At 37.0% G+C, this 60,601-nt stretch overlaps 8 protein-coding genes and 1 non-coding gene across 15 annotated transcripts; 4 read left to right on the top strand and 5 right to left on the bottom strand.

Moving 5' to 3' along the window:
* Nucleotides 1-8,019: 8,019 nt before the first annotated feature.
* On the top strand, nt 8,020-8,126 carry LOC130987296 (small nucleolar RNA R71). The gene has a single exon (XR_009089685.1). It is a non-coding gene; the product is annotated as a small nucleolar RNA R71 (small nucleolar RNA).
* A 5,495-nt stretch (nt 8,127-13,621) lies between these two features.
* Nucleotides 13,622-14,848, bottom strand: LOC131026552 (mannose-specific lectin alpha chain-like). Its single transcript, XM_057956442.1, has one exon. It carries the CDS (start codon nt 14,806-14,808, stop codon nt 13,987-13,989), a length of 822 nt encoding a protein of 273 aa, XP_057812425.1. The 5' UTR covers nt 14,809-14,848; the 3' UTR covers nt 13,622-13,986.
* Nucleotides 14,849-19,771: 4,923 nt separating this feature from the next.
* On the top strand, nt 19,772-20,932 carry LOC131026547 (anti-H(O) lectin 1-like). Its single transcript, XM_057956437.1, has one exon. It carries the CDS (start codon nt 19,884-19,886, stop codon nt 20,748-20,750), a length of 867 nt encoding a protein of 288 aa, XP_057812420.1. The 5' UTR covers nt 19,772-19,883; the 3' UTR covers nt 20,751-20,932.
* A 2,280-nt stretch (nt 20,933-23,212) lies between these two features.
* Nucleotides 23,213-24,282, top strand: LOC131026550 (mannose-specific lectin alpha chain-like). The gene has a single exon (XM_057956439.1). The coding sequence runs from the start codon at nt 23,332-23,334 to the stop codon at nt 24,160-24,162; it is 831 nt and encodes a 276-aa protein (XP_057812422.1). The 5' UTR covers nt 23,213-23,331; the 3' UTR covers nt 24,163-24,282.
* A 5,647-nt stretch (nt 24,283-29,929) lies between these two features.
* Nucleotides 29,930-31,071, top strand: LOC131026555 (mannose-specific lectin alpha chain-like). The gene has a single exon (XM_057956445.1). The coding sequence runs from the start codon at nt 30,050-30,052 to the stop codon at nt 30,860-30,862; it is 813 nt and encodes a 270-aa protein (XP_057812428.1). The 5' UTR covers nt 29,930-30,049; the 3' UTR covers nt 30,863-31,071.
* A 2,028-nt stretch (nt 31,072-33,099) lies between these two features.
* Nucleotides 33,100-35,455, bottom strand: LOC131024721 (uncharacterized). The gene is made up of 2 exons (XM_057954258.1): nt 34,990-35,455; nt 33,100-33,586 (listed from the first exon to the last, which is right to left on the bottom strand). The coding sequence occupies exons 1-2, from the start codon at nt 35,453-35,455 to the stop codon at nt 33,432-33,434; spliced, it is 621 nt and encodes a 206-aa protein (XP_057810241.1). The 3' UTR covers nt 33,100-33,431.
* Nucleotides 35,456-37,783: 2,328 nt separating this feature from the next.
* Nucleotides 37,784-42,119, bottom strand: LOC131026546 (protein SIEVE ELEMENT OCCLUSION B-like). The gene is made up of 7 exons (XM_057956436.1): nt 41,900-42,119; nt 41,696-41,806; nt 41,129-41,577; nt 40,955-41,061; nt 39,656-39,807; nt 38,997-39,473; nt 37,784-38,636 (listed from the first exon to the last, which is right to left on the bottom strand). Exons 1-7 carry the CDS (start codon nt 42,080-42,082, stop codon nt 37,995-37,997), a joined length of 2,121 nt encoding a protein of 706 aa, XP_057812419.1. The 5' UTR covers nt 42,083-42,119; the 3' UTR covers nt 37,784-37,994.
* Nucleotides 42,120-46,441: 4,322 nt separating this feature from the next.
* On the bottom strand, nt 46,442-55,335 carry LOC131026545 (putative late blight resistance protein homolog R1A-10). 6 transcript variants are annotated; one of them, XR_009102334.1, is made up of 5 exons: nt 55,048-55,297; nt 50,980-53,746; nt 50,267-50,448; nt 49,938-50,047; nt 47,695-49,393 (listed from the first exon to the last, which is right to left on the bottom strand). XR_009102334.1 is itself a non-coding variant. In XM_057956435.1 (3 exons), the coding sequence occupies exon 3, from the start codon at nt 49,293-49,295 to the stop codon at nt 46,686-46,688; it is 2,610 nt and encodes an 869-aa protein (XP_057812418.1). In that variant the 5' UTR covers nt 49,296-50,047; nt 50,267-50,448; nt 55,048-55,293; the 3' UTR covers nt 46,442-46,685. The 6 variants fall into 6 exon arrangements, 2 of the variants coding, with proteins under 2 accessions (XP_057812418.1, XP_057812417.1); XR_009102335.1 differs by having other exon boundaries at nt 49,295-49,427; XR_009102333.1 differs by having other exon boundaries at nt 47,757-50,047; nt 55,048-55,335.
* A 1,054-nt stretch (nt 55,336-56,389) lies between these two features.
* LOC131026544 (protein TIFY 6B-like) lies at nt 56,390-59,379 on the bottom strand. Of its 2 annotated transcripts, XM_057956433.1 has the most exons (7): nt 59,241-59,376; nt 58,831-59,024; nt 58,139-58,344; nt 57,845-57,935; nt 57,208-57,535; nt 57,063-57,123; nt 56,390-56,790 (listed from the first exon to the last, which is right to left on the bottom strand). In XM_057956433.1, the coding sequence occupies exons 2-7, from the start codon at nt 59,002-59,004 to the stop codon at nt 56,706-56,708; spliced, it is 945 nt and encodes a 314-aa protein (XP_057812416.1). In that variant the 5' UTR covers nt 59,005-59,024; nt 59,241-59,376; the 3' UTR covers nt 56,390-56,705. The 2 variants fall into 2 exon arrangements, with proteins under 2 accessions (XP_057812416.1, XP_057812415.1); XM_057956432.1 differs by having other exon boundaries at nt 58,831-59,379.
* Nucleotides 59,380-60,601: the final 1,222 nt, after the last annotated feature.

The raw sequence follows: 60,601 nt of genomic DNA, 5'->3' as shown, positions 1-60,601 counted from the left end.
AAAATGAAATTTTATTTCAACTCATACCAAGGGTAATAATATTGTTTATAAATGAAATCAAATTTATTATGAAAATAAAATTAAAATTAAAATACAATTACGAAAACTTATTAATTAGAATTTTCTGTTTATACGTGATTGCACGTATTCTTTGCTAATCCACTCAAGTCTACGAACAATCGAAATAACTAAACCTAATCCATCCAATATCTTGATTCATAAAAATTTAAATAACGTTAAATATATTTTAATGTTTATTCACTGAAAGATATTTCATGTTTTCCCTTTCCTATATTAAAATTATAAAAGGACAATAATGGAGAGCATCTGTTCTAAAAATTTGAAATTAAAACATGCATATTATTGAAAAGTAAATTCTTACCACACACAACTAAAATTAAAAATATATATATAAATACACACATCATAATTTAAATACCATGCATGTATTCAATTTACAATTAATAAATTAGAACGGTGCCAAAAGAAAAGGCAAGGTTATACTAGATCAAATTATGAAGAAGGAAAAGTTAAGAAAAAGAAAAAGAAATAAACCAAAAAAATGATTTTAGTGAATGAATTTGTGAGAAGAAAAAACTAATAAAAAAAGAAAAAGAATGAAATAAAACAAAAGATGGGAGGAAAGAGAAGGAAATGGACGAAAAGTGAAAAAAGGAAAGAGAAATGGCTGCAATTGGAATCTGCATTCAATCCCAGGCGCACAGCGGGCGCGTGCACTGCACGCGCTCCAGCTGTGCGCGCTGAGCGTGCTTTTCTTGCACTCGCGCGTCACTCGTTCTGCCGTGGAGCCCACCATTCAGCCTGCTACCTGGGTAGCAATCTTGCTACCCGCACCAAATTTGCTACCCCATTTTTTGGGCTCCACTATGGTGCTATCCTTGCCAACTAGACTAGTACCCCAAAATTTTTGCCGATAGTGGATGCTCTAAAAGACAAATGTGGGCCTCTTCGTGAGTACGATTTTAAATATAAAGGTGTCAGGTTTTAAATTTCTTCATATTTGTGCATGTAAGGTCGTCCATCAACTACAGTAATGGAAGCAATTTACCAGTCTATGTTTTATACTGCGACAGAACATTGGCCTGTTATTTTTTTTTTCATTAATCTTTATGGATGGTGAAACTGCAATTTGAAAAATAATCTGGTGCAAAAAAAAGAAAAATAAATCAATTAAATAATTAACACTATGATAACGGAAAAAATAATGAACTTGTTAGGTCTGTTAAATAAGAAACGTGCCTATTGTTAAAACATGGCCGTAGCTTTTAGTGTTTTTAAAAAAGATGACTATATATTACGAAATTTGAAAATGAAAGTTATAGCTTTCATTTTTTATATTTATACACACTCCTATATATTTTGGGCTGTGATGAAAGCTGTAGTCCTCATTTTGATGAGTTAATGAGATAATATTATCCCTCCTTTATAGAGAGAATGATGAATGAGTAAGGGTTAAATTCTATTATGTAGAAATGAAGGATTTAAAGAGTGAAAATTTGTTTATCCCTCATTTTTCCATGATAAATTAACAATCAAAGAGAACGCGCTTGAATGAATAAGTTTTTGCTCTCTCCTAGCTCCTACTACTGCACACACGTCCACACATTCTAAACACACACGCACACATTACACTAAAACTCCCAACATAAAGTTCATGTTTAAAAAATAATGATAGTATATTCATAGTGCAAATATAGTTAGAGATTTAAAGTGATATGGATTTGATAAAATAAAAATAATTTTAAAATATAGACTATGGAACATTTTTAGCCCTTAAAGTAGATTCATCTAGTGTTCGAATTTTGAAAGGAGCGATTTTTTTTTTAATTCGATCATCATATTACGCATAGAATTCCCGAGGTTTTCATAATTAATAGTTTTATTTTAATACATGTTTGTAGCCAAATCCTACCTTAAAGTGATATTTGCCCTATTTAATTACCTTAATATAATTTCATTTATTATTGATAAAAGGACAATACAGAAAAGAAAAAATGATAAAAAAAAGGATATGGAGAGCATGTAAAGTGTTAGGTAGGTTTTAAATTCTTCTTCATATTTGTGGATATAAAGATGTGAAAAAAAGATAATGTTGTAACTGAAATTTTTTATGTATAAAAGGACAAATCTTGTCCTCTTTAGATTGGCCACTATAGATTTCCTTACCCTACATTCTTTATTGATGTTGTAACTGAAATTTCAAAATAATCTGGTGAAAAAAGAAAAATGAATTAATTCAAAGTTTAATTCAATCCATCTCAGGATATCCTTGACTCTGTCATGTCAGCACTAAATTTAGCTAGATATATGATTGTTAGAAAAAATCAAATTAAATAAATAATTATCATGCCACACATAAAAAACTTATTTAATTATTATTTACACTAATATATATATATATATATATATTAAATTAATTTGTTTAAATAGTTTCTATATTTAAATCAATTAATCAACTTAATTTAATATCAATTAATAGATTTTCAATTTTAATTTTAATAATTTGTGTAGATAATTGCATATTTCTTTATTTAAAGGTAATTAATTTAAGTGTTAATATATAAGAGTACCCACTTTTATATAGTAAAAATAAATTTTACCCACTCAAATAAAAACATAAAAAAATACACACTTTTTGTGTTAAAGGACTAAATTACCCTTCTATATAAATGGGCAAACCCTAATTTCCTTTCATTCTCTCATTTCTCTCTCTCTCTCTACCCGCTCTCTCCTCTCTCTCTCTCTCTCTCTCTCTCTCTCTTCTCTTTCTTTCTCTCGATCTTTCTCTTCCAAGCGGCGCCGCCGCATGCTCCCACGACCACCGCCAACTCCGTCCTTCACCACGCCGCCGCCTCAGCGCCGATTTCTCTTTCTCTCTCTCTCGATTTCTGCTTCCGATCGCGTCCAGCGGAGCCTGGCCTCGGCCGCCCCGTCCTTCACCACGCCGCCGCCGGATCTGCAGTGCCCGCGCAGTCTGCAGAAGCACCAGAGACTTCGCCTTCTGCCGCGCCGCTGTCTACTTGTTCGCTAATATTTTCACCACGCCGCAAGTATACGGGTAGTTGTAATATACGGAAGCAAGGTCGTATCCCACAAGGATTAGTAGTTCAATCTAGTGATTATCCTAATTCATTTTACTCAACTATTTAGACTAAACGATTGAGTGATTGGTTTGATTATCTAACTAAATACTTAACAAGTGCAAAGACAAATAAAAATCAAATAAGCAAAGTGGATAAATAAGATGATTAAGGCGATTTAGGGACTAGGCATCGATAATTAAGCAAAAGACTTCAATTATAGCTCAATATTAATCTTGACAATCCTAATTATCTAGAGTGATCTCCCAACTAGTTCTAGCCCCCTCCCGGACGACTAGAACGGTAGATTACGGGTCATAGTTGCCGTCCCCGGTCAACTTCTAACCTATAACTCCCAAAAGCACACAAAGATCGACATACTCTCACCCAACTCTCAACCTCCCGGTTATCGAATTGATATGTTTCCAACACCTTATCTATTGCAATTATTCTCTCCCGATTCAAATTGCAAATTAGAAATGCATAGAATGTGGCCAACAAACCATACAAGAAATAAAACAAGGGTTTGAAAAGATAATGTGCAAAGGAACAAACAAGATTTATATTGAGCGCAAATAATCAATCCATTACAATAATCATCTAGCCTAATCCCCAAATCAAAGAGAAATTTAGCCTATCATGTTCAACAATAACATACCCAATGAAAAGAGAAACATAAATGAAAAAGAGAGAAAGAATGAACAAATCCTATTGAGAAGCTTGCTTCAATCTTCTCTCATCTTCAATCCTTCTTCAAATGGGTAGGAATGAGTATGAATGTTGGGGATTAGGGCTTGGATATGGAGGTAGGAATGTTGGGGATGATGAATATGGGTGAGTATGAGGTTGGGGAAGATGAATAATGTGAGGAAAAGGGGGAGAAAGGGGTTTAAGGGCTGAAAAAACGCGACTCCGCTCTTTTCCCGCGGTCATGGCCCGCGCCCGTGGTGCTCAAACGTGGGCAAAACTCAGGGAACCCGCGGTCCCGCCCCGCGGCCGCGGGTGGTGACCGCGGTACACCCCTGGAATTGGGAACAGCTGACCCGCGGTCCCACCCCGCGGCCGCGGGTGGTGACCGCGGGGTACTGGGCGTATTGCGCAGTCCGCTCGTTTTGCTCCGTTCTCCCTCGTCCGGACTCGGATTTGGTCGCCGTTTGCGCTCACGGATTCCTCTCGAGACGTACTTCAATCTCATATCTTCAAAATCCTCCAATTAATCATTGAGGTTTCCTGAAATTGCTCCAAAACTACACCAAGATATCAAATCTTTATAAAACTAAATATTCGGGCACAAACAAGCATTCACAAGCAAAACATGAAGGGAAATGACAACAAAACATGTGGAATTGAGGTACGAAAACCATGTTTGTCAACCCCCCAAACTTAAAGTGTTGTTTGTCCCCAAACGACGAAGAGAAGAGAAATAAAAGTAAACAAACATGTGAGCATGAATTGGTGTCATTTCAAGGGTTTCAAATTTTACAAAAAATCTTTCAAAAGTGCATCACAAGTAGAAATGCATTCCAAGAAGTCACAAGTGATAATGAGTTCAATATTATAACCTCCAAGCTTGAATCCTAACAAAGTGGATGTTTCAATGACGCACTCAACTCTCAAGTGTTTAGAATGGACGTGTTTGCACTCAAATTGAAACAAGTATGCAATCTACCATAAGCTTGCCATTTATCCTAACTCTCTATACTTCAATGTGTTACAAATAAAGATCAAAAAGGGCTTCTATTTAGGTTGCAATGAGAGCTCTTTGGTGAGGTGAGGTGTTTATAGGCAAAGTGACTCATATCCCATACAATTCCCAAATTGAATATGTCATATTCACCATTGTTCTTTTCTAATCAATCAACCAATATCCCCACTTTTCTTCCTTTTCACCCTATGAATACTTATCAAGACCATGATTCAAAAGGCAAATCACTCCCCTTTGTACTATTTTATTCACATGTCTCTTCATTTTTCTTTCTTTTTCTTTTTGAGCTTATAGGAGACTAGTGATTTTCACTCAATCGAAGTTTGACAAGCAATTTCAATCATTTTCCAACCATTTTCATCAAAGCAACCACTAACATTCTAAGTTCTACCCCTTTATCATTGGTTCATTAAAAGAAAGGATACAAGGCACGAAAGGGGTAAACTAGGATCAAATGAGAATTTGGACACAATTTGAGTTAAGTGGCTAACAAAGATGGCCTTAAATCACTTCAATATTAACAACACATCTACTTTTATTTTCAAGAAAGGACTCATGGCAAGTTCTAGAGATCAACACACATGCTCAAATGATTTACACTCAAGAACAAAATGAGATTGTAAATGTATGACAATCAAAGGCTCAATTCTTACAAGCTCATTTTCAAGTTCTTGGAGGCAAAACATTTAACTCACTTGTCACAAGTTCAAACTTTTCATGCATAATCCACAAGTGATACACACAATTTTTCCAAGAAACGATTCATATCATAAGCCCAATGACATTCAATCAACATCACAAAGTTTGATACAATTATCCCAAGCAAAACAAAAACAAAAATATCAACCCAACTAACTCTCAAGCTTTCATTTATTCAACAATAACAAAAACAAGACAACAATACTAAAACAAACAAAAACAAGTAAAGCTTAAGATAGATGAGACAACTAATCCATCTCTCCCCTCCCCCCAAACTTATTTCACACAAAGTGAAAATGAGTTTGGAAGAAAAGAGAAGGAGAAGTTGTCTCGGACTCACAAAAAAAACTAACATATAAAAAAAAATAAACCATACAAAAATTAAAGGGTACCTTGTTGGGGTGCCTCCCAACTAGCGCTTAGTTTAACGTCATGAGCTAGACATCTCCATGATGGTGTTATGGCTCGGGGGTGGTTCCAACGAACACTTCAACTTTTGGTTTCAAGGGCAAAAATGCCTTGATTCTTTCCTTCTCAACCACAAAGGTTCTTTCATCCTTCTTTCTCAATTCAATTGCTCCATTGTTGAAAACCTTGTTGATTTTGAAAGGACCCGTCCATTTTGATCTTGGCTTTTTCGGAGGTAGTGATTGACGGAAGGTGAGGAGAAGGACTTCATCATCGGGTGCAAACTCCCGTTTTTGCATCATCTCGTCATTAGCACTTGTTATCCTCTCCTTGTAGAGGCTTGACTTCTCAAATGCGTGATACTCATCTAACTCTTTGAGTTGGAGTACACGGTCTTGCCCCATTGGATGTATCTCATTCTCACCAAAGAATGCATACTTCAAGTGTGTGGGGAGAAGCTTCAACTCCAAGCCTTGGGCTTCCTCCTCTTTCCTTTCTCCCTTCAATTTTTCTTTCATGTTGATGCAAGGTTCAATCACTTGCATCAATTTGCATTCCTCCACTCTCATTCTTTCTTCCCCATCTTTGTGCTTGGGAGCTTTGTGGATTGAGAAGGTAACACTCTCATCATTCACTCTCAATGTGAGCTTGCCCTTTGCAACATCAATTAGGGCCCTCCCCGTCGCCAAGAATGGACGTCCAAGGATCAAAGGTACATCCTTGTCCTCAACCATATCCAACACCACAAAATCCACCGGAAAAATGAATTTGTCAACCCTCACCAAGACATCCTCCACTATCCCTTTTGGATATGAAACGGAACGGTCCGCCATTTGCAAAGCAATCGTGGTTGGCTTAATGGTTCCTATTTCAAGCTTGTTGAAGATGGAGAGAGGCATCAAATTTATGCTTGCTCCCAAATCACACAAGGCCTTTCCAAAACGACCATTTCCAACATCACATGGGATAGTAAAGCTCCCGGGATCCTTGATCTTGATGGGTAGCTTCTTTTGAAGAATGGCACAACATTCTTCGGTGAGGTTGACCGTCTCAAATTCTTCTAATTTCTTCTTCTTGGATAGAACTTCCTTGAGAAATTTTGCATACTTGGGCATTTGTTGCAAAGCTTCAACAAGGGGGATGTTGATGTGTACCTTCCGAAAGATCTCAAGGAATTTAGAGAACTCACTCTCCACATTTTTCTTTTGAAGTCTTTGAGGGAATGGAATTGGTGGGCAATAAGGTGGTGGTGCCTTGTACACATCTTTCTCCTTCTCCTTATCGCCTTGCATTTTTGAGGAAATGTTCTCATCATTGTTCTTGACTTTCGGAGGTATCTTGGACTCTTCAAGTATCTTCCCACTTCTTATAGTGATAGCCTTGCAATGTTCTTTTGGATTCACAACGGTGTTACTCGGAAATTGCCCCTTTTGATGTTGGTTGCTTAAGGATTCAGCAATTTGTCCCACTTTCATTTCAAGCATTTTCAATTGGGTTGCTTGAGCCTCTAACCTTTCGTCGGTTCTTGTCATGTGGGCTTGAGTGGCCGTCATGAATTTCATTAAGATCTCTTCAAGGTTGAGCTTCTTCTCTTCCTTGATCATGCCCTCACTCACCGCAAATCCGGGCGGTGGTTGCAAGAAGTTATTGGGATTACCATAGGCAAGATTTGGGTGGCGATTTGTTTGAAATCCTTGATTGTATTGCCCTTGCCCTTGGCCTTGATAACCACCTTGATGTGAAGGCCGGAAATTCCCTTGGCCTCGGTTGTTGTTGTTGTTGATGTAGTTCACATCCTCGAAGCTAGTTTGTTCTTCAACCACGGGCTCTACCCTTGATATTGACATAGCATCAATCTTGTTATTCATGGCGGTCAATTGAGCTGTCAAAAGAGCTATCGGATCCGAGCTTGTTGTAGCCGCCACCTTCTTCAAAATAGTCCTCTCCCCCGGAAATTGGTAGCTATTGGCGGCCAAGTTCTCTATGATGTGGGTGGCCTCCTCGTGGCTCTTCTCCAACAATGCTCCATTGGCCGATGCATTCATGTCTCTTTGCATCTCACCACTACACCCGGTATAGAATGAGCAAATAATGGTGTTTTGATCCAAACCATGGTTGGGACACTTCCTTATCATCTCTTTGAATCTCTCCCAAGCTTCATAGAAGGTCTCTCCATCGAATTGATGAAATTGGACAATGTCCTTCTTCATCTTCATTGTCTTACTTGGAGGGAAGAACTTGATAAGGAACCTTTGAGCCATTTTCTCCCATGTAGTGATGGAACCAATCTCTAAAGATTGATACCATGTCTTGGCCATGCCCCTTAGTGAGAAGGGAAAGAGTCGGAGTCGAATGGCATCCTCCGGAACTCCATTTATCTTGATAGTATCGCATATCTCCAAGAAATTGCTGAGATGTCCATTCGGGTCATCTTGAGAAAGACCGGCGAATTGATTTTGTTGCACCATGTTGATGAGGGCCGGCTTGAGCTCAAAATTATTGGCATTGATTCTCGGGGCATGCACTCCCACTTGTTGGACCACGGGTTGGAACATATTGCTAATAGGTGGTGGTGGTGGTGCATTCCTTTGAGCCTCTTGCTCATTGATTTGCCCTTGCATGTCCTCCAATTGCCTTTGGAGTTGACGGATTAAATCGAAATTTTCCGCCATAGCTTCCTCCAACTCTCTATCTCTTCTTGTTCTTGCTTTGTTGTGTCGGCAAAAAGCTTCAACCTCAAGGTCTATAGGTATAAGAGGTGCACCTTTAGACCTTGTATTCATACACTACCTATCAACCAACAAGAACAAAGAGTCAAATCACAATCTTAAAATAGAAAACAAAAATTAAAGCAAGTAAAATGTCTAAAGTAGTTAAGCACAATGAAGCAAAATATCACAAGCAAAGAAACTAAACTAATCCCCGGCAACGGCGCCAAAAACTTGTTCGCTAATATTTTCACCACGCCGCAAGTATACGGGTAGTTGTAATATACGGAAGCAAGGTCGTATCCCACAAGGATTAGTAGTTCAATCTAGTGATTATCCTAATTCATTTTACTCAACTATTTAGACTAAACGATTGAGTGATTGGTTTGATTATCTAACTAAATACTTAACAAGTGCAAAGACAAATAAAAATCAAATAAGCAAAGTGGATAAATAAGATGATTAAGGCGATTTAGGGACTAGGCATCGATAATTAAGCAAAAGACTTCAATTATAGCTCAATATTAATCTTGACAATCCTAATTATCTAGAGTGATCTCCCAACTAGTTCTAGCCCCCTCCCGGACGACTAGAACGGTAGATTACGGGTCATAGTTGCCGTCCCCGATCAACTTCTAACCTATAACTCCCAAAAGCACACAAAGATCGACATACTCTCACCCAACTCTCAACCTCCCGGTTATCGAATTGATATGTTTCCAACACCTTATCTATTGCAATTATTCTCTCCCGATTCAAATTGCAAATTAGAAATGCATAGAATGTGGCCAACAAACCATACAAGAAATAAAACAAGGGTTTGAAAAGATAATGTGCAAAGGAACAAACAAGATTTATATTGAGCGCAAATAATCAATCCATTACAATAATCATCTAGCCTAATCCCCAAATCAAAGAGAAATTTAGCCTATCATGTTCAACAATAACATACCCAATGAAAAGAGAAACATAAATGAAAAAGAGAGAAAGAATGAACAAATCCTATTGAGAAGCTTGCTTCAATCTTCTCTCATCTTCAATCCTTCTTCAAATGGGTAGGAATGAGTATGAATGTTGGGGATTAGGGCTTGGATATGGAGGTAGGAATGTTGGGGATGATGAATATGGGTGAGTATGAGGTTGGGGAAGATGAATAATGTGAGGAAAAGGGGGAGAAAGGGGTTTAAGGGCTGAAAAACGCGACTCCGCTCTTTTCCCGCGGTCATGGCCCGCGCCCGTGGTGCTCAAACGTGGGCAAAACTCAGGGAACCCGCGGTCCCGCCCCGCGGCCGCGGGTGGTGACCGCGGTACACCCCTGGAATTGGGAACAGCTGACCCGCGGTCCCACCCCGCGGCCGCGGGTGGTGACCGCGGGGTACTGGGCGTATTGCGCAGTCCGCTCGTTTTGCTCCGTTCTCCCTCGTCCGGACTCGGATTTGGTCGCCGTTTGCGCTCACGGATTCCTCTCGAGACGTACTTCAATCTCATATCTTCAAAATCCTCCAATTAATCATTGAGGTTTCCTGAAATTGCTCCAAAACTACACCAAGATATCAAATCTTTATAAAACTAAATATTCGGGCACAAACAAGCATTCACAAGCAAAACATGAAGGGAAATGACAACAAAACATGTGGAATTGAGGTACGAAAACCATGTTTGTCACTACTTCTATCCTCGCTCTCCCGGCGCCGACCGCTACGAGCCGGAGGTGGCGTACAACAACCGCGCGAATTCCGCGAAGGTCGCGTGAAGGAAGCCGGAGAGATGAAGGCGTACACGTCGCAGAGGCCGAAGTCTCTGGTGATTTAGTTTTTGAATTAGTTTCCTGATTTGGGAAAATTGTGCCCTAATTTGAGATGAACTTGGGGCTTTTTTAAATTTTTCTTATTTTGGGGATTTTCGATGTTTACAAGCGATGTATTTCGTTTCAAGAAAGGAAATGTAATAAATTTTCTGCATAAGCTTTGCTTTGATTGAATACTAAGTATATTGGATCACAGATTGAAGAAATTTATGAAAATAGCGCAATTTTGTACAAATGTTCTTGAATTCACAACTGAATTATCGGCGTTGGTTGTGAATTCACAATTGAAATAGTGTTGATTGTGAATTCAAGTTTTATTGGTTGTGAATTCACAACTTCAAAAAATGTTGGTTGTGAATTCAAGTTTTATCGGTTGTGAATTCACAACTTGAAATAGTGTGGGTTGTGAATTCACGCGAATTCACAACTAACACTATTTATAGTTGTGAATTCAAACTTTAAAACTTGAATTCACAACCAATACTTGTTATTCAGTTGTGAATTCGAGTTTTAAAGCTTGAATTCACAACCAAAATTATATGTAAGGGTAAAATGGTAAATGTGAGTATTTTTTTAAATTTTTATATTAGTGGGTAAAATTTATTTTTACTATATAAAAGTGGCTATTTTCAAAATCCACTCTTAATTTAAATATAAAAATACCAAAATTCAGTAATAGTTTGTGGATTTACAGCCAATTAACGTCTCAAAAAATATGTTGTGAAATACTGATCTATAACTTTATAGTTAATTATAGAATTGAAAAAAATACCAAAATTCACTAATAGTTTGTGGATTTACAACCAATTAACGTCTCAAAAAATATGTTGTGAAATATTGATCTATAAAAGTAATTAAAAGTTCTGAAAACTCTTTCTACACTAATAGAAAATTTGAAAGAAAAAATATCTAGGTATTTTGGTGAAAACTTTAAAGAGATAATAGTATTCATTAGATAAAAAAAGTTTTGTCAAAATCTTGATTATTCATTTGATAAGGCTCCAGCTATAAAATAATTTCATCTTCATTTTAATGCTATTATTTTTGTTAGAGCTATTTTATATAATATAAAAAACTTACAAAATTTTATTTTCTAAATATAATATTCTAAAAAATATAGATTATAATAGAATTTGGTTTGGGATAATCCCCGAGTTTAGCCCCTCCAATGTAAATTTCTGGTTCCGCCACTGCTATACAGTATACATTAAACACTATTATACTAAATAGGAGCAAGACATACCACCATCATCCACATCCAAATCTACTCAATTAAGCCATGGCCAAGCTTCTCCAAACCCTAATTCCTCTCCTCCTCCATCTATTACTCAGGCCAGCTTCGAAACCACCGTAAAATTCATCATCACACCCGGCTTCGACAACACCCCTGCCGACGGCCTCGCCTTCTTCATGGCCCCCTTTAGCTCCGGCATTCCCAGTGGCTCCTTCGGAGGCAACCTCGGAATCTTTGGCTCCTCCGGCAGCAGCCCCTCAGTCTTCGCCGTTGAAATCGACCCCTACGCCATCGTCTCATGGTCTTTCACGGCCACCATCCTGCAGACAAATGCCGCCACGAGGAGCAGGAAGGAGCTGGACGGCAACATTATTCTTCAATTTGTGTGATTTTTTTATGTGCGTGTGAGATACCAGGAGCTCTCAATTATTAAATGAGCAAAAAATATAAATAATGCAGCCCTATTGATAATTATTGGTACACCATTATTAGTTGAGGGTCCTTACATGAACAATTATGAAGAAAAATTTCAAAGAAGATAATGTGGTCCTCTTAATGCAATATATACCATTTAAAATTTGTATGCCCAAATAATGCTATGAAAATCAAATTTAAATGACGAATTCAAAAGATCACGTAATAATTGAACATAAGACATAACTCAATATAATCCATCTAATATCTTGATTCATAAAATCATACTACGAACATGCATATCACTTCACATCCATTGAAATAAATTTCATGTTTTTCCTTTCCTATTAAAAATTATGCAAATAGATACCAGGAGCTCTCAATTATAAAACGAGAAAAAAAAAAAAAAAAAGATAAGGCATGCGCTATTCGTAATTAATTGGTACTCCATTATTAATTGATTGTCCTTGCATGCATAACTATCAAGAAGGCTCGGGCGACCGGATGGTCTTTCCCAAACCATGGACGGACCTAGGAATTTAACAATGATTGAGCGAGATTTCACCGGATGATTCTAATAAAGTTTTAGTAAAGAAAAATGACTTAAATCTTGAAATAATTATTTGAAATTACACAATCATGATCATGCGAGATTAACATATATAGATAAAAAAAATTAAATCATATATATATAGGTAATAAAAAAAATTGACCGGGCGACGGCCGAGGGTGCCTGACCTTTAGATTCGTCCATGTTTCCAACAATTTATTAAAAGGGTAAATATCATATTAAACCCTAAATTATATCCACTTTCTCAAAATTTCCCCGAACTATAAAAATATTTTTAATAACCCCAAACTATTAGGTTTATATTAAAAATATCCCACATTCATTTTTCGGTCCTCGGATTCATGACGTGGCTTGCCGAATGCCACCATGTAATTTATATTTTATTTTTGTAAATAAAATGGCACAAAATCACGTCATTTTATGTCACATCATTTTTAAAAAGTAAGTCGATATAGGATAAATTGACTTTCAACGCGATTTGAATTAATTGGCGTGACACAAAACGTCGTTTTTTTTTAAATGATATGACACAAAATGATGTTATTTTGTGACATGACATTTAAAACAATAAAATATAAATTACACAGTGACATTCGGCGAGCAACATCGTAATTCTGGAGACCGGAAAATGAGCGCGGGACATTTTTCAAACAAACCTAATAGTAAAATATTTCTTATAATTCGGGACATTTTATATAAAGCGGGTATAATTTGAGGTTTAATATGATATTTATCTCGTGCCCTCTAAACCACACTACAATTTTTGTAGATAGAGAGAGTAACTGATTCACTATAGGATTAACAAGAATGAACTTACTTCGTATACAGTATTCCAACTGTTTTTTTTTTTTTTTTTTTAATTATTACACCCAAAGAAAGAAAAAACACACTCACACTCTAGCCTTTTAGATGACTCAAACCCCCGATCTATTGATTGGAGGAGAAGCGTCTTACCAACAAACTGTTGTTCATCGTTATACAGTATTTCAACTGTTCGATAAAAGTCCTTAGAGAAATCTTCCATATATAGATTACCTTGCAAAGTTCATAGAACTAGAACGACACCCAAAAGCATTCTTGCATAGTCTATACATAGAGATGGATGATTATCTTATTTCCCAATCCTTATTGATTTACGACACACTCACACGCATCACAAAATAACACATTATACTGACGAATAATGTTGCCGGTCAACACCTTCCTGCTCCTCGCGCCGGATTTTACCTTCAGCATGGTTGCCGTGAAATCACACATAGAGATAGTCGACTGTCTTATTTCTAGACTTAAACTAATTTACAACCCAAACTTGATTGCACACGTCATAATTAATTTAATATCACGCATATTTCTGGATGTACCCTTCCTCCTCGTGGCCCGCGGCGGCGCAAGTACGCACGAGCGTGGAAGTGAAATACCACGAGATGAGGTCGTGCACGGCGACATAGACTCCGGTGGAGGCCGAGATCCCGACCTGAACCTGCTGAGGAAGAATGGTGCTGAGGTCGTACACATAGCTCACCTCGTATGTTTGTGAGCCGGCGACGACATTCACGCTGATCCGCTTAGTGGCTCCCTGGTAGTTGATGCGGGCAGTTACCTGCTGCCCGAGCAACGCGTTGCCGACGTTGGTCACATTTTTGGAAACATTTGATTCGATGTCGATCCCAACATGACGATAGCTGGGATCCACTCCAGCGTTGGAGTAGATGTCGAATTCCACGGCGAAGACGGAAGAGGCGGTGCCGGCGGAGTTGAAGATTCCAAAGCTGCCGCCGGCGAAGCCGAGGGGTAAGCCGAAGGGGGCGATGAAGAAGGTGAAGCCGTCGGCCGGGTGCGTGTCGCCGGGCTTGGGGGTTATGATGAAGTTCAAGGTGGTCTCGAAGTCGACCTGAGCCCCGGCCTCCCAGAACGTGATCTTGTTCGGGTACACGATACGGCCGAGGCTGTACGTCGCCAAGGCGCCGGAGGCGGTGGTCTTGGTCATGCGGAGGAAGGTGTGTTGCGGTGGGAAATAGGCGTCGCCTTGGTAGAGGAGCGGGTTCGGCTGCTGCTGGCCCCAGAAGTCGTAGCTGAAGAACGTTGTTTGGGACCGCGCCGTGTTGGCGGCGGCGGCGAGGAGGAGGGCGATGGAGATTAGGGTGTGGAGAAGCTTGGCCATGGCTTAATTGAGTAGGAGTATTTGATTTGGATGTGGTGGATGATGGTGGTATCTTTTGCACCTATTTATACTAGTAAATTGTATATATATAGTGCATGGGTTGGGCTAGGGTGAAAACACCCTTTTTGTAAAAACTAAAAACGGCTGAATTCTATGTAGAACACGTATGAATTAGCTGTGTAACTGTATGAATTCAGCCAATTCATACGTGTTCTACATCGAATTCAGGACCTTTCGCAATTCATACAGTTACACAGCTAATTCATACGTGTTCTACATAGAATTCAGCCGTTTTTAGTTTTTACAAAAGGATGTGTTTTTATTATAGCCCAACTCTATAGTGCATTTATGATTAATTATAATGGTATCTCAATCAATCATCATACTTTACTGTCCCATACTCTATGTGTCGTGGTTCGTATCCCACTATCAATTTTATCTCTAATTTCAATCCTTAATTATTTCCTCTCATTTACAAAAGTTATCATTGATGGACGCACCACTCAATCGAATTAATCCTTATTCTACTCAATTAAATTAATCAATATAAAACTAAAATTAATGGGAGGTTGTTATTTCTCTCACAATACACTCAATCAATTTGTTAAAACTCATGTCATTATAAAATAGGTCAAAAATTGATGCGGTTAAAAACAGTTAGGGTTAGTTGCCTACAAATTACTCAACTTTCATCAAATTATAATTTTGTATACAAACTCCAAAGTGTGGCATAATAATTACTGAATTATTGATTTAATATTATTTTGCTACCAATCATGATTTTGACCAAACTTACTGTTGATATGGCTAACCGAATAATTGACGTGATATAATCGTTCTCGCAAGGGAATTAGTTGTCAAAAACGTCGTTTCTTATAAAACAATATTATCAATTATTTGACTAGCCACGTCAGCATTAATATTCGACAGATGAGAAGTATAAGCCCAATTTATAAGCCCAATTTATAAACAAATCCTAAACTTCAAAATTAAACAATATTTGGGTATATTTATTTTTATCATTAAATTTTTTTACATTTTTTATCATGTAATTATTTATCGCAACCCCAATTTGAAAATCCTGAATCGGCCACTGCTCGAGAGTAATCTATACTAACATTTTCTTTTTACACGTGATTGCATTTATTCTTTGCTAATCTACTCAAGTTCACGAATTAAAGCAAACATATTTCATGCTTAATTATCCTTTCCTATAAAATTATAAAAGGAAAATACAGAAAAGAAAATCCTCTTCAGATCCTCTATAGATTTCCTTACCCTACAAAAACATACTTAAATATAAAGGTGTCAAGTTTTAATTCTTGTTCATATTTGTGCAAGTAAGGACCATCAACTACAAATGGAAGCAATCTATGTTTTGTACTTCTTCCACTGCACATTCGCCTATTATTTTGTCTTACTTTGTTCTTTCTATGTTTCTTGGCATCGATGTTGTAACTGCAATTTCAAAATAAGTTGGTAAAAAAAAATGAATTAATTAATTATCCCTTAGACCATGTTCAGTAGTGACCGGTCTAAATCATCCAATATCTTTAATATTTAATTAATTTTCTTTTTTCCACATCACCTATATTCCTACCAACTATGTTCGTGATTCAGGTTGAGCTTGTGCTTTGAAAACACAATCTCTACTCAAGGAGCATTTAACAACAATGTCGTAAAATAGAATTTTGTTTCTTGGTGAATTTGTATTGCTCCTTTTCGTTCAATTTTTGTATTTTAGACGAGTACTATTTTTTCTTTACTGGTATTTTTCCCAATGAATATATTTTTACCATAAACGTTTTAATGAGGTTCGATCCTTAACATGTAGTCTGTGCTTTTTTCGAGGGTTTTTGGTTTTTTTTTCTTTTATTCTTTTAATTAAATCTTATTTCGCCCACATAAAATAAAATATAAAATACACATTAAAATTTATTAATTAAAATTTTGTTCTTTAATATCTTGATTCATAAAATTATAATGCGAACTTGCATATCACTTCACATCCATTAAAATATACTCCCTTCATCTCATTACAAATGTTCCATTACTTTTGGGTACAGAAATAAATGTGTAATTAGTAGATAAAGTGGGTCGTGGAAATTATTTAAATATTAGATATAGAGAGAGAATATGTAGCAAAAAAAATGAGACATTTGTAATAGGACATCCCATTATGGAAAGTGAGACATTTGTAATGGGACGAAGGGAGTAGTATATAATGTTTTTTCTTTCCTATTTTTGAAAATTCTGCGGATGATACCAGAAGCTCTCAATTATAAAACGATAAAAAAAACAAAAAAGATAATTCGGTTCTATTGATAATTATTTATTGGTACTCCATTATAGTTTATTGTCGTTACATGCACAATAATTCAAAAGAAGATAACGTGGTCCTATATGCAACACTAACCTAATAAAATCTATAGGCCCAGATATATAATGCTATGAAAATGAAAATTGACAATGAAGCGCAACTGAGTTGGCAAGACGCTTCCTTTTCAACTAATAGGTCAGAGGTTCGAGTCAACAAAAAGGGAAATGGAGAACCATTATTGATCATTTTAAATATAAAAAGAAAAAAATAATGCCATGAAAATTTCCATTAGAAAAAAACAAAATAAACATGCATGATTAGAAATTAGTAATCATTCAAAAGATTATCTCTCATACGATTGCGAAGAATACGCTTGATGACTTTTGTATAACTTTTACAAGATTAAATTTTTAGTTCTTAATGTAACGTGAATGCTTGTTGTCACGCCGTCCAAACAAACCTTTGAGCCAATATAAATAACAATTTTTACACAATTAATATAAGCTTTGTATACTATTAAAGCTGGCAATGTATGAATTATCCACAATGATTAAAGCTACTAATGGACTCTCTGTCAACAAACAATTATACGAGCAACAGAGCAAGCTACATTGCAGGAAGCCAATCTACGGCGGTAGAGAGACAGAACCAGGGGGCTTAGCCCACTGGCCACCGGGTCCTCACTTAAGTGAAGTGACCCGGGTTCGATCCCTCTTGGGAGCGAATTGGAGATTGTGGAGATATAAGGTGGATTTTGGTGAATGGAGAGATAAGGTGGTTCTTGGAGTGGATGGGGAACTAACTACTAACATCTAACATGACTTTGCCCGATCAAAAAAAAAAAAAAGAGAGACAGATTGCCGGCGAAAAATGAAGCCAATAAGCGGCGCGAGTCGGGACAGAGTGCCGGAGATTGAGAGAGGGAAGAGACAAGAATGTGGAAATTTTCAGAGACTGGGGTATTCCTGTTGAAAATTAATGCCAAAATTATATTTTTTCTATTTTCATTAATATATGTGAGAAATTACTATAATACCCCTACGAATATCACAAAATCTTAAAGGGTCAAGTGACCCCACTGCCCCGGCTTTCCCTATCAATAACATATATATAAATGGTGAGGGCGTGTTTGAAATAGAATAATCAAGCGCAATGATTTGCCAACACCACTGTAAAAAAAAAAAAGTAATAGTGCACGTGTGAAAATATAGGAATTAATTAGATTAAGAATTATCTAGACCAACTCATTTTAGCCACAAATTAAATCGGTGAAAATTATGTAATCGACTTGCATCATTATAAATGCATATGTACCCATGTCTTGACAAAGTGTAGGAAAAGTTTGTAAAAATAAAATGGTAAATTGCAGGCATGAACTTTGACGCTCTAAAAAAAAGAGCATGAAATTTGACTCATTTTTCAATTTCAACACTACTTTTAAATCTTTGCAAATAAATAGATATTATTTTTAATTTTTGCAATTGGGGCTTCGACTTAAATTTAAGGCAGCCTGATAGACGATATGGCAACTCGTTGCCAGGGTGGACTGAAATAAAACGGTGTCGTTTTCTCCACGTGAGAGAAGCGACATCATTTTAGTATTTGGGAAAGTGGAAACGAGATGACAAGATTTATTTGCCGACACCCCGTTAAAAAAAAAAAGGGTAATAGTGCACGTGTGAAAATATAGGAATTAATTAGATTAAGAATTATCTAGACCAACTCATTTTAGCCACAACTCATTAGATTAAGAATTATCTAGACCAACTCATTTTAGCCACAAATTAAATCGGTGAAAATCATGTAATCGACTTGAATCATTATAAATGCATATGTAACCATGTCTTGACAAAGTGTAGGAAAAGAGTGAAGTTTGAAAAAATAAAACTTGCAATTTCATCTCTCTCTCTCTCTCCAACACAATTATACATACACATCCACATGCAAAAGTCTCTCCATTCACATTAATATACTCCAAATTAATTCTCACCGTATTACCAAAAGTTCCAACAAATATTAGTGCTTATATGGCTAGTCAAATAACTGACGTTGTTTCGTAAGGAACAATATTTCTAGCAATCAATTCTCATGCAAGAATAATTATGCCACATCAATTAATCAACTAGTAATGTCAATAGTAAATTTGATCAAAATCTCCGTCCATAAATTATTAAAAAATTGGTTGACTTGTCACTTTTATCATAGTTTTAAACAGATTAATTAGTTTAGTGGAATAAGGATCTCAACGAGTGAAAAATTGGTGGACTGATGAAATGATAATTACTCTCCACGTCCCAACTTTTAGTATCCATCTTTCTTTTTTGGTCGTCCCATATTTTGATATTCATTTATATTTTTAGTAAAAGTAGGTGGAAATCTTGTTCCACTTTAATTATTAATTATTTTAACACTCACATAAAAGGTGAAACACTTATTCGACTCACAACACACTCAATCAATTTATTAAAACACGTGTCACTCTCAAATGGATAATAGAAGCTGAGACTGAAGGAGTATTAAAATAATAATGAAATTAATAGTGGACACGAAACCAAGAGACAGAGTGGGGGCAGAAGATTCAGTCTAGTGTAATGATTGATTGATACCATTATTATAATGCATTATCCAGTCTGGCGTAACGATTGATTGATACCATTATTATCATGCATGCATTGTACACTTCACTAGCATAAATAGATCATTCACCATCATCATCAACCACATCCAAATCAAATACTCTTTACTCAAATAAGCCATGGCCAATCTTCTCCGAACCCTAATTCCTCTCCTCTCCTCCATCGTCGTCCTCCTCCTCCTCGCCACGGCACGGTCCCAATCGACGTCGTTCACCTACCACTTCCCGAGCGAAGAAAACGACGATCCGCCGCGCAAGCTCAAATATCAAGGCGACGCCCAGTTCAATTGGCATTCCTACTCCCTCCGCCTCACGGAACCAACCCCCGGAAAAACCGGCAAAGCTGTCGGCCGAGTCATATACTCGTCGCCGGTATACTTCTGGCGCCCTGGGGGAAAGTCGACGTCGGAACTACCGTCGGCCCAATTATGGCAAACCGGGGGGCAGGTCGACTTCGAAACCACCGTCGAATTCATCATCACGCCTGCCCGCGGAAAGTCCGTTGCCGCCGACGGCATCACGTTCTTCGTCGCCCCCGTCGGCTCCACCATCCCCAGCGACTCTGGCGGAGCCAACCTCGGAATCTTCAACTGCTCCGGCGGCAGCCCCTCGGTCTTCGCCGTCGAGATCGACACCTACGGCAACGGCGAGTGGGAACCGGACTATCCCCACATCGGCATCGACATCGGGTCTAGGTTATCCCGCAACACGACGCAGGTCGACAGCTCCATAATCGGGCAGCAGGTGACGGCGACGATCAACTACGCCGCAGCCACGAAGATGATCGCCGTCCGTGTCACCGCCGGCTCGAAGACGTTTGAGGTCAGCTATGAGTACGATTTGAGCAGTTTTCTTCCTCAGTCGGTTCAGGTCGGGCTCTCCGCCGCTACCGGGGAATTCGTCGCAAGCCACGAGATCAAGGCGTGGTATTTCACGGCCACCCTTGTGTCTAACAGTGCTGGCAACAATATTCGTCAGTATGTGTGATTTTGTGATGTGTGTCGTAAACCAGTAAGGTCTAAGCGATCGAGTCTGCTGTCGTTACGTCTAGAAATAAAATAATCGACCATCTCTGTGTGTGATTTCACGGCCACCATGGTGAAAGAGTGCTTTTGTATGTTGTTCTAGTTTTATGAACTTTGCAAGGTAATCTATGGAAGATTTCATTACGGACTTTTATCGAACAGTTGGAAGACTGAAATATGAAGTAAGTTACATCTTGTTAATCCAAAAGTGAATTAGTTAGTACATCTCTCCATCAAGAATATACTACTTTGGCTTTGGCACAAGTGTTAATAAAATGATTGGTAGACGTGTTTTTAATGGTTAAAGGGTATCGCCATGCAAAAATGAATGATTGTGGTTGAATTTAGTGTCTGGTCATGTAAAAATGAGTGATTGTGATTAAAAAAATAAAGTAAAGTCATGTCCAAACAATGAAAGTAGTATAATACTCTTTGTGGACACCAAATCGACTAGTTGTTATATATTCTGATGGACGGAGGTAGTACTATTACATTTAAAAGGATCCTATGCAACAAAATAATTTTCGAACAGCCTGTAACTTGTCCTATCCACAAATAGTGTCCCATACATATATCAAAACAATAAATCCTCCTATTTTTGTTTGTTAATTAGAGACACCTACTAATATCCTATATTCGCACTATGATTTTATCATGAATTATACTCCCTCCGTCCCAATATTGTTGGCCACATTTCCTTTTTAGTTTGTCCCATTATTGTTGGCCACTTTCCTAAAATGGAAATATTTATCACATTCAATCTCTTACTTTATCATATTATCTCTCCTACTTTATCACTTTATTACATTCTCTCTCCTACTTTATCACATTCTCTCTCCTACTTTATCATTTTATTACATTCTCTCTCATACTTTATCACATTCTCTCTCCTACTTTATTACTTTTATACTATATTACCCACACGCTTAAAATACTACTCCACAACTCCTTAATTCCCGTGCCGAAACCAAATGTGGCCAACAATATTGGGACGGAGGGAGTATATCTTTTTTTTAATCATGAACTATCGATTTCGTACTAATTGTACTCAACATCCGGTTTTTAGCTACAGAAAGCAAACGTTGCACGCCGGATTTCCACAACGTATTAAGATTTTTACATGGATGCCGTGTCACTAAAAAACTTTTTTTTTTTTCAAAAATACTTGGATTAGATTTATCAATATGGTGAAATTCTCTTTTATAGAAAATGAGGGAAAAGAAAAGAGGTATTGAAAGGCATAAATTTTTATTATCCTTCATTTTCCCATGATAAATTTATCTATAAATTAAAAGAGAACACACCCTAAAATTATAAAAGGAAAATCCAGAAAAGAAAACACGAAATAAAGATGGAGAGCAAACGTGGTCCTCATCAGATCCTCTATAGATTTCCTTAGGTACGTGTCAAGTTTTAATTCTTCTCCATATTTGTGCATGTAAGGACCATCAACAACAAATTGATGCAATTTACCAATATATGAATTAGTATGTAACGACAATAAACAGAATATAGAAATCACCTAATGTTAATTAGAAATTTAACATGCCCGTTCATACATAAAGAGATATACTCCAAAAGAATCATGCTGCACGGAACCTGTTTGATCAAATGCCTGAAGGAACGAACCCAACTGTTTGATGAAATGCCAGAAATAAAGACAGGGGAGTTAGCCTTAGACAAATCAATCTGGCGTGAGGAACATCGCGAACACCCAACTCCGAGAAAGAGTTAAGAGTTAACTCCAACTATATTATGAATTGCTCAATACATACAGGAAGTTGTTTCTCTTTTTGGTTCGGGCTTCGTCTATTTTGGTTCTTGACGGATTTTAGATGAGTACTATTTTTTTTTACTGGTGTTTTTTTCCATTGAACTTTCGCTATAAAAGTTTTAGTGAGGATCGACCCTTAGGCTGCGGTATGTGCTTTCAACGGATTTTGGTTATTTCTTTTATTTTATTAATAAAATCTTATTTCGCTATTAAAATTTTATTCTTTGCTAATCCACTCACATTTACGAAAGAAAAGTAATAAACTAAATATAATCCCTCTAATTAATATAATTAATTCATAAAAATATGAATAACTAAGTGCATACGTACATATCTCATTACATCCATTGAAATATATATCATATTTTTCCTTTCCGATTAAAATTTTTGCCGGTGAGGTCGCTGGAGCTCTGAATTATAAAACAAGAAAAAAAAAAAAAAAAAACAGAAGAAGATAATGTGGGTCGTATTATATTTATTAGTAATCCATATTAGTTGATGGTCCTTACATGCACAAACATATCAAGAAGAATTTAAAAGAAGATAATGACAACACAGTTCAAGAATTAATGGATATATGAAGCGATAATTATTAAAATAATAAAATTAATAGTGGGAAACATAGAGTAGGGGACAGAAAATCCAGGCTAGCGTAATGAATGATTGATGTGCCATTATTATCATGCATGCACTATACACTATTAATAGATGCAAGAGATGCCACTAGTATCCACCACATCCAAATCAAATACTCTTACTCAATTAAGCCATGGCCAAGCTTCTTCAAACCCTAATTCCTCTCTTCTCCTCCATCGTCCTCCTCCTCGCCACGGCTGCCAAAATGGGGCGGTCCCAATCGACGTCCTTCACCTACGACTTCTGGGGCGACCAACCGACCGAGCTCCTCTACCAAGGCGACGCCAATTTCCCGTCAGACTCCACCTTCCTCCGCCTGACCAAGACCACCGCCTCCGGCAGCGCGGTCGGGTTTAGCATCGGCCGGCTCGTGTACCCGACACCGGTCACGTTCTGGGAAGCCGGGGCGCAGGTCGACTTTGTGAGCACCCTTAACTTCCTCATAAGCCCCAACGCCGGCGACACGAACCCGGCCGACGGCCTCACCTTCTTCATAGCTCCGGTCGGCTTACCCCTCGGCTTCACCGGCGGCTGCTTCGGAATCTTCAACTCCTCGGGCATCGGCCCCTCCGTCTTCGCCGTGGAATTCGACATCTTCTCCAACGCTGGAGTGGATCCCAGCTATCGTCATATTGGGATTGACATCGAAACTAGGGTTTCCAAAAATGTGACCGACGTCGGCGACGCGTTGCTCGGGCAGCGGGTGACTGCCATCATCAGCTACAAGGAAGCCACGAAGCTGATCAGTGTGTGCGTCGCCGCCGGCTCACAAAAATACGAGGTGAGCTATGTGTACGACCTGAGCGCCATTCTTCCTCAGCAGGTTCAGGTCGGGATCTCCGCGGGCACCGGAGGAGCAGTCGCCGTGCACGACCTCGTCTCGTGGTCTTTCACTTCCACCCCCGTGCATGGCGGCGCCACCGCTGGCCAAGAGGAGGAAGGGTACATCCGGCAATATGTGTGATTTAAATTAATTATCATGTGTGTGTGTGCGCAAATGTTTGGGTCGTAAATAAGGACTAGCGATGGATTTCTCTCTCGTTTAAGTTATAAAAATAAGACGAAAATAATGGGTGTCTGTCAAGATGTGTATCGGATTATCTTAATTTTCTCTTTTTCAGTTGAGTTAAAATATGCAAGAATTGTTTCTACTTTTTCATGAACGCTGCTGCCGTGGCTGTTAGCGGCAAGAAGGGAGAGCGAGAGTTGAGGGGAGAAGAAGGAGAGGAGGCGCGACAACGCCGGTGGCACTGCGGCGGTAGTCATGGCGGCTGCTCGCCGGAGTTGAGAGGGAGGGAGATGTTTTAGGGTTTTTGTATTTTGATTGGGAAAGAAGATGCTTTTCTAAAATTGGGTGAGAATAGAGAGAGAGGAGAAAGAGAGAGAGGGAGACGCCGATAGGAGTCGGCGGCGGCCGGCAGCGAAATCGCCGGACAAGAAGGCGGCAGCTGCGACTGCAGATTCAGGGAGAGAAAGAGAGAACAGAGCGATGGAGCGTGGATTTGAGAGAGAGAATGTGAAAAGAAAAGAGTGATGGAACGTGAATTTTAGGGAGAAAGGAATTGGGTTCCAGTTATGGGCTAAGCCTTTAATTCAGTAATGGGCTGAATTTTTTTAGCTGGACTATGATTAATTTAATTTGAACTCATGTTGGGCCTTTTGATTTTAATGAATAAATCCCTAAGCATTAAATTATTTTCAAATACATTTAGGTCTTTATATTTTATTATTTGAATTTAACTGACAAGGTGCGGCGCGGCTAGGATATGAACTTTGAAATTCTCACAGTTAATCTTTCAAAGTTCAAATTTCAACTGTGAGATTTATTTAAATATATTGCTGTGACTTAACAGAATAGTGTCTTGCGGGATGATTTTGATGATGATCCCATAGTCCAAATCACTTGAAATTTTTACAGTGATAACTTCATTATGAGTATTAGATCTCTGCAAAATTTCAACTGAATCCGAAACCTTTAGATAGGTCAAACAATTTTCTTAAAAGTAATGCGTGAAGCAGCAAGGTTCTGTATCAGATTCTGCCTTTTGTGAGATCATTTCTTGTACATGCACTTGAGATATTGCATTTTTGTAAATTTTAATGATAGACTTTAATAGCTTAATTTCCATTAAAAAGATAATTTCTTATATCTAATTGTAAGTAACAACACTACTTTAGATCTCAAATCACATAAGTATCAACATCAAATAGCAGAAACATAATAAGACATCTTCTAGAAATCTTATTTTGACACATTCTCTAGAAGAGTTTCTTATCATGCTAGAGAAAGGCATTCTATAAGAATAAAAAAAGACCGAGGACCACTCATTAAGTTAAACTGCATAGCTGTAATTAATTTTGTTCCTCCTGATATAGCAGTTAAAACTTGTACAGTAAAAAAAAGGGTTCTTCTAAGTAAAGCAAGTTACACATGTTGCAGGCATACATGGGAATACAAAGGAATCCAACGGAGTGGTGTACAAGAAACATTTACATATGCTCTTACCTAATAACAAGGAAGTCAAGCAACTCTAGATGTTTCTCCATGTATTGTTCACAGCTATTTATGGAATCTACGTTTTGCTTTAGCAATATAGACCAACAATGCACTAAATTTTTCCTAGCCTGCGTGGAGATTTACATATTTGTCAAGCTTTGAAATTAACAGATTTGCACTGCATTTCAAAATAAAAATGAATACAAATTCGACACTCAATTTCGAACCTGTTGCGGTAGTGCGACTCCGGCGATGAGAGATCTGAAAATGATATGCAAATTTGAGAGAGAGAGAGAGAACAAGCTGTGCGGCGTGGCGGGGAGGGGAGGCAGCAAGCGGCGGTAATGCGACTCCGGCGGCGGAGAACGGAGCAAGGGCGAGCGAAGTGATTTAGGGCAATTAATTTTGGGGAAGAAGATCTAATATGAGTGAAATTAATTTCTTAACGGATTCTCGACGGAAATCCGAAATAATAAAAATAATTATTTTTTTTATTTATATTTGTTGACGGATTGTCGACGGAAACTTAAACTTTTAATTAAATTAATATTTTACTATGGATCAATGACGGAAAATAAAAAATAAAAATAATATTTTAAGAAATTAAAATTTCTTGACGGATTTATGAGGGATTTAGGACGCCGCAATATTCTCGACCGGACCTTCCCGTCGTCATTTTCTGCCACTGTTCATGACTTTTTTTTGTAGTGAGAAATGGGCTCTGGGTGACACCAAAAGCCCAAATAATTGATTTTTGGCCCTAAACAAGAGTGTAAATATTATGAAAAAAAGTTATAGTCCTCATTTTTAAATTCCATAAAATATATTCTTTTTTCTGAAATTCTTGAAAGTTGTGGTCCTATTTTTACCATTAGGTCTATGAAAGGAAAATACAGAAAAGAAAACACGAAATAAATATGGAGAGCAAACGTGGTCCTCTTCAGATCCTCTATAGATTTCCTTAACCTACGAAATCATACTATCTTAAATATGACGGTACGTGTCAAGTTTTAATTCTTCTTCATATTTGCACATGACCATCAACTACAGATTGAAGCAATTTACCAATCTATGAATTAGTATGTAACAACAAGAAATAGAATATAGAAAACACCTAATGTTAGAAATTGAAAATGCGGTTTCATACATAGAGAGACATATATGGGTATGTGATCAAAAGAATCATGCTGCAGAGAACCTGTTTGATCAAATGCCAGAAGGAATTAACCCAACTGTTTGATGAAATGCCGGAAATGATGGTAGGGGGTCGGTTTAGCCTTAGGGCGTGTTTGATATTGGTTAATACACTGTATTAGCTAATTTAGTACAGATCAGTCTAGTGTTTGGTATTATTTAGTAATAATGCGGATGACCCGGTTTAATCCCACGACCCTGTATTATTAATCCAGATTTCTTAGGATTAATAATACTACCTCCCCCTAGGATTAACTTAAACCAGGATATTCTGTATTTAGCCATGATAGCAAACACCAACTCAGTATTAATAATCTGTCATTATCCGTGCTAAATTAATATCCTGGTTACAAATTATCCTACATAATCCTTTACTGAAAACCAAACGAGCCCTTAGAGAAATCAATCTGGCGTGACGAACATTACGAACACCCAACTCCGAGAAAGAGAGTTAGAGTTAACTCCAACTATATTTTAAATGTACATATCACTTTACACCCATTGAAATATATATCATGTTTTTCCTTTCCTATTAAAATTTTTTCCGCTGAGATCGCAGGAGATCTGAATTGTAAAAAGAGTGGACAAAAAAGAAGAAGAAGAAGAAGAAGATAATGTGGTCGTATTATATTTATTATAGTACTCCATTATTAGTTGATGGTCCTTACACATGCACAATAATATACGGAGAATTATAGTACTCCATTATTGGTTGATGGTCCTTACACGTGCACAAATATATACTCTCTCCGTCCCCCAAAATTATGCATACCTTTCCTTTTTGGTACGTTTCCCAAAATTATGCATATCCTATTTTTGGACACACCCCAAATATAATTCTTACAATTTTACTATTTTAACTTATAACAATACCCTTAATGCGGCCTTTCTCCACTATCATTACTACAAACAATTTTATTAAAACTCGCGTTGGAGTCAACCATGCATAATTTTGAGGGACGGAGGGGGTATATCAAGAAGAATTTAAAAGAAGATAATGTGGTCAGAAGAAGAAGATAATGTGGTCGTATTATACTCCTTCCGTCCCACTAGAATTGACACACTTGCCTTTTTCGTTTGTCCCACTAGATTTGACACTTTTCTAAAATAGTATGTGGTCCCTACATTCTCTGCACACATAAAATAAGTGGACCCTACCTACTTTACAATCTTAACCCTTTATTCTTAATTTCCGTGCCCAATTCAAAAGTGTCAATTTTAGTGGGACGGAGGGAGTATTTATTATCACTCCACTATTAGTTGATGGTGGTCCTTTGGTCCTTACATGCACAGATTTATCAAGAGGAATTTAAATGTGAAGATAATGTGGTTGGACCACAGTGGTCCTATATATATTAATACAACAATACTAGCCCAATAAAAACTAGGTCGAAATAATGCAATGAAAATTTAATTTAATTGAAATGACGTAATTGATTTATGCATTATATGGATTCAAACTCGTGATCTTGAGCCACTAGGTTACCCAATAATGCACTAGACTATACAAAACGATGATAATATACAGAAAGTTTCTGTAACATATAAATGGTGGGACGTGTTTGCAGAATAATCAGGTGCAAAATATTTACATTGCCCATGTTTGGTTGAGCATTTTTCGAGCTTGGAAATGGGACTTTTAATTTGTAATGCTATTAGAACATTAAATCTAGGTCCGACGTCTACAACTAGCTAAGTTATGTTTTAATAAGGGAAATAGTTAGGTTTGGCATCTGCAGCTACCTATCGATAAATTAACTAAGTGGGAATTGAGGTATGTCAGCTGCACTCACGGTATCCTATAATTGGTTGGTTGATAGAAATTAATTTATCATTGCGTCGATGATCAGAGCCATTAGATTAGTATGGATTTATTCAAACCGAATTACCTTCCTTTTGATTAAATTCTAGTTTGCAATTTTAGTTATTTATTTGTTTTCGTAGTTGATTAGTATTTTCTCTGAATCTAAGGTTTGGTGGCTACACCGAAATCATCTTCAGGAAATTGAAGATTATTAATCCGTTCTCTGTGATTCGACCCTGTTTATTGCTATACTATTCTGATTTTTAGTTGGTTGCAAGAACTATTTGGTGGTATAATGAAGAGCCCAAAGCTTTTAAGCTCATAATTTCGGTTGTTTTGCATATGCAGGAGAATTTTTTTCGGGCCTCCAGTTGCACTACAAATTTTTAAAAATTCGGCATAAATAGGACAAATTGAGCCCGAAAAAACAATTTGCCCGAAAAAATTGAATTCTCAAATTTAATTTAATTGAGCATATTTTTTTCCCCTCAGTATATTATATATGTTCACATATTAAAGTTCTTTATCTCCCTTAAATATATTTCCTAAATATGATAGAAACATTCTTGAATCTCAAATTTTGACCAAGTTAAATAGATAAAATATTTTATTCAAGTCCACTATCTTATGACTGTTTGCTTATAGACCAATATTTTTCGAACTTGCAATAGACCAATATTCAAGTCCACTATCTTATGACTGTCGGCGGGCATTTATAGGCCACATTTTTTGTTCCAATGTGGTCCAAAATAGCCTAATTCACTTTTGTGGCTCACAAATGCCAAAATTTAAAATAATTGACCTATTTTTGCAAGTCTGAAAAATATTGGCCTATTTTTGCAAATCGCCCTAAGATAGTGGCTTTAAATAATTTTAAACTCTATCATTTGCCACGACATCCCAATTTGATCCTTCGTGATAAATGCAATCCGGCCTTGTTTTTCCTTTTTTACTGGTATGAATCTTTCATTGTCTATGTTCTTGATATCAATATTATTGAAACTATACTTGAATAATTAGTATAGATGACTGTCATTAACCGTCATCTATTTTAGGTACTATACTTGACGGTCGACGGATATCATAGATGACGGCTAAAAACCGTCAAGTATGAGCGTTTTTCTTGTACTGTTTCAAAATAATTTGGTGAAAAAAAAAATGAAAAAGTTAACGGACGGATTAGTCTAATATTAGTATATATTTACATGGCTAGTCAATAATGATAATGTAAAAGTATGATGATTGATTGATACCACTATTATCATGCATGCACTATAATGTACTAGTATAAATAGATGCAAAAGATACCACCACCATCAGCCACATCCAAATCAAATACTCTTACTCAATTAAGCCATGGCCAAGCTTCTCCAAACCCTAATCTCCATCGCCCTCCTCCTCGCCGCCGCCAACACGGCGCGGTCCCAAACGACGACCTTCGCCTACGACTTCTGGGGCGACCAGCCGACCGAGCTCCTCTACCAAGGCGACGCCCATTTCCCGTCGGACTCCACCTTCCTCCGCATGACCAAGACCACCTCCGGCAACGCGGTCGGGTACAGCGTCGGCCGGGTCGTGTACCCGACACCGGTCACGTTCTGGCAGGCCGGGGCGCAGGTCGACTTCGAGACCACCTTGAACTTCATCATAACCCCCAACCCCGGCGACACGAACCCGGCCGACGGCTTCACCTTCTTCATCGCCCCCGTCGACCTACCCCTCGGCTTCACCGGCGGCAGCTACGGAATCTTCAACTCCTCGGGCGTCGGCCCCTCCGTCTTCGCCGCGGAATTCGACATCTTCTCCAACCCTGGAGTGGATCCTAGCTTTCGTCATATTGGGATCGACATCGAATCTAATGTTTCCAAAAATGTGACCAACGTCGGCGACGCGTTGCTCGGGCAGCAGGCGACGGCCATCATCGGCTACAAGGAAGCTACTAAGCTGATCACCGTGAAAGTCACCGCCGGCTCACAAGTATACGAGGTGAGCTATGTGTTCGACCTGAGCACCATTCTTCCCCAGCAGGTGCAGGTCGGGATCACCGGGGCCACCGGAGGCCAAGTCGCCGTGCACGACCTCGTCTCGTGGTATTTCACGGCCACCCTCGTGCATGCCGGCGCCGCCACCGGCCAAGAGAAGGAAGGGTACATCCGCCAATATGTGTGATTAATTTAAATTAATTATCATGTGTGTGTGGGTGTGCAAATGGACTTCTCTCTCGTTTATGTTCTAAAAATAAGACGACGTTGACAATATTGGGCGTCATGTATTCGTTTCGGAATAAGATTCAATGTACCCCATGTTTGTTTCAAGATTATTGTCCGTTGCTACAATTAATGGACGTAAAATAGAATTATTAAATATTCCATAACAAACCTTGTTTTGTTTTTATTACCTTATCACTACGAGGCGACGTAGAAATTAATTCATTTTCTTTTAATCAACATAATAACAACCTCGTTTGGTTCATTGTACTACACGGCTACGTACAGCTAACCCTCTTTTTTTTAAAAAAAAAATCTCTAACAACTTAGAATGGAACAAATTAAACACGACTTTATTTTTTAATTAGCTGTATAATTCAAACTTTCCTTCCTCATAAAAATCGAATTAGTTTATTTTTCTGTCTTCTAGAATTGACACGGAATTTATCAAAGTTAATCTTTTGTTTTCTGCTTTGACGCTATCGAACAAGCATAGACATACAAATTATTATTATGGTGTGTTTACTTTGATGGAAAATGAGTGAAAAAGTATATTTTCACCCATATTTCATCATTTTCATATGTTTACTATGATGAGAAATTTACTTCGGGCAGGGTGAAATATTTTCTCGGACAACTCATTTTTACTTATTTTCTCTCAAATGTTGGATAATATTATTCTAGGTGCCGGTGTGAAAATATTTTCTCATCTTTTTATCTCTAATAAACATATGATAAAAAAGATGATAAAAGATAATATTTTCTCATATTTTCTTATCCATCATTTTCCAATGAAAATTTTATAACCAAAATAAACGCACCATTAGGGTTAATTGTCTTAAATTATAGAAGCTTGTAAACAAACTTAGATTTGTTGCAGATTTTCGCCTAATTTAATCATCTTGCCAAATTAGAGCTGATCATGTGCCACGTCAACTTTGATATGGCAAAGTTGATGGTTAACTAATTAATTAAGAAGTAACTAGTGTGTAACCCGTCGAAATTCGACGGGAATTATTTGATGTTATAAATTATAAATTAAAAAGTCTACATTCCTTTCATAATATATTTATAAATAATAAATATTATTCAATAAAATAAGTGTTAATATGACATAGGTCTACGTTACATATCAAACTAAAATGAAAAAATAAATTAAAGAGGACTTTCATCCCTGACATGGCTTAGGGAAACGTATATTCGAAAAAATTATTTGTCACCCACTACTATTATCCACCCATACCCGCGACCCGCGAATACCCGCCACCCGTTGGGTACCCACCACCTGCTACCCGTCGGATACCCGTCACCCACTACTCGTCGGATACTTGCCGAGGTTTGAAAGGTAGGGGCACTGCTACTTATCTGCGTCGACATCTTGCAATCAACCACCCAACAAATAAATCACCACGAAATTGTAGCAAATTTTAGAGAAAATTTCAAATTCTTGTGCACTACTATTTGTCACCCATACCCGCGGATACCCGCCACCCGTAGGGTATCCGACAATCTCCGCCATCCGCTACCCATCGAGGCTTGAGAGGTAGGGGCGTTGCTTCTTCTCGGCGTCGACATCCTGCAATTAACCACCCAACAAATGCAATAAATCACCCAACAAATAAATCACCATGAGACTTGATCTGCAAATTTTAGAGAAAATTTCAATTTCTTATACACCAGTGGAATCTCAATCCTCGTACACGCCATTTTTTATATATACACAATCATATTTGTGTTCTCTTTCACCTATGTTGCTATTCATGCTTTATGTATGCATTTCTTTCTCAATGATTGTATAAATTCCCAAGTCTAAGCAATATTGTACTCTATCACAACCAATTGCCGGTGATGACACCAAATATATGAAGTTAGGCTGTATTGCGCATCTACTCATGATAAACCTTTTAATTACTTTTAATTAAAAATGTCTTTTTCTGGTTTGACACTATACAAACGATCGTTTTTGAGAAAATATATGGTTAGTATAATAATAAGGATAAAAAAAATAATTTCATATCTTATCCTTTTCCCTGTACAATTTTCTCATTGTTTTAATTGATCATTGATCTGCTGAGCCATGCTCCTGTCTTAATATAGGATAAACATGTCAAAATGCTATATGTATCCAATAACAAAATTCAACAAAGGTTAAGATCTGCAAAATGTATCCAACAACCAAATTTAACAGAGGTTAAGATATGCACAACACAGATAACTAACTGATCAAAGTGTTAAGACATCCAGTTGGAGATTCATATTGCATCTCTCTCCTCTCACAAACAATATTACAAAATTGAGCTACAGGGGCTCTTAATCTCATTCATTAACACTTAACAGGACGACGCCTACTTGGAGAAAATAAAAAGTGAAATAAGGAGGAATCAAATCCTCATCTGAAATATGGAACAAATATGCATCATATATAAGGCCATATTATTCTAGTATTATTCTAAAGTAAAATATACAAAATCCTTTGAAATCCTTAAACCTAAAATGCTGGAACCACACATCTCTTTCTTCCTCTTACCTTCTTATCCCTCTATCCTCTGCTCACTCTGGCCGATAGCAGCAGCCATATGCTGCCACCATCTCCGCCCTCTACCCCTGATTCGACTACTCAGCCAACAACACACACACCACACCAAGGAATCCCCCATTCTCCTGACTCGGTACAGCAGCAGCGCCCCTACCAATTGAATTAGGAAAAAAAAATGCAAATAAAAAAGTTGTTAGTTCAAGAAGAATCCATGAAGAACAGAAAATAAAAATGATAACAGAATCAACATATAAATTCTGCATTCTACATTACTAACCATTTACTTCCAAAAAATAAAATCAGCATACACTATGCATTCTGCATTAGAAACACTTGCAAAAAACAAAATCATACACCACGACCGTCAAAAATTCATTGTACTTAATTCTCTAATATCTTGGTATGATTATGCCATGAAACCCCTAGCTAAGTTATCAATTTATTTTGATGCAAAACGACAGTATGTTTTGGAATAAGAAAATTAAGCCCAGCCCATCGATACTGCAGAAAGACGAATAACTCCAAAGCTACTGCAAGCTCACCTCAACAATAGCTGGTCATGAGCCATAGGCAGCGAGCAACAACTATTTCCAAAATACCATACCACGTCGCTCAGAGTCTGCATAAACAACCACATGAATGTGAAATTAAAGTAAGTTTAACCCTAATAACTTAATCTCATACGCCACTGTTTTTCAAAGATATAAACACATTAAGATACTTTTCAAAAATTAAGGAACATCAAATCTACTACCCAATAAATTTCACCTGTCATTTGCAAACATATCAAAATTCAATTGTAGACTTTCAACGGATTCACAAGCTGTAGCATGAAAATGTCCAGGTTTTAGAACATAAGGATATGAGCTAAAGCGGAGAAACTCGAAACTTGAATCAGTCTTCTGACGCTTATGTAGGCCATGAAGAAACCCAAAAAAAAATTGATCTTTATATATTATCTACACTCTATGCAAAGGGGAAAGTATCAATCCTGTTGGCACTAAAGAGAACGCAGCACCAACAAAAATCAAGGCAAAAATGATGGTAAAAGTCAGCTATAGCATAAACAAATATAATCAAAAGCTATAATTGATTTACACCACTGACAATTCAATAAAGCTTAATAAATCTATATAACCAATCAAGAAAATAAATCCAAAAGAAAGAAACAACAACTAAATCCAATCTGCAACACGGAGATAAAGGTAAATTGCGGCGATCTCAAAACACATTTGGGAAAATAATAATATTTTAAAAAAATAAATAATGAAATTAAGCTTACTTTGAACCAGAACGAAGAGTGGAAGCCACAAATCACCATTGATTGGCTGTAAAACTCTCATCATTTGAACTAATGAATTTATAGCTAAAACCTAGATTATTAAGTTTCCATTGTTAATTTGTATCTAAAATTGGCTGATTATTGATTGATAGGTAAATCATATAATCTTATTGCATAGTGATTCTTTCCAAAATTTGTTCTTTCTAAAATTCACACTAATCATTCCATATTCATAATAATCAAATATAATCTTTCCTAATAGAATACTTACCATGGCTAATCAAGAACTGTTTCGGAGCCAAGTAATGTCCGGTGGATTGACGGCGGTGGTGCCAGACGCAAGGCAGCCATTGGCGGCAGCGCCGACTTGGGGGTAGGGCTGTTGCGGGAAGAGAGAGTCTGGTGTTGAAACGGGAGGAAAGGGCGGTGACACTGACTTGGGGCCCGACTGCGGCGAATTGAAGCGAGTGAGGGAGACTCTGGTGTTGAAACGGGGAAAGGAGAAGGGGCGGCGGCGCTGACTTGGGAGTGCGAATCGACACGGGGGAGGGAGAGTGTGAAATTAGGATTTGAGAATTTTGGGGCAGAAAGAACCGGTGTGGAGATGGGAGGGGGCAGATCGCGGCGGGGGAAGGGGACGGGGTGGTCCGGCGAAGCAGATCGCAGCGGTGGGAGGGGCGGGGCGCGGTGCGGGAGTAGAGACGAGAGGGAAGGGGATGAGATTTGGGAATTAGCATAGAGAAATTATTCTTGTTATGTTTTTAAAAATTAAAATAAAATAGCTGATGTGGATCTATATTGCCACGTGTCATGTATATTATAAAGGTAGAGGCTCTAGAATTACAGGGATTTTGAATGCTGAATTCTTAGATATGCCACGTAGAACCCCAGATTAAGGAGAGTGCAGAAATCCCAAACCGTATTATATATTTAAGAAGATTGTCTTTATTTATTTAAGAGCTCTGGTGGGCCAACTGTGTATTTGATTGTCTACAGGCCCAAAAGATCATTAATTGGCATTAGAAGGCACTCTTGGGCCAGATTTTCTTTTATTCAATCTTTTTATTTCAGCAGGAGAAAGAGTGCAGGTTGTATGCATAATCTTATTTTATTTGATAAGTGAAAAAATATAAATATAATAAATTTTTAATTAGCAATTTTTTCTATTTAACTCAAATGAGTTTCAGACACATATCAAATACAGATTTTAGATAAGCTAATATAGTTAATACATTAAGAGTATATTTTTATAGTAGTTTAATATCTAATGAATTAAATATATAGTATATTCTTCTAAATATATAGTAATACATAATTTACATAATTATCCTTGAAATTAAATATAGAGTAAAATTTTGGAATAGCCAAAATGGATCATAGAACACAAATTATGGCCACTCATTGAAAAAACATAAAATTTGGCCATTTTTATAGCTTTGGGACGTTTTTGCCCTTAATTGGGCGGACTGGGTAGGGTCAGGAGCGCGGGTCGCGTGCCGGGTAGGATCAGGCACGCGGGTCGGGTTAGGCACTTATGGCACTATTAGTGCCATAAGTGCCAACGAATTTTTTTTTTACTCCCCCTGCCCTGTCTACCCCCCCAGACCCCCGACCCCACCCACCCCCAAGCCAAAAACAAAAAAAAAAATTACTCCCCCGAGATAAAAATAAATCAAATTTTACTTTTGTTATTTTATTTTATGGCACTAATAGTGCCATAAGTGCCAACGAAAATCCAAAATAAAATAAAGTAAAATGGTCTTTTTAGCGCTTATGGCACTATTAGTGCCATAAGTGCCAAACATGTAGAACAAATATAGAAACAACAACATCATCTAAACCTTAAATGGAACATTTAAACCCTAAATGGATAATCTAAACCCTAAATGGAATATCTAAACCCTAGGGAAAGTGTTTAAAAAGTTCATTTTGGCTTGGGGTGGGTGGGGTCGGGGGTCGGGGGGGTAGACAGGGCAGGGGGAGTAAAAAAAAATTTCGTTGGCACTTATGGCACTAATAGTGCCATAAGTGCCTAACCCGACCCGCGTGCCTGATCCTACCCGGCACGCGACCCGCGCTCCTGGCCCTACCCAGTCCGCCCAATTAGGGGTATATTAGGCATATTGCCTAATTAATGGCCATAATTTGTGTTTTTTCAATTAGTGGCCAAATATTGTGTTTGCATGTTCAATGTGGCCATTTGACACCATTGTTTCTTAAATATATGTAATAGGAATATAATAAGCAATCCATATTTTGTGCCCAAGACACCTTTTATATTATTATAAATTTATTATTTTATTTGCGTTATGAGCTTGTAGCCAGTCTTGCCCTTGCCTTCGAAACTCTGACGCGCCACAACAGTTTTAATTTGCTTGAAAATAGAATTTATTATAAAATTATTACAAACAATAAGTTTATATAATTTTTTATATTTTTTATAGTGTATATTAAAAATCATAATTCGTTCAAAATTGATGTATTTATACACCAATAATCTTAAAAACTTGAAAGTGGGATAGGGGGCAAATGATCTCATATGCAGAACCCAAATGCTCAGATTCAAATATTTGTTTTTCCACAAAAAAGGTTAGAAAAGAAAGGAAACAAACGATGTATGAACTTCTCGAGCTAATTGTTAAAACAGGACCAGAATTTTCAATATTTTCAGAAAGAGGACTATGAATTAATTAACAACAAAATATTTCAGACACAAGACACAAAAACACTAGTGTCTTGAACTTCTCGGGTTTTGTCGTAGTGGTGGTAGTAGTAGTCGTCGCGGATCTTTTCTTGAGATTACTGGAAAATCTCAAGCTCTGGAAATGGATTATGTTACAGAATTTGAAATTAAGGACTACTATATGTCCTTCTTGATAGGAGCATAAATGTATAAAATGGAAGTTATAGTCCTCATTTTCAAATTCTGAAACATATAGTCCAATTTTTGAAAAAAATTGAAAGTTACGATCCCGTTTTAACAATTATCTCATTTTGATCCGTCCGTAATGTCATTTTCACTTTCATTTATAACAATAGGGTCCACAAACCCCACTATTTAATACTAGACCCAAACTCCATACACTCCCATTAATTCATCTCAACAAGATGACAATCCCGGCCGTTACAAAAAATTACAAACTCAAAACAACAATAACTGAACTAGACTGATCCAATCAGTCTTTATTACCACAATCATAGAAACAAACCCTAGTTCGACATAAAACAACACACATCCAATTAATAAAAACAAAGACGATCGATCTTCTCCATATATCACTCAACGCAGCAACGGTACATGATATACTTCTCCATGGGCCTCTGGCACTCGGCGCAGATCATGGTGCCGCCGATGTCCTCGATCCCCGGCAGCGTAAGCCGGTTGCAGTGATGCTTCTCCACCACCCGGCCGGCCAAATGCTCGTGGAGCGCGGTGGCGAAGCCCTTCTCCCTCACCGCCCCGCTCCACGACTCGAACTCCCCCAACGCCTTAACCATGACGTCGCCCTTGGCCTTGGCGATCATCTTGGCCCCGGCCCCGGCGCCGTGGCTGACCAGGCCCCAGCCCTTGTCGTGGTCGCCGAGAGTGAGCATGCTGATCACCTCCGTGAGGATGGCGTCGCCGGGCTCCTTCGCCGTCGTGATCTTGGCGCCGTGGTGGACCTTCGAGTAGAGCATGCACTCCATTCTCTTCCAGAAGTAAGTCGATGCGGCTTTCTCCCAGATTAAAACGCTGCGTTTCGAGAGAATCTCGGTGATTCTTGTGATGTGCTCCTGTGTCGTGTTCTTCTTGTATATGTAGACCATCTCTAGCTTCGTTTTCGTCGCGCTCGCCGCGTCGCTTGCCGCTTTCAGAAATTCTTCTATCCATGCATAGTCGTCGCCGCCAAACACGCAGATAAACTTGTTGTCTTTTATCTGATTCAAGATAAAAAAAAAAAAAACATGTATAAATCATCTGAATCAATTTTTAATAGATTTACTCTAATATATAGAACATTTGTAAGTGCCCTATTAGACACTCGAATAAGGCACGTACAAGTGTCCTATTAGAATATGTGAGTGGTCCGCAGTGTGCGAACAACCGCATTGGAAACCTCCTCATAGATTATGTGCAGGATCGGACACAGAAAAATATATAATTTCATTACTAGAGCTACAATTGAAAATTAATTTCCTACAACAAGGGTGTTAAAAGTGAGCATGCATGCATATATCCTGATGCGTCAGACAGTCTGACACGTATATCAATTCAAAAAGATAAGTATATATACTTACCCAAGTAGTCATTTGTTCATTAGTCTCTTCAACCAGCAGCTTGAGGCTCCACTCCTTGCGACTCCATAGCTCTGCCTCGCGCCTGTGGGTGAAGGGGTAGACTGCATTACCCCATGTCCACATCATGTGCAAAGCATTTTGATGAGCCACTTTGCCACGTTGATCTATCGACACCATTATCGACTTCTTCGAGTAGCGCCACTCCTCTCTCACGTACTTCACGAACCCTTGTTTGATCAACCTCGGATGCTCCAAAGAGTGCCACGGCATGCTGCACTTCAACTCCACAACTCTATCATCAAATTCTTTGGTTTCTTCGATCTTTTCGACAATCGGGAGCCACACGATCTCGTAGTGGCACTCTGATTTCTTTCTCTCTTTGTAGAAATATTTGATTTGGTTGATTTCTTCAATGGAGATTTCGAGATCTGAGATTAGTAGCAGCACTGTTTTCCCTTTGAGAGCTTCCACACTTATCTATTTGGATACATATTTGGTAGAGCCTTCAGTCAATTTATGGAACACCAAAATATATATGGGACAGAGGATCCCAAGTGAAAAAATTATATTAACATAATGCATAAATAAATTTGTTAAAACTAAAATTTCAAAAAAAATAAAAATTGTTAAAACTAATATTTGTAACAAAATTTGATTACCTTTGTTTCTACTTGAGGGCCACATGAAAGAGGATGCAAGCCATCTTTCTTTTTCATAATAGTCTGTAATATTTTCTGGTTGTCAATGTAGACTGTTGTCTGACCAAACATTGTCTTTAGTTTCTCAACGTATCTGATTTGTTTCTTCTCCGCTGCAAAGTATTTCCACATAATTAATCCTCATATACATATCTGTGCTTAATTAGTTAACATTTTTCATGTATAATTAACAGGTCAAATATCATATTGTAACTCTCATTTAAGAAAATACTGTGACCTTTACAATATATATAAAATATTAGCATCTGATCCAGGGGCGGAGCCAGGAATTTTTTTGGGGGGGGGCTCGCCCCCGGAATTTTTTTTGGGGGGCATTCAATACATTTTAGACATTTTTTACTAAAATACAAATATAATCATAATAATAACAACATTTTTATAGATAATATAGTTCAAAACATTTACTAAATTTTTTTTTTTGGAGCATTCAATACATTTTAGACATTTTTTACTAAAATACAAATATAATAATAATAATAATAACAACATTTTCATTTATAATATAGTTCAAAACATTTACTAAAATTTTTTTTGGGGGCATTCAATACATTTTAGACATTTTTTACTAAAATACAAATATAATAATAATAATAATAATAACAACATTTTCATAGATAATATAGTTCAAAACATTTACTAAAAAAATTTTTGGGGGCATTCAATACATTTAGACATTTTTTACTAAAATACAAATATAATAATAATAATAACAACATTTTCATAGATAATATAGTTCAACATTTACTAAAAAAATTTTGGGGGCATTCAATACATTTTAGACATTTTTTTACTAAAATACAAATATAATAATAATAATAATAATAACAACATTTTTAGACATATTATAAAAAAAAAAAAAAAAAAAAAAAAAAAAAAAAAAAAATCAAAATTTGGGGGGGGCTCTAGCCCCCCCTAGCCCCCCCCCCCCCCCTGGCTCCGCCCCTGATCTGATCTATTGACTAATTAAAAATTAATTGCTGAGAAAATATTATGAACCCTCGTTGGATATAATGAATATATCTTAACTAAGAACTGTAAAATTTGAGTAAAAATTACAAGAAATTGAAGTTGAAGATGAGAAAAATTCTAAGAAATTTAATTGTGTGAGACACTAAAAATCGTGTGTTGGTTTAGTGAAAAGTGGTTAATGCATGCCCGAGGCCAAAGCTCTAAAAGGTTCAAGTTTACTGTTACGCGATCTTTAGAATTATTATTTTTCAATAAAATTATTTATGTCACCTATGTGTATGCTGCAGGCATCATAATGTGTCTGGAATGAGGTTTGTATTGTAGTGATCTTCTGATGCAAGGTGGTAACGCTCCATGTTTCTGTGTATGAACTTGTTCTGCAAAATTTACAAGTTAATAATAATAATAATAACAATAATAATAATAATAATAATAATAACTTACACTTCACTCTTGCCAACAATTTCTGCATACTCAGATGCGCAGGCGACGACGACTCTTGTCATCCAATACACAGCAATTGGGATTTGATTCGATGCCATAACCATCGGTTCTGCATCATTTGATATGTATTTTGATGGAAAGCAACCAAATTTAGCAATGAACCTCGTCACCTCAATCGACACTTTCACTAGGTTTATAATAGTCTCGAATTTGGATTTCATCGATGCAAAAATCTCATCACTCTCGTCGGGTATTTGCTTGAGCATCGCGACTAATTTCGCGAGCGGATCGCTCTTGTAGAGCCTCGCCACGAGGTTGTATTGGCCGTATTCGACTACAAAAGATGCTAAAATTATCACGATTTTAGCCTCCCATTTGTAGTGTTCAAGCAGTTGCAGAATTTCCAGTGCTGAGGCATGGCCATCCCCGCCCGAGCACTTGCAATTCAACTAAATCCAAAAAAGAAAAAAAGAAAAGAAAATAATAACGACAACAACAACAATAATTATTAATAAAAAAATGAAAAAAATGTATAATTAAGTAATATAAAAAGATTCGAATTCCAACCACACAGGTGATCTGATGTAACAGATAGGGTAAGGTGTCGAGAAGGCCGTCGGGCCCCGGTGGGGCTATGATTCTCCGGAGCTTGCCGGCCTCGTCTGTCAGACCCTGATCCTGTATAATGGCGACACTTGTAAAATCTAAACTACCTTAAAAAAAATGAATTGATAAAATTAAAGATTAAAAAGGATAAATTAACAAACTTACATCACGAGGGGCGTCGTCTCCCGGCATGACATGATTGAGGATACCTTCGATTGAGGCAAGAAGAGATTCGTCATCGAACTCGATGACGTCATTAGCATGAAGTTCTAGAACTTTCTTTCTTAGAGCCGTCTCATCCGAAGAGGAAACTAGTTTCTTGGTTGATGCAGTAGCACGATATGCCATTCTCTCTCTCTCTCTATGTATGTTTTGTTTGATTTTCTGGGTGATTTTTGATCAAGAAAATGAAGGCATTATATAGGGATAAATCCATGTGAGATGACGTTTCAATATGTACGTAAGCATGGATGAAAATTATATAATTAACTAACTAATCTCAGATCGGATCCAAATTAATATCTATAATAATACATATGCATTAATAGGCCAGTGATGAGATCGCTTCATGGAGTTCTTTATTTTTAGGATTAATTATTGTGTATGACTCGACTCTTAGGTTGGATTGTAAATAAAGAAATTTTGAAGACAGCACCACGGTGGACTCGAACCCAGAACCTTAAGCCTTGGGCATTAATCACCTACCACTAAGTCAACTCACATACACTTGAGCTTATATTTTTAGTGACATGCATGGAAGGTCTGAATTTGATGTGTATTCTTATTTATTTTGAAAAATTACATGAATATATTATCCAGTTGAACATAAAATCGATTTTATTTTTTATTTTTTATTATTATTTATTATTTATTTTTTTTAAATTATTTTAAATTAATTTTCTATATTATTATTATTTTTAAATTATTGAAAATATTTTAAAATTGATAGTTATTTTTAGCAATAATATTTTCTCTTTTTAATAAACGACAATATTAATTTTTTTTATTATCTTAAATTCGATCATATATTTACCGTCATTTTTTCGCCGGCACCACAAGTCTTAGATATCATCTCGACATATTCTAAGGTTATGAATAAATGATATTGTATATTGAAATAGAGTTTAAATGAATTAATAGGTGCTAGTTATATCAATAATACGCGTGTTCTCTATTGGCGACCACTCGAAAGAAACTTCAAGGTTAAGCGTGCTTGACTCAGAGCACTAGTAAGATGGGTGACCCACTGGGAAGTTGGCCAAATCATATGCAATTAAGTTCAAAATACATTAGAAATACGAAATACTTGTAGAATACGAAGATAGGTTGATAAAAAAAAAATTAAAATTAAAATTTAAAAATTAAAAATAATTTACCGACGGAAAATTCCGTCGGTAATCCGTCGGTAAACGCGCCACCTACCACGGCCAACGCCGGCGCCGGAGCCTTACCGACGGCGACGTCCGTCGGTAATCCGTCGGTATCCACCGACGGACAGAAAAAATCCGTCGGTAAATCATTTACCGACGAGCGTTTTCACGACGGGTGAAATCCGTCGGTAATCCGTCGGTATCTCCATTTACCGACGAAATTTTGATTCTTACCGACGGAATATTCCGTCGGTGTTCGGCCAGATTCTGGTTGTGATCGACGTTGCTCTGGTGACCGAAAATATATTTTCTCGATTTAATGTTCAAGTGGAAAATATATGCGCACCGGCCGACGTACTCTAATCCAAGATCTCAGATCTTGGCATTAATTACCACTAGGTCAACGCACGCACACAACTATATATAACTAATTCTTAATTTAATTAATAAGCTTACATCACGAGGGGCATCATCTCACAGTTTTGAAAATCTAAAATTCACAATAGCATGATGGACGTCAAAATACCACTAGGTCAACACACGCACACATGACCAATGATAGGAGATTAAAAATATTTTTGAGCATTTTACATCAATAGCATGATGGACGTCAAAATATTAATATTGAATATATAATAAGTATATATGTAAAAAATAGATAATCTTATCACAGTTTTGAAAATCTAAAATTCACAAAAGGATTTGTATATTATGCCAAATATTTGAAACACATATATTTATTTTATTAAATTACTACATTGTTTTTAGAATTTGAATATACAATGTTAAATATTACTAGTAAAAGACAAATAGATAAATATAGTATATTAATATCATACTACTGCTCTTGAATTAAATATATATACAGTATGGATCTAATAGGCAAATCAAATTTAAGAAAACAATACAAATGTATAACTATAGATTGTCTAACTTTATACATTTTTCTAAAAAAAAAGATTAAGAGTATTAACTAAAGAAATTTAAAGACTACGTCACGGTGATCTTGAACCCAAAATCTTTTATCTTAGCATTAATCACTCTATCGCTTGACTAACACGCACACTATGATAGACATTTTTTTGGTTTCAGATGAAACAATAAAATGGACTACTAAAACTTATTGATTTTGTAATTAGTCAACTACTGCATGCAACAAACTTAGAAATGAGCATGTTACTTACTAATAATAATTAATTAAATATTCCATAACAGCCTTGTTTTGTTTTATTACCTTATCACTACGAGGCGACGTATAAATTAATTCCTTTTCTTATCAACATAACAACCTCGTTTGATTCATTGTTAATTTGTCAAGACTACGTACAGCTAACCCTCTTTTTTAATTTTTTTTTTTCTAACAACTTAGAATGGAACAAACACGACTTAAAAAAAAAAAAAAACGAACACGACTTTTTAAAAAAAAAAAAAAAATTAGCTGCATAATTCAAACCTTCCACCATCATAAAATTCGCAATAGTTTATTTTTCTATCTTCTAGAATTGACACGGAATTTATCAAAGGTAATTTTATGTTTTCTACTTTGACCGCTATCAAACAAGCATAGGCATGCATACAAATTATTATTAGGTTGTGTTTACTTCGATGAAAAAAACGAGAAAATGAATATTGTCACCTATTTTCCATCATTGTCACATGTTTACTATGATAAAAAAATTTCTCCGGGCAGGATGGAATATTTTCTCGGCAACCCCTTTTCGCTCCTTTTCTCTCTAATTTTGGGGACGATATATATTATCCTAAGGTAGCTAGGGATGTGAATATTTTCCAATATTTTCTCATCATTTCATCTCTAGTAAACATATGATAAAAAAAGAAAAAGAAAAACGAGATAATATTTTCTCATATTTTCTTATCCATCTTTTTCCTATGTAAATTTTACAACCAAATAAACGCACCCTTATGGTTAATTAATTGTCTTAAATTATTACAAATTTTTGCAGATTTTAAATTAGTTTCTTCTCCAAAATAAACAAACTTATATTTTTTGCAAATTTTCTCCTAATTTAACTTGCCAAATTAGAGCTGATCATGTGCCACGTCAACTTTGATATGGCAAAGTGGATGGTTAACTAATCAATTAAGAAGTTCTTTTTATTTATTTAAGGGCTTTGTTGGGCCAACTATTTATTGGATTGTCTACAGGTCCAAAAGACCATTAATTGGTATTAGAGAGGCTCTCTTGGGCCGAATTTTCTTTTATTCATTCTTTTTTATTTCATTAGCTGAAAGAGTGCAATGTATGTATAATTAATATTATTTTATTTGACAAAAATAAAAAAAATATAAATATAATATTTATTATATTTAAAATTTTAATTAGAAATTTGTTCTATTTGACTCAAATGAGTTTCAGATACATATCAAATATATTTTAGATAAGGTAATGTAGTTAATTAAAACATTTTTATAGTAATTTAATCTAATTAATTAATATATTCTTCTAAATATATAATGCATAATTTCAGACAAATTATAAAAGACACCAAAGCACTAGTGTCTTCATATGCAGAAGCGAACACTCCAAGATCTCAATTTCCTGCAATTCCAAAGCAAAACATCGTACAGACTTGCAGCCTCCATTGTTTCTTCCTTCAACATTTTATCCACTTCATAATTTACCTCACCAACTCTCTCTCTCTCTCTCTCTAAAACTATACTCATATGGAGACCGTGCTACACTGGAGCAAAATCATGGCCACACAGCCTCACGATAAACTGTCCAAGAATTCATCTCACAACTCGTTGAAGAAACAGATGTTCATGCATATGAAAGAAGCAAATCGTCAAATATATAATAATGGAGTCATTAAAGGTAAGATCATGGCCGGAAAGACCAACAACAAAAGCCCCATCTCCACACGCCATAAGGCTGAGCCGGCCTCCGGCCGCCTCCTCGGCCTCCTCGGCCCGTTCATCGACTGTGTCACGATCCAAGGCTTGAACTTCTCGGGTTTTGTCGTAGTGGTAGTAGTAGTAGTGGTCGCGGATCTTTTCTTGAGATTACTGGAAAATCTCAAGCTCTGGAAATGGATGATGCATCAGTACAAGATGGGCATTAAAAAGCGGCGCGATGAAACGAGAGGGAAGGCTGTGGGTGGTCGGAGATGGAGATGGATTGAAGATCTTCTTTCTGGTTTGGATGTTTCTGGTGTTGATGATTTGTTTATCAGCATCAGCATTTTGATGGGATTAGGGTTTCTCTGTGGATTGTTGGTGCTTGTTAGAAGGTTTGACTCCAAGAATGTCGAGATATATGAAGGTTAGTATATATGCTTGATTTCATAGAGATTTTGTGTATGTAAATAAGAGAATATATCAAAATATCTATTTTGTTACTGTATATGCAGCTGAAATTTTTCTTCAACAGTAACTATTCGAAAATACATAGTATAAGGCTTGCATATATACATTAGAGAAACTCCAAATAACCAATATGTCAGAACATAAACCACATGAAAGTAGCAAGAAATCAAACGACTAAAAATCCAGCAAAACCAAATTGCAAAGTGGGAAAAGACGAACCTAACCTGTTAGGCAAGTTGCAAAGTGACTTGCGCTCAAAAAGAAGAATCAACAGTAAGTTCAAAGAAAAACATGTCTTTTAATTGATTGGCACAAGCGACAACTAACGGATTGCAGTCGACTAATTCAATGGTCGTGATCCAAGAGTGATCACATGGCCAATCGAGTTGTTGTAATTTGTAACAATGTTGCAAGCTTAGTCTACGAAGCTTCGGGAAGCTTCCACGTTGAGGTCTCCATTGCACTAAATCGGTGTCTTCAATTCGAAGACTAGTAAGTTTCAAGAAACCCCCTGATTCTACTTCCCAGTTTGGGCCTTGAAAGGCATAGCATTCTAATGAGAGGGCCTCGAGATTTGGCAGCATTGAACCAATGTCATTCATACACTTCCAAGGATACCCCAACCCTCTCAAACTTAAAACTTTGAGACTTGATGGAAACATTGAATGAGAAATCGTATTGCACTCATACTTTATCTCGGGATTTATGACCCAATATTCAAGTCTGTCCAAATTCAGAAGTTGTGATATATAACCCAAGCAACTCAATGGATTTCTTTCATCATCATCATCGTCATAAGGTTTCAACTCCAGATCAATCCCTAATGACTTTAAATTAGGAATTCTTTTGAGAACTTCCCTTGTACAACTGTTTGCACTCACACCATTAAGCGTGATGAGTTTGTTCAAGGTAGCATCAGAATTAGGGGTTGGTAGGTCCTTTCCCCAAATCTCAAGATGCTCTAGTTCTTGCATGTCCCAAATTTGCACAGGCATATATGACTGAACACCACGCTTTTTAATGGTCATATGTCTATCAATAATCAAGAATTGAAGGTGAAAAAGGTTGGATATGGAAGGAGGGAGCTCGCCGTTGCAACTTAGAGAAAGGTATCGCAGACAAACTAGTTTCAAAATTTCAATTGGGATATGATAAAATCGGACACGAATAGCATGTAGTACCCTAAGCAACTTGAAACCCATTTCATGTATTGGGACTGGATATTGGTGATAAGGACCCAAACAAAGGAGAGAACGGACAGTGGATGCACAATCACTTTTTATTGAATCATACACTTGTTTGAAGCATAATAAACTATTCCAATGGGCACTCAACCGGCGTTGGTCTTTTATAACATCATCACAACTTTGTAAGACATGCACAAACTTGATCCTACTAGCTTCTACCTTACACAAGTATTGCCAGCAAGAATGCACGCGAAACTTTCCCTCCCACCAACAAGTTGTTGTGTCGAGAACAAGATGATACCACATAAGAAGCTTTCTCAAGCATGTATTGGAAAAATCTTCAAAACTTTCTAAACCAATCGGTTCAAGAAATCCCTCAACACTCAACAGAGTTTTGATCTGGAGTGGATGGATATCAAGATATGGACGGAAAGCTCCCATATAGAGAAAAAACATTTTTAAATGTTGGGGTAAGTAGTCATAGCTTGGAAAAAGTACCTCTGATATTTGATTATATGCATCCATGAAGAGTGGACTATGTTGTTTGAGTACCTCAGTCCAATATTCTGGGGTCTTGTCGGCTTTTGATAGGAGCTCTGCAACCGTGACTATCATAAGAGGAAGACCTTCACATTTCTTGGCAATCTTCTCTCCCAATTCTGCAAGTTGAAGTGGGAAACCATCTTCGCCAAACACCTTCTCACCAAGTAATTCCTTACTTTCTTCAACATTCAACAAGCGCACTCTTTGGTACCCATCCTCCGTGTATATTGTTTGTTGTCTACTTGTAAGTAAGAATCGAATCATTCCAACAATATTCTTTTCTCGCAAGCAATTTGTCAAGCAATCTACTTCTTTGTCCCATACATCATCCAACACAATGAGACATTTCTTACCCTTTAATCTTTCTCTCAAGAGTTCAACTATTTCCTCCTCATCAACATCTTCTTGGGTAAGCACTGGGTAAGAGCTAGGATCGACTTGAGCTAGAATGCATCGTAATAGTTCATCAGATTCACATTTTCTTCCTACTTTGACCCATGCTCGAAACTCGAAATGTCTCTGGATAGATGGATCTTCAAAAATACGCTTAGCAAGAGTTGTCTTTCCAACGCCTGCCATCCCCATAATTGAATAGGGTTTCTTGTTATTTTCTTCAAGAAGATGATCTTTGGCTTTTTCAAAATGATCGGATAATCCGACCATCTTTGACTTGATTCCACCAAAATAAATTCTTGAGGAAATAGGCTCGCCTTCTTCTTCTGGCATACTCTCCAATTCAATGACGTACTCCACCTTCATCATCTTCACCATCTCGACGAAGCCACCAACGCTATGTTGCAGACTCTGCAGATCTACAGAGAGTGACAAGGTGTCTTTCTCGCCACCCGATCTGCTTTCGAGTTGTGGAAGAATGTGATGTAAGATACTGGATTCAAGTAAATCTTCGAATTCCCAAACTGCTTCTTTGATTCGTTCATCCGCAGCATTCACCTTCGTCCTGATCTTGCTGTAGCTGGTGTTGTCCAATAATAGCAGAACTCTCTGCAAGCGATCCATCTCATCATAGGCGGGTAGTAAGATTTCTGGAGAGTGGGAAACGAGGGAAATGCGAGACGATTGTAGAATACGCTGAATTGTATTCTTGAGAGAAGTCGCTGCACCATAAGCTGCCATAGCACGATAGCTGGTGGCGGCGGCAGCGGCAGCGGCGGGAGGATTTTGACGGAATTGCAAATCAACTATTTCAATAATTGTGAGCAATGGCCATTAAACTGCCATCTTAAATTATGTCAGTGGCTACTTTTGCTGATAAGTCAATGGCATTAAATATATATCAGAAATCACATTCTCAATTATTGAAGCCAATGGAAAAGTAATACTATAAAGCAGGCAGCGGAAATAATATTTTTTAAGTTGAAAGAAAGGAACATTCAAGATTGGTGTGCGTTTGAACAAGCAATCACGTTCACATGCGCACTCATATTTGGATACATTTCAACTAACTATTTGACAAAGACCAAAAATATTTTTAGATGGGCTAATTGTAGCTTATGGGTCGAATTTTGAAGCGATTTGAAAAAATGGCTTAAACTTTAAAAAATGCAAAAAAAATATCTTGAACTTTTGCTAAATTGTAAAAATGGCCCGTCTTCTAAAAAATGGAAAAAAAAAATCCTGCATTTAAGTAACTTCAAACTTTCAAGTGTTGAGATACAATGATCAAAGAAACTTGATGCTAAGTACTTTATCAAATGTTTTTTCTTTATTATCTATTACATGAAAACAAAATCTAATACAAATTGCTCAAACATGTACCTGCACCAGTCTCCTAATTGCGGATCCTTTTTTCCTGTGTCCACGTATCCTAAATCTGGAAAACTTAGCAGCCGGGATAACATCCCCGCACCCGTGTCCGACACCTGCACCTGAGTCCAAGCAACATAGAGCTCAGAGAGCAAAACAGAAGCCATTTGCTTCATTATGCCCACACAGATGTGATGAGCCTTTTTGAGAAAACTAATGTTAATATTCGGGGAATCATCAGTTTAGGAGGTTAAGATGGTTAGGAATCTTGTTAGTTTGTCAGATACATAACATGACAGCTGGCATCACTCAAAGGTTGAATGTGTATAGATCATACATACCTGTACCAAAAGTGAATTGAGTTGCAGCTATGAAAATTCCCCAATTCAGTTTCTTTCTTATCATCGAGAGTCGAAGTATTCATCAGCCTTCACAGCAAACTCTTCAATTTGTAATCATTTCTGTCTGGTTTCAGAGAAGATTCCCAGAATGTAAAGGAACCCTGTCCCAAAATGTCTTTTTGCTGCAGCATTCAAGGTCAAAGTTTGAGAACTTTCTCATCTTGGAAACCTAATAAGTATACATACACACATCACAATACACAGTGGCGGAGCCAGGAGTTCTCATTAGGGGGGGGGGGGGGACTGAACTTGTACAGTTTGTTTTTTCATTTTTTTATTAAAAAAACAAGCATAATAGTAATAAAAACGATATATTAAACAGTTTCAATACTTTACACATAACTTAAGAATAGATACTTGGCAAGCTAGTTATTATTTGAGAAAGCAATGACATATTTCTGGGTTCGTTTTTCCATTTTCTATGATTGCGTTGCGTGTTATTTTCTAACAGAACTATTTTGTTCAACTAGAGGATTGACTCAAACTCAACATTGAAACTTAACTAAAAAAACTTTTTTGGGGAGGCTTCAGCACCACCCCCTCGGGATCCGTCACTGACACACACATCATTTTTGTTCACATGGATACATAATTATCGTACTAAGTGATGCAATGAAATACAAGACAAGTGTAAGGCAACTGGAACGACTAACCTTTCGACTGGGGCTGGAGTTGACCTGCGTTTCGCATCATCCCAAGAAGAATGGAGAGAAACGCTGAGGTTAGGATATTGCCTTGCCAACTGAGCTGCTTCAATTTGGTTTACACGGGCGACAAGGGAAGGGTTGCAATCAACTACTTCTATCTTACTAATCACGTAGTTATCAGGTTCCCAATTGAGTTCTTCCAAATTGTAGCAGTGTTTTATGCTCAATTTCCTAATACACGGCATGCCACCGGGTGCCACTTTCCATTCAGCCAAATCAGTGTCTTCAATTTGAAGGAATCCAAAGGTAAAGGGTTCGTCCTCTTTTATCTCCCACCTCGGGCCTTGAAAGGCGTAGCATTGCAATTTGAGCACCGAGAGATTTCCCAGTTTAGCAAGTATACTCATGTATTCCCAAGGATAGCCTAAGCCACTCAGAGTCAACTTCCGCAGATTTGGCGGGAACATGGAACGAGGGGCGGGCGGAGGAATGACGCCACACCTCATCTCAGGATTCACAACAACACATTTAAGGGAGTCTAGATTTCGTAGACTACCAATGCTGTTCAAGCGACCAAAGAGTTCGCTATTATCATCATCAACCACCAGTTCAATCTGAATTCCTAATTTTTTCAGATTGGATATTCTTTCAAGGACCCCCTTTGTACAGCTGTAAGCACTCACACCTAAGAGTTTAGAGAGCTTTTCTAAGGAAACGCTAGCATTAGAATTTGGTAGGTTGCTTCCCAAGACTTCAATATGCTTCAGTTCTTGCATATCCCATATCTCCAATGGGACATACGAGGACGAGAGAGATCCACAAGAGTGAATGCTCGTGTGGCGATGGATAATCAAGAATTGGAGGTTCCGAAGTTTGGATATGGAAGTAGGGAGGTCTCCGTTGTATGTGAGAGCAAGGTATTTTAACCGAACTAGTTTTAGTACCTTAAGTGGGAACTCGTAGAAACGGATGTTAAGAGCATCAAGAACTCTCAGCAGCCTTGAATTGACATACACCGGCACTGGATATCGATGAAATGGACCAAGACAAAGGAGAGAACGTGCAATGGATGCAGAATCATTTCCCACAGACTCGTACAACTCTCTGATGCCAAATAAAATGTTATTGTGGATGCATAGTCGACGTTGGAATTCCATATCTTCTTCTAAACCATCGAAACGACTACTTAGGACATGAAAGAAATTGTTCATCCTAGCAATTTTGGTAGCCATATGCCCCAAGGCAGAATGAATGCTGATAGTTTTCATTAGTTCTTGCCCTACAAACCACCAACACGTCGCTCGGTGGGAGCTGACAAGACTATTGGAAATAAGCTCATTCAAATAGTTAACAGCGTGATATTCTGATTTTTCAAGCATGCTTGGCTCAAGAAATGTACCCTCGGCAATCCACATATTGATGAGCTTGGATCGAGGGATCTCATAATTTTGAGGAAAAACACCCATATATAGAAAGCATGCTTTTAGATGCTGAGGTAAATACTCGTAGCTTGGATATAGTACCTCTAATATTTGATCATATGCATCCACGAAAACTGAATTTCGTTTCTCTGCTACCTTGTTCCAGTACTCCGGTGTCTTCTCGGCTTTGGACAGGAGGTCGGCAACCCTCACGATCAAAAGAGGAAGACCTTCACAGTTTTCAGCAATCTTCTGCCCAACTTTCTCGAGTTTAAGCGGGCATGGATCCTCACCAAACACCTTGTCACGAAGAAGATCCCAACTTTCTTCCTTGTTCAGAAAACGCATTTCTTTCATGCCATCATAATTTGCTTGCAAAGCGGCGTTAGCAACTTGTTGTAGTCTTGTTGTAAGCAAGATTTGAGAGGTTGGATTTGGATCATAGGCTTCATAGCCATAGGGAAAAGAACTTCTCAGGTAATCCCAGACACTTCTGTCCCATACATCGTCCAGCACAATGAGACAACGCTTCTTCTTCAAAATTTCTTTCAAGTATAAAGATACTCCCTTTTCTGAAATCTCTTCATCCGTGACTGGATGCTTCACTTGAGCTAGTATATTTCGAGCAATCTCATGTAATTGAAATTTTCTACCAACTTTCACCCATGCACAACGCTCAAATCGACTCAAAACCATTTTGTCTTGAAAAATTTCATTAACCAGGGTAGTCTTACCAATGCCCGCCATACCTACAATTGCTAAAATACGGAACCACTCATCCCCCATGATCCCATCTTTGATTAATCCAAAGAGATCAGAGAATCCAACCATCTTTGTATTTAACTTATTTCCGCTGAAATCAATTCTGGAGGAAACAACTTCATCATCATCATCTTCTTCTTCTTCAGTCATGTTAATTAATTGATCAACGTACTCCTCCTCCATTCTCTTCGCCATTTCGACGAAAGAACAAAAATCTAGCCTTAAATCCTGCAGGTCAATGGAGACTACCAATGGATGGCTCTCATCTCCGTCAATGCTTTCATCAGATTGTGAAAGAAACTGATTTGAGATATGGGATTCAAGTTTATCTTCAAATTGTGAGACAGCGTCTCTGATTTGAGCATCCAAAGCATTCATCCTGATACTGCTCTTGCTGCTCCCATCCAATCTTTTCAGAATTTCTTGCAAGGACTTCAGCTCCTCGTAAGCAGGTTCTATGATTTCTGGACAAGGGGTGACATCAAAGGAAATACGAGAAGAATTGCGGAGACCCTCGATTGTGTTCATTAAAGAAATAACAGCAGCATAAGCCATCTGACTCTTTCTCTCTCAAACAAAATTCAGGAGAACTGCACTAAAGAGAGCACCATAAGCATTTGTCCCAAACTGAAGTAATGGAATAAGCATTACACAATACACACTTTAAGAGCATCTTGTTCCCTCAGCAACTTTAAGGAGCATCTAGTTCCCTAAGCAACTTTAGGAGCTAGCATCTAGTTCTCCAATCAATGATTCGTAGTTGAAAGCACTGTAAGAGGATCTAGTTCCCCAAGCAACTTGAAAGAGACATAGGACTGTAAACGAGCCGAGCCGAATACTAACAGGCTTGACCTCGGCTCGTTTAAATATTCGGGTTTTAGAGCTCACCTCGAGCTTTTGTCTTGTTGATAGAGTTCGGCTCGTCACTCACTTACCGAGCTCGACTAGTGTGATACTCGATAAGATCGAATGAGCTCGAGCTCGGCTTGTCAGGTATTCGTATAAATAATATTTGAGGTCAAACTCGTTAAAGACTCATGAAAAGCTTGAAAATGTTCAAAATGTGCTCTTGATTTTAATCAATATGTTACTCGAGCTCAACTCATTTTAGGCCCATGCACTAACTCAATTGAAGGTTCGTGAACAAGCTTGAACATGTTTTTTTCGAACTGAGTCTTGAATAGCTTGCGAGTAGCTATCTAAAATAGCTTGTGAGTAGCTATGATCATTTACAGCCCTATTTGAAACTGGCATCTATTGGAATCGGAGGGAACGTGTAGAGGATGCACAATTACATTTACCCAAGTTCAAAAAAATTTAAAGCTAAACAAAATGTTATTTTGGAGACAGAAGCAACGCTTGCCTTTTATACCTTCTTGAAACAATCAACATCCCTAACTAAGACATCTCCAAAAAATAAATTCTTCAACCCCATCTTCTTTTTTCATGATCTTATAAGAAACACCCAATTTAAAAAACAATAATAATAATAATAATAATAATAATAATAATAATAATAATAATAATAATAATACCTCTACCACATTTTACTCATTTCATCTCTCTCAATTGTTCTCTCTCTAACTAGGATTTTCACTCTCTAATTCACAATCCTCTCTAGCTTATAAGTTTAATTATTCAAATATTTTCTTGAAACATTACGTCTCATAAGCTCAATTATCCAAACAATTTCTTGATACATTACATCTTATTATAAGATATTTATAATAAGCTTGACCGGAGGAGGTGGGGGAGGAATCAAGCTCAACAAATTTAGTCATACAGAAGTTCGAATAAGCAAATTACAAGATGCATAGGTTTACCAATTGACTGCTAATTACATCTTTAATGAACTGAAAAATGAAATAAGCAATTGAAGTAGAAAATTTACCTTTTAACTGGTAATTGCAGTGGCGATTGGGTTTTTGCTAGTACGGAACTGCGACGAGCCTTCCCTTTCTTTCACTTATAGATACTTCACCGGGAGCGGCGGAGAGGGTGGTGGCGACTTGCAAGTCGATGGGTTATAGAAGGCGGCGGAGGGAGTGGCGCAGTTTTCCAAGAAAAGATGAAAGGGGATTGATGTTGCTGCATTTACCGAGTATGTTTTACTTGCTTTTTCTTTGGATGAATTTTCACTTATCACAACTTTTTTACCTTTTCTGGAAAATATAGAATCAGAATAAAATTCGCTGTCGGGTGATTCAAAAATATTTTAAGAGTACTTTGACGAAAAAGGATAGAAAAAATATATTTTCACCATTTTACAATTATTATGATTTCACATATTTAACTAGCAGAAAAAACATAGGCTGAAAAAATATATTTTCACCATTTTACAATTATTATGATTTCACATATTTAACTAGCAGAAAAAACATAGGTTGTACGTGTAATTAATGTTATTTTATTTGATAATTTATTATTTTGAAAAATCTATTAATTCAATACTTTTATTAGATAATTTATTTCATATATATATATATATATATATATATATATATATATAAGTCTTATTAATATTAATAGCTATAGAAATATATCACATAGATTTAGTGTAATATGTAATGAATTAATAAATTCTTATAAATATATAATATGTAAAATAATTTTAAAATAAATCCACAAGTTGTGACTTAAGATGCCTTAGGCTCTTTTTCTATTAATATAGATAGAATTTTTTTTACGAGCAAAGTGAAATATTTTCTAGAGCAGCTTACTTTCATTCATTTTTTTTCAAATGTTGGATAATATTATCTTTGTGTAATGGTGTGAAAATATTTTGCAACGTTTTCTTATCTTTTCATCTCAAAATATTCAATTGAATATTTAGTGAAGAGCTTGGAGTCATGAATTTTGTCAACCCAATAAGTCACAATTCTTAATTAAATTCAATTTACAACCCAATATATAATACAACAATTGAAATTAAGTATGAACATTTTCGACCTCTTCGGCTTTGTTGTTCAGTTTTTCCCAATTTACTATGTCCCTTACCTTCTCTCTCCTACTTTATTACTTTGATACTTTATTAACTACACATGTAAAACACTAATCTACAACTCCTTAATTCTCATGTCGAAACCAAACGTGTCAAGATTCGTGGGACGGAGGGAGTATTTCCTAGGTTTTATTTCCAAGAATCTAAGGAAATCAATGTCTCTTTTTCCAATAAGAAATGGGCAGGATTCATTACACGATGCGTGTAAAAATACTAACTGAAACACGAGATATACCATGAAATTACACTGCAAATTAAAACAGGTAAAAACTAGTGTTCTTACATGTACATACTACTATTTGTACAGTGTAGTTAAGAAACTGTTTCGATCACAACTGCAACAAAACTGGACTCGAGCGACGCCTACGACACAAATTAAAAGCATTTTTAGTCATGAAATATTGACATATATGCAAGTTTTTTTTTTTAAGGGGGATCGATAATGGTTCTCCATTTTCTCTCGCTGGTGAACCTTCAACCTGCTGGTTGGGGGAGAAGCGTCTTACCGACTGAGCATGTATCTGTATCTGTTGCACGTCGCCCTTTGATTAAATCACTGCTGGCACGGAGCATGACCCCGACGAGTTGCACTCCGGTGCTTCGTTGGCAGCATATGGCGCCGCGGTGATTACCCTAAAATCGAGAATATCAACACCTTTAGCCATTCAAACTCAATGTACCATGAAAATGTAATAGAGAAATCAAACACCATAACTATGTCGATAGAAACCAGGCCCGTTCTTGAATTTTTGTTTAATCATTAAATTTTTCATGTAAAGATATAGAAGTACAATTTTCATATTTTTATCTACGTAACTACAATTTTCTATTACTATATGACATTGGCTATTGTAGGGTGCTGCTTCTCTTCAGATGAGCAAGAGTAAAAACAAGAGAAAATTTACCTCTCCTTACGCTTCTCTAGAAACCGAGCCAAAGATTTCCTCCTAAACTGAGGTACAGAGCCTGATCACAATACAAACTCAAACATATTAGAGAGAGAGAGAGGAAGAGAGAGAAGATGATCAGTATAGAGGAACAGAGGAATACTTGATGGAGAGAAGCTTGCAGAAACGGGTGCAGGCGAGCTAACTACTCTCAACGGCTCAACTTTGCTAGACGAGACAAGAACGCCGCCTTGCTTCGAAGCATTCATTTCGCTGATAGCGCCGGCCCACCCCATCGACTGAGAAACGCCACCGGTGGCCTTGGCTGCAGGGCTCAACCGGTGCGATGCACCACCACCATAAGGGTGGTTCACCACATAACTCTCGAGGATAGAAGGCCTAGGCGCGGAGGCTTGAACGGGGGCTGCAGGGACCGGTGCACTAGAAGCCACCGGGGGGCCGTTTCCGGCCAGTAACATAATAGCCTGAGCCTATACATTCAAATTCATATATCAAGATTGAAGTAAGTAACTCTCCGTCTCATAAAAACATGAACATTTTGTCATTTTAGATCGTCTCACAAAAACATATACATTTTTATTTTGTACGCTATCCCACCACAATCCCTTACTTTTTATCACTACTTTTCATAAAGTGAGACATCTTTCAACTCAGAATACACTTTTATATATGTAACTTTTCTTAAAACTCGTGCCATTACAAATGTTCGTGTTTTTTGTGAGACGGATGAAGTATAAAATAAGCACACATTCTTGCAGCTAGAAGATGATGTGATGTACCTTATCCGCAGAAACGTTGTCGTATACACAAACGGAGCCGTTGTAGAATATCGTTAGTTGAGCCGGAGTCCCTGAGCTCTTGGAAGAATTCCTACATAAACAAACCCATGAATTCTATGTTGAATATGTATGAATTTACTGTGAAAAAAATATGAATTTGCTAGGATTTGAAATTAGGCCCATGAATATATTCAACAAATTAAGTGATGAATCCACCATATATCTTCATGATTTAAGAGCTGAAAATGGTTACTAGTTTATATTTTAAAATGAGTTTTTATTTTAGCCCAATACCTTAAGTCCGTAGTCCCGACAACGGGGCTGCTCAAAGACATAGCTGGGATGGGATTCACCATTGGAATGGCGGAAATCGGCTGCGGGCTAAGGGGCACAAAGGATTGGTGAACGGAGGCGCCCATTGCCGGCAAGGCCGTCGCACTCCTTGGATCGGCGGGATAGGTTGTGACCGTGTACCGAACTCCTCCTTGATCAATGTTTTTCTAGGTAACCAAATTGAGATAAAACTTTAGCCTAAGATAAGAAACCTATGTTTAATTTCACTTATAAAAACCCAACGTTGGAAAAAGATTGATTTTAGTCTAGACATACAAAATCCGGCGACGAAATGATGAGTCACATGCCAAATTCTCAGAGTTTTCTATGCGATTTTGTATTGAATAGTGCAAATTTTAACAAAGTATATCATTATTCCGTCGCCAAATTCTGTAAGGTGAAACATAAATCAAATTTATTTTAAAGTTGAGTATTCAAACCATACCCTAAAACACGGAAAAAAATCATTGGCTTATCAAATTATCTATCGAGCAATGGAAAAAAGTCAACAAAACAACACAAACAAGTCCACTATATGTTCTACGTCAAGCAATATGTGGAGTAACTCCCGATATATATCAGCAGTAAAAAAAATGGATCGACTCATCAAGTTCCCATTGAAACAGAATCCACATAAGAAAGCCCAAACTAACCTGCATAACGGCCGAGTAAGAACTCCGATCCGTGTCAATTTCCGTGGTGGTTATCGTCACCAGACCGGCTGAGGCGAGGGAGTCGAAGCCGGTCTTCGCCTTCTCTCCATGAGAGCCATGGAAGGACAAGAGCTGAGGTTGAGCAAAGCTCTTGTTTGGCAATCGCCACTCCATTGCTGCACTTCTTAATTGAGCTACCAAATCAAGAACAAACTTCAAATCAAAAATTGTACACAAAAATCTCCAACTACAACTCTTTCAATATAACTAATGAAAATGGCATCTTAAGCAAGAATTAGGTGGAGTCTAGATTCAGAAACTTGAATGACAATCATAATAAAAATTTGTTTTATTTTTCTAATGTGAATCAGTGACAATTATAATACTATGCAAATTTGAATATTAAATACATCAAAATGCCGCCCTGCAGTAGCTATAAAAGAGGGTGAAAGGGTAATTGAATAATCTTTTGAAAATATTGAATTGTATTTGTAAGTTTCTCATGTGCATTAAGATAACATTATTGTAGTTATCAATGTTACCAAGCGAGAAATATGGGCATCCAAGTGGTCAATACAATATTAAATTTAGCATTACACATTTTGGAATATAAAAACATCATTATTTTATTGTGGGAATCATTTCAAGGGGATTAATTTAATCTTTTGTTTCTGGTGGCTTCTTGGAGGGCACAACTAATTGCATTATAAAAATCGAGTCTTTAATAAATACATTAAAGAAAAGCACGTTAGATTGCACAATCAAATAAAGGGGACTGTTTTTCCTTTTCTTTATAATATTTTTAGTTTTTAATTGTGCAATTTAAAAAATATTAGAAAACTACATCTTGTCTCATGCTTGCACAGCATTACAATACATTATTTTATCTCTCATTTGAACTTTTCTTGCAAAACGTGAAGCTTCTTCCACCCCCACACATCATGTATTTCAAGAAAAAGAAGAAACACTAATTAATTAAGAAAAATTACTTGAAATTAACCTCTAAAAAATTAATCTTGGATTTCAATCCCATGTTTAAGATAAGATTCATAAACTCTACTAAAAATGTGCAAGACGAATACAAAATTTTACCCTTCAATTCATTTAATAAAATCAAGATGAATTATATATCAAAGAAAATGGGATGGAAAAAAATGGAATATATATATATATATATAATTCTACAGCCAAAGCCCATGAAATGTCTCTCCATTTTCAGCTCAGAAATAACTCAAGAAACTAAAATATATTTTAACCTAAAAAGGGAAGATGATTCTAAAGAAGCATCAAAGTCAAACTTATTGCTTGATTAAAATTAACAATCTGAATCTATAATTATTATTGTTATCAATTATATCAATAACCAACTAGTTAAATACATATAAAAAATTGTATGACATAATTCAGTTAAGCACTAGACTTTCATCAATGTTTTCTTATCGGAACCTTTATTATATTCTTGTGATGAATAAAGTAGACAAAATGTGATAAAGGAAAGCACTCTAATCAAATCGATCTATATCGCTTGTTACATTGATTTATTTGTAGATTTTATTAATTTATTTGTTAATCTCCATTTCGCCCGATTAATTTAAAAATATTATCAACAGTCATAAAATTTAAATATTTAATGTTCCAAATTCATTTTCATTTCTCACAAAAGATAACATGTTCCCTAAATCCTTTCTTCTCTCTCTCTCTATATATATATATATGCGCCTTATATGTCTAGTCCAATTGGGGCTCATTTGATACTCGGTATGAAATAAGG

The sequence above is a fragment of the Salvia miltiorrhiza genome, chromosome 5 (assembly GCF_028751815.1).
Source record: "Salvia miltiorrhiza cultivar Shanhuang (shh) chromosome 5, IMPLAD_Smil_shh, whole genome shotgun sequence".
NCBI classification, from domain to species: Eukaryota; Viridiplantae; Streptophyta; class Magnoliopsida; order Lamiales; family Lamiaceae; genus Salvia; species Salvia miltiorrhiza.
Note: the sequence above shows the minus strand (reverse complement) of the source record. Positions and strands in the feature narration are given on the sequence as shown.

Coding starts and splice junctions, on each gene's coding strand:
- LOC131026552 (XM_057956442.1), bottom strand. CDS start 14,808: ATGGCCAAGCTTCTCCACACCCTAATCTCCATCGCCCTCCTCCTCGCC.
- LOC131026547 (XM_057956437.1), top strand. CDS start 19,884: ATGGCCAATCTTCTCCGAACCCTAATTCCTCTCCTCTCCTCCATCGTC.
- LOC131026550 (XM_057956439.1), top strand. CDS start 23,332: ATGGCCAAGCTTCTTCAAACCCTAATTCCTCTCTTCTCCTCCATCGTC.
- LOC131026555 (XM_057956445.1), top strand. CDS start 30,050: ATGGCCAAGCTTCTCCAAACCCTAATCTCCATCGCCCTCCTCCTCGCC.
- LOC131024721 (XM_057954258.1), bottom strand. CDS start 35,455: ATGCTAATTCCCAAATCTCATCCCCTTCCCTCTCGTCTCTACTCCCGC. Junction 33,587..34,989: donor ACAGTTCTTGATTAGCCATG/GTAAGTATTCTA, acceptor TTCAATTGGTAG/GGGCGCTGCTGCTGTACCGA.
- LOC131026546 (XM_057956436.1), bottom strand. CDS start 42,082: ATGGCATATCGTGCTACTGCATCAACCAAGAAACTAGTTTCCTCTTCG. Junction 41,807..41,899: donor GAGACGACGCCCCTCGTGAT/GTAAGTTTGTTA, acceptor GCCATTATACAG/GATCAGGGTCTGACAGACGA. Junction 41,578..41,695: donor TACATCAGATCACCTGTGTG/GTTGGAATTCGA, acceptor TTTTGGATTTAG/TTGAATTGCAAGTGCTCGGG.
- LOC131026545 (XM_057956434.1), bottom strand. CDS start 53,711: ATGGCTTATGCTGCTGTTATTTCTTTAATGAACACAATCGAGGGTCTC. Junction 50,449..50,979: donor ACTCCAGCCCCAGTCGAAAG/GTTAGTCGTTCC, acceptor TGAATGCTGCAG/CAAAAAGACATTTTGGGACA.
- LOC131026544 (XM_057956432.1), bottom strand. CDS start 59,004: ATGGAGTGGCGATTGCCAAACAAGAGCTTTGCTCAACCTCAGCTCTTG. Junction 57,536..57,844: donor ACAACGTTTCTGCGGATAAG/GTACATCACATC, acceptor TTGAATGTATAG/GCTCAGGCTATTATGTTACT. Junction 56,791..57,062: donor CTAGAGAAGCGTAAGGAGAG/GTAAATTTTCTC, acceptor TCTCGATTTTAG/GGTAATCACCGCGGCGCCAT.